Source organism: Sinohyriopsis cumingii, chromosome 13 (genome assembly GCF_028554795.1).
Source record: "Sinohyriopsis cumingii isolate HCF-2022 chromosome 13, ASM2855479v2, whole genome shotgun sequence".
Lineage (NCBI taxonomy): Eukaryota > Metazoa > Mollusca > Bivalvia > Unionida > Unionidae > Sinohyriopsis > Sinohyriopsis cumingii.
Genome location: NC_142973.1, coordinates 53988543 through 54060631, shown reverse-complemented (window position 1 = coordinate 54060631; position 72089 = coordinate 53988543). Strand labels below are relative to the sequence as shown.

Genomic DNA, 72089 nt, shown 5'->3' with positions numbered 1-72089 from the left:
AATTAAAAGATATATCCAATTAAATTTTTTGCATGTATTGATGGAAATAGCAATAAAAATTTCTGTCCCTAATGATGACAACGACCCTTAAAATGATACACATTTTACACACAAAAACTAACTGAAAAGGTAACAAAGTAGATACAAATGAATATTATTGGTTTCAACACATTCATTTGGGACACACACACACACACACAGTTTCGCTGAACGTAGATTTGAAAACAATACAAAAGGATGACAAAGAAATAACATGTACAAAATTATTATTGTACACACTCATATATTATAGTTGAATATATCAAAAGATTACATAGTGAGGGAAATGCACATAAAAACAACTTTATTTTTGACTATATGTCGTGAATTTCTACGTGTTACTATGCGTCTCGGTGCTTTGTCCGAAAACAATATGGCGGAAGCCGGGCACAGTGCTGTTATGGTCTATTTTAAACAAATTAGATTTAAGTACAAGCGCCAGATTCTAATTTTCCTTACATATGCCCCCATCTTCGCATAATCAATGTTCCCATATGTTAACCTTATCTACACTTTGGCGGATAGATTAGAAATTTCAGTGCTTCGGGCCAGTGAATTTTATTGGATGCGACGGCAGACCACCGCATCCAATCAAAATCAGGATGTTCAAATTTGAACACTATTCATACATGATCGAGAAATGGGTAACACACAAATAGAATGGACTCACAATTAATTTTCCACTGCCGGTCCGTGTTTGTACATAAACATCCTTTACCTCTAATACACACGTAATGGCTTCTCTCTGGTACGTTGTCATACTTTCGATGCTAAATTTAGAAAGTATCCTTTTGAAGTCGATTGGCTCCACCATTTTTGGCTCATGTACAATGTACTGCTGTTACACGGTACAGATTGGTTGGCATTACATACTAAGGTAGACAACTCATGACATCCGATAGGTGTCGACAGGATAAAGCACTGAAATATCTGATCGATCTGCAACGATGTAAAATTGGGTTAACACATCGGAGCCTTGGCTTGCGAAGAAGATATGTGTTTTCCCCTTGTTTACAATGTTGTATGTGCTTAGTAATTAGAGCAAATTTGTCACGTGAGCAGCCTTTGCATGTCAATATCATGTTGTGAATGTATACAGCTGCTGAATAACACGCTATAGTAAACTGTAATGATATTATGCCAAAATGCCCATACATGTATGTATTAGCTACCAAATGGAAATCTAATGTTATTTTCTTGTTTAACACAGCCTTTTCTACGTGTTATTTATGTATTCACAACGTGAAACAGTGCCGATACAACTCGACATATATTCCCGAAGAATGTTGTATAGTCTTATACAGAGCCTATGGGTTTACCGACCGTGTTCCGTACAGATAATTACACGACCGTATCATGGTTTATTCATAACCATTCCTTGGGGAAATATGTTCATATGTACTTCCATGGACTGCTCCGGTGGCCTAGTGGTTAGAGCGTCCACCTCGGATGCGGGAGGTCATGGGTTCGACCCCCGGTCGAGTCATACCAAAGACTTACAAAAATGGTACTAATATCTGCCTCGCTTGGCGCTCAGCATTAAGAGGTTAGTGTTAGGACTGGTCGGCCTGGTGTCAGGATAACGTGATTGGGTGGGACATCATGCTACATGTCTGCGGCATGATGGGGGCCCAGAGTGACCGAGTGGTCTAAAGCGCTCTCTGTTACGGATCACTGCCATCTCACCTGTCTGTGCCGGTTCGAGTCTCGGATTCAGCCAATGTGGGTATGTGAGAAACCTTGCCAGTAGCTTCTCGTGGGTCGGTGGTTCTTTCCGGGGTTTTCCCGGGTTCTTTCTCCACCATTAATACTGGCCGCCATGTATAGCCTATCGTGTGCTGAAAAATGGCGTTAAACTCCACAACAACAACAACAACAACAAATCTGCGGCATGATGCCCCAGTGCTAGACATCACTACAAACTGTCACTGAAAAATTGTTAAAGCTACGTTAAAAATCAAAATCACACACACACACACACACACACACACTGTACTTCCATGACTTCAGCTGGTATACATTTTGGGATCTCAGTACGTAACTAATCTATTACAGGGAGGTCATATATGACGTAATAATAAACACTACCTCCTTGACATACAGTTTTAATACACATAAACAAATGAAAAAATAAACTCCTGCCCCGTTCACCATCTCACATGTGCGTCAAAAAAATATGTCCTCACAAAAACCCGATATCGATTAATGCGCATTCAGTATAGACGACCCACAAAAAAGTTATCGCCCTACGAGTGCACTACACGTGATAAATACATGATTTCCGTATGCATATAAAGGCTTGACTCAGTGGTAAATAGTTTATTGCTACATACAAACCGACACAATCGGATCGGAACGATACACTCTTGAGAAGCCAAACAAGGTAAGGATATTTAATTTTATTTTTATTTATTATTATTCTAAAAGAAAGGTAAGGATGTGTGTGTGTGTGCGGTTCCAAAACCAAGTTTATACACGTATTTTATTCCCTTATGTGTCATATTTGGCTAACAGATGTATATTGTGTTTTACACGTTGAGAAAAGTAAAATATGTAGTTAACTCACCAAGAAGGAAAAGTAATTCATTAGAATCGCCAAGATAATTATACTAGTAGTAAACGGGGGCCCCGAGTGGCCGAGTGGTCTAAAGCGCTCTTCGTTTCGGATCACTGCCAACTCACCTCTGTCTGCGGCGGTTCGAGTCTAAGATTCAGCCAATGTGGGTATGTGAGAAAACTTGCCAGTAGCTTCTCGAGGGTCGGTGGTTCTTTCCGGGGTTTTCCAGGGTTCTTCCTCCACCATTAATACTGGCCGCAATGTATAGCCTATCGTGTGCTGAAAAATGGCGTTAAACCCCACAACAACAACAACAACTAGTAGTAAGACACACTAGTAATCACTAACATACGGCAGAATGGTAATCACTAAGATAAGGCAAACTAGTAATCACTAAGATAAGGCACACTAGTAATCACTAAAATAAGGCACACTAGTAATTGCTAAAATAAGGCACACAATTAATCACTAAGATAAGACATACAAATAATCAAAATAAAAATAATTTTAGTACCACGCTAAGGCTGAATAAACTGACTCTAGAATGCATCCGAAATAATGCAAAAACGTAAAGCAGACCCTAGTCACTCGTAAATTCGTTTTATTATAGACTGCACGATATTAACGGTAGCTATCTTAATTGTTTTATATTTCAGGAAACCATGACCGTCACAGAATTCGAGAATACAGTTGATAATTCACTTTGTGGTGGAAATAACATGGAGGAAAACAGCAATAAACTTTTGAACCCACGCGCGAAGACAGTGGTTACCATGGAAACGTGTGCAGACGGAGAGAAACCAGTATCTTTGGCTTACAATGCCCTCGTGGCTGCCAAACGGCACATCGAGGAACACGAAGAGAGGAAAGGTAAGATATGAACGTTTTCAATATGTATTCGAGTTAAATATATAAATTTCAAAAAGGCGATAGTTCAGTTCTCTGCAGAAGCAAAATAAATATTTCAGATGCCTGAAATTAATATTAGAAACCATAGCTGCTCTACAACTTCAGTTGCGGTTTTCAAATCCCATTTTGTAGTCATTTTTCCTCTTAGACTTTTACTATTTTGTTATCGGTTTGTTATATTATGTTTGTATATATTATATTCTATTCCAGCAAGTACAACCGTGTTGATAATCGGAGCAAACCAATTGGGAAGAGTAAGTGCAGAGCATGCACCAAACATGCTAACTTATCCAATGGGTCAAGTTAATGTTTTCATAGCAGATAGCTCAATCGAAAGGCTTATGGCTGCAGAGGAAGTCTGTAGTGACGTCATTTACTGGTCATGTGATGAGCACGAACAGAGCCTGGTGGAGAAGACGAAAAGCGCGTGCAAAGGAGGTGCAGATTTAATTATGGACTTCATTGGAACTCCGAGGACAATTCAGAGAGCAATGAAAATTCTAAATAAGGTATTGGATATTGTAAACTTTGTGTCAATCTTTACCGTAACATTCCTTCTTTGGGCAATCGAACGAGATTGTATTTGCTACATATATTTTCTATTCAGTGCACGCGTACTATGCATCCTACACTGGTTTTCAAATCAGATAAAATGTATGTGAAAATTGGGTGAGGGCAACGCAGGCGCTGTAGAGAGTAGAGACTGACCTGTGCTGTTTTATAATTTTATTTTTTTATGTTTGTTTTTAATACTGTGATAACTTTTATCCAACATATTTCCGCAGGGTGGTGCCTTACTGATCGGGCCTGATGCCTTAGCGAAAGCTACCATCAACCTGGGTACTCTTATTGAACAACAACAGAGCATAATTGGCGTCCCTGACAACAAGAAAACAAATCAAGTTACAACTTCTGATCACTTTGTAAGTAAAGCATACAGTCACACAAATATCTCTCTCTCTCTCTCTCTCTCTCTCTCTCTCTCTCTCTATATATATATATATATATATATATATATATATATATATATATATATATATATATATATATATATATACTGGCTTTCATAGAAAATATGTGTCGTTAGATTCATTAGTACGTGCAAATTTGAAATTAAAGTATGCTACGAACTTAAGTCTGAGCCGATGAAACGAATTTTAATTAAAATGCTACTTTACTCGAAAACGTTTGCCAGATAAACTCCATTTCTAGTCAGGAGTCTGAATCAGTTGTAAGCTCGGTTCTATTCTTGTCATGGTTTGTGTTAAATACTTGACCATTCGGGTTTAATTGCTATAATTATACCCGCTAACTCATAAAGCGATATAAAACCTGGACCGAGGCATTTAAGCACAGCCAATGAATGTTCCACTGGGTGGGGGACGAGGTGGCCAAAAAAGGGTGGATGGGGGATATTATCCACCCTATTACCGAGTTTGATGAGTATTCTAATTTTAAATTGTACTTTACTGATAGCTCCTGAAAGAAAGTGTTGTTACTGAGGAACGCATTGTTACCGTAGTTAAAGCCTTTTCTTTGGTCCTAACAGAATCTTTTCTCAAATGACAATATTCTGTTTTACCTGCAGAAATCCGCACCATCATACGTTACAGTAGTACAACAATAAGGTAATACAAATGCACTTTTGTTTTGGCAGCGGCTGCATCGTCTTGTGTCCTACGATCCATTCGAAGTTTGACCTTCAAGGACAGAACGACTTAAAGTGGACGCAACAATGAGGTAGCCGGGTCAAGTTTCAAACCGTTGAGTTAGATTTCCGGAGCACATTGACTGAACGGGATACACGATACCATCGGAAAGGAACAGGTTTTCGATGTGAACGAACTGTTGCATCTGTTAGAAGGGTTATCAGAGCGAGCAGTGGAATGCGGTACAATAATCGTCACACCAAAGAATGACGTTTGCCAGAAGTTGATAGATGTTTTGAGTTTGAACCGGACTACAACGACTATCACTGCCGTTATAATTTAGCCCTTGTGGTTTAATATTTTAAACAAAATATTAATGACTTGATAATAAAAACAATTGTTCTGACTTTAAGCTATATTGTTAAATGTTTCATTATGAATTAATGAGGCAAACAACACGCGTGTGTGTGTGTGTGTGTGTGTGTGTGTGTGTGTGTGTGTGTGTGTTTAAATATTTCCCATTTCGCGTACTTGTGTGGGTTATCTGTAGTGGTTAAACGAGTGAACTATGTTGGTCAGGGGATGAAAATGCAATCATCGTATGTATGGTTCATACAAAAACTGATGTAGAGTCGGATCTTTCATTGATTATTTTGTTCCTTTTAGGAGATACGAACCATCTTGTCATGGCGTGATGAAACATGTCTGCTCCACAATTGAAATGAGCAACCAGAAAAATTACACAACTTATGATGTATATAAAATCCAACTCACAGCAGCCATTTTCCACGTTAATGCATTTTCTCGTTATTTACTTTTCTATATCGTACAGATAAAATATGTTTCAACTGTTCTAGAAATCAACATGCATACCTTTTAATAAGAGTTTTTGGGGTTAAAACTCAACTTCCTACCATAAACTCCTGAAATTGTTTCATACCCATTTGATGTAAGCAATACTCCCCCTGCAATAGACACAGTTTTGTGCTTTTGTTTTATACATATCATTCCGAGTACATAATTACATAGGTAGAGAACGAAATCTTTGAAATTAATTGGATATTATTTTTAACAAATCGTGCTCATTCATATCTCGATGAATGTGCTGTGACTCGTTATTTAAAATGCTTTTGCTCGCAAAATTAGACTGAGAGAAAGAGTTCTTGCCGCTCATTAGCCGTGTTGGAGTAGAGCAGACAACTTCACATAACGGATGTGGTAGGTCGTGGGTTCGAATCACGTTCGAGGTATAGTAAAGACTTACAAAAAGAGTGCTAGCAGCTGCCTTGCTTGGTGCTCAGGATTAGGAGGTTAGTGTTATGACTGGTCGGCCTGGTATCAGGATAATGTAACTGGGTGGGACATGGTGTCGTATGTCATATCTGCAGCATGATGCCTGAGTGATGGACATCACTATAAACTGCCACATTGCAGAGATCGTAACGATGTGACTGAAATATTGCTTAAGCTAAGTTAAAGATCCAAATCGCACACACACACACAATTACTACCTTCATGAGCAAGAGAGAGAGGACTAAATACGTACCACTTTTCGGTTTCTCCTGTTCTCATTTCCATTTCAGCTCATGTTGAGAAAATGAAGCTGACAAAAGAGATTGTCAATTCCATCGAAGGATTCTGAAGAGCTACGTGTAGCTGTGGTTGGTTTTCTGGGCTTGCCTTAGGCCGATTGGCCTGATTTGGCCCAATCTGACCCCGCTCTCAAAAAGGCACAGCGCGTTAGTAATTTTTTAAAATATACCTATAGAGAGAAAGTAATTTTAAAGCGATGGAAAAAACTTTTAATTTCATTATCATATCAAACTTTTTACAAGTTTATTTCCAAATGCGGCGTTCACAGGTGGCCCCGCGCATAAATCCAGGAGGACCGGCCAAAATGATCCAAATCGGGCACGCATTTACAAAGTTCAAATAACTGATGAAGGGCAACAGACTTGCATGCGTAAAGTTAAAATGATCGATGAGGTGTAGCCGACTTCATGTGTAAAGTTAAATTAATTGATGAGGGACAACTGACTTGCATTCGTAAAGTTAAAAATAAACTGATGAGGGACAACCGACTTGCATGAATAAAGTTACAATGACTGATGAGGGTCAACCGACTTCATGTGTAAAGTTAAAATGACTGATGAGGGGCAACCGACTTCATGCGTAAAGTTAAAATAACCGATGAGGGACGCCGACTTGCATTAGTAAAGTTAAGATAACTGATGAGGGACAACCGACTTGCATAAAGTTAAAATGACTGGTAAGGTTCAACCGACTTCATGCGAAAAGTTTCCTTCTTACGAGTTTAATTTTCAATTTCATCTCTAACCAGGCCATTTACACACACACACACACACACACACACACACACACACACACAAAACAGTTATTAGTATTCTCCGAGTTTAAATTTCTCTAAGGTAATTTGCAAATTTATTTTGGCCGTGCCTACTGTAAAACAAAAAACCTGATTGGTTTAATAGTGGGCAGAAACGGGCGATTCTACTATTCGCAACAGATACATTTATGTATGTGTGTGCGTGTTGATATGCATGCATTTAGGTGTGTGTGTGTGTGTGTGTGTGCTGGCAGGCATTCATTTACGTTGCGTTTGCGTGCTGGAATGCATGCATTTAGGTATGTATGTGTGTGTGCTGGCATGCATGCATTTACGTTGTGTGTGTGTCTGTGCATGCATGCATGCATGCATTTACGTTGTGTGTGCATGCTGGAAAGCATGCATTTAGGTGTGTCTGCTTGTCTATCTTTCTGATATACAGCATGTAAGTTTCTTTATAACTCATTACCTACTATTTGTCAACCTGTTAAACACCAAGAAGATAAAAGCATGATTTATTTTTACATTTCGCCAAAAAACCTGGAATGTTTTCTGCAAGAGAATGATTGCGCAGGCATTGCACTAGAAACAGAAGGTTCTGACACCCATGTGTACTCGAAACTGTTGATCTTGCTATATGTAGATGACACTATTATAATAGTAGGAATTGAATTTGATGCAGACTCTTTCCAAGAAAATATTAAAGTTTTCTTTCAGTGCACTAAAATATGGAAACTAAACGTCAATTTAATAAGAACGATAATATTAATTTTTGGGATCGCGTATTTGCACTCAGTTTAAATATTTACACTGGGTGAAAATACCATTTCTGTTTGTAATGAATGTAAATACATAGGTGTGTATGGGATTTGGATTTTTAACGTAGCTTTAACCATTTTGTAGTCATATCGCTACGATAGTAGTGAAGGGGGGCACTTTACCGTCAATGGGAATTAGCATTAAAAACACCCCTGGGCAAGATTACCGTCAAGGGAAATTTAACATGGAGAAAAATCGTGGGTAAGATTACCGTCAAGGGAAATTAACATGGAGAAAAAAAAAATCGTGGGGCAGTTTAGCGTCAAAGGAAATTAAACAGGGTGGGCCTTTATAGCGTCAAGGAAAATTGAACATGGGATTTTTTTTTTTTTTTTTAAATTTTTTTTAAAAAAGGGGTAGGCAATTGAAAGGCTATCTCTTTTCGAGAAATATGGCTGGCCCTGAAAAGGGCCTTTGGGTTTTCTTCTTCTTCTTCTTCTGCTTCTAATTTCTTCTTTTCCTCCACCAACTTCTTATTTTCTCACCTACACTCTTTTTCTTCTTTTTTTTCTCCTCCTCTTCTTTCTTCTCTTCCTCCTCTTCTTCTTTCTTCCTCTTCTCATTTTCTTCTTCTTTTTCAATTTTTTCATTCCATGCTCTCATCCTTGTCCTTTCCTCTTCATCCTCCTTTATTTCCTTCATCACACCACTTATCATATCCTTTGCTTTTCTTAAATTATTAATTTCCATTTTTACTCTATGCGGACTATAAGAATAGTGATCTTCAACTAGTCGTACGAGCATTTGTTCTATCATTCCCAAATTGTCAAGGACGTCTTGCAATGATTGAAATTTATCTAGGTGGTTCGAAGCCATCTTCTCTGTAGAATGGTTTGAACGACGAATACTGTGGGTTCTTATAGTGAAAGCGCGGACGTGAAGGAAAACATCCCCCTAAAAAACATAAAATTGATCTTACCTAGATCATGACCAAACATCGCGCGTACGTGAAGGAAAACATCCCCCTACTTTCTCATTTCATATAATATAACCCTAACTATACTCTCTACATACGCTAAGAATCAATAAATAAACCCATAATCTACTATTCACACAAACTTACTTCAGCATTTACAAACACAAACACACAAACTTACTTCAACATTTACAAACACAAACACACAAACACATACACTTCCACTATTAATAAAGAGTTAGTGTTTATATTCACACTACTCTACCTACACACATTGGCAAATCGATCGTTATTTCTTTTCTAGAGTATTGGGCAGCCCTGAAAAGGGCTGTTTTGTTTGGAACTTCATGGACACCTGGTTAATGGTGGCACCTTCCAGGCCTGGCGCCACATACACATCTTATCCCCCAGTTACTTTTTACCTTTTGGGGGGAGAGAGCAGAGGCAGGATATGTCGCTTCAGAATCCCAATTTTCGCTCTCTGGGATTCTGAAATTTTTTCTTCTCTCCTTTTCCTCCTCCTCCTCTTTGTTTCTTCTCTCCTCTTTGTATCTTCTTTCCTCTTCTTCTTCTTTATATCTTCTCTCCTCCTCTTCTTTGTTTCTTCTTTCCTCCTCCTCTCTTATCCTTCCCTCCTCGACAATGGCTTCCGCGGCCAGTTCATTTAATATGCGCCTGGCATATTCCAGATGCACATAAAGTTCCAACAGTTTCTCCAGTCTCGTGTTCATTTTTGGTGTTGATCAATCAACAAGGGTAGCTGGACTGCCGAACGAGTTTCAATTTATGCTAAAAGCGCGGACGTGATGGAAAACATCCCCTAATAACATAAAATTGATCTTACCTAGATCATGACCAAACAACAACGCGCGGACCTAAAAGAAACACTCACTCACTTTTTATGCTACCCATCACTATTTTAAAATTTTTTATAAATCACTTCAATAGACTATCCACATACGCAAAGCAATCCAATCTAACCCCAAATATACACCTCTAACAGCCAAAAAAAACAAAAAACAAACATCATTTTAATCTACTATCCATACCAACTTACGTGAGCACTTACAAACACAAACACACAAACACATACCCTCACATTTTTTATAAAAGAGTTAGTGTTTATTTTCACACTACTCTACCTACACACATTGGCAAATTAATAGTTATTTCTTTTCTAGAGTATTGGGTAGCCCTGAAACGGGCTGTTTTTTGTTTGCTATGGCATTCTTTTTTAGTTTCTAAGAATGCGATGTCCTCTGAGGATAGACTTTCTGGCGATAGGTCTACTTCTTCGGAAAGAGAAGAAGAACTCTTTAGTGTCGATACGGCAATCGACAAAGCCTCTGTCAACTTCAGGTTGTTGCTGCTGCTGCTGTTGCTGTTGTTGCTGCTGTCTCTGAAGTCTGTACTTCTCTGTCCATTCTTCTTTTTCCCTGTTCATTTCTTCTCTGAAGAGCTCTTTTATCAGGTCTTCAGTGATTTTTAACATTCTCACATTCTCTATTTCTTCTGGCTTCGGTATCAGACTGTGTCTGACCCTATGCAAATTCACGTAAGCTTCGTTGAGCTTAGCTAGTTTGGAGCACATCTTCGTAGGAGGATGAGTCGACAATGGATGGTTAGACTGGAAACAACCCCGGTTCTTAAAGTCAAAGCGCGGACGTGAAGGAAAACATCCCCCACACGGTTTTCTAGTCGCAACGTTCAGTGAGTGTCATGAGAGGGATAGTAAGAAATGAAAGAGCATCAATTCAACATTCTTATAGCTAAACAAACCACAAAGGCATTTTTTTTCAAAAGACAACATTTTTTATTCAAAAATCACTTAACACTAAACAACAACAACTCTAACATTTTTTAACAATAATCCAACACTATAACATCAAACAATTTTTTCAAATCACAAACATTTTTTTCTCAATGGACAATCTACTTTAAACAGGGCTGACAACGTTGTGAATGAAATTGTGATTTCCACTGTTGGAAATCATTAGGCCATTGATGGACACTACGTTTCCTAGCTTGAGACAAAAGATAAGCATAATGGTCACAAAACCATCGATCTACTTTCACATCGTTTCTAGTAGAAGAACGAGGATCAAAATGAGTCACTAAATGTTCTAAGGAATAGCCCAGGCTGCGATGATGCAGAAAATACACACAGTACTGTCCACACACCAAGGAATATGTGCCTTGTAATTTCACGTTATTGAATCGGGTGGTCTGAGCATTTCTTCTCATAAAGTCAATGATATCGTCTTCCAAAAGGGGTAATCCGTACGAATCGAAATATTCCACACATCCTTCTTGAGGAAAGTAGACGGCTACCCAGTGGGTTCCTGGAAGATGACTGTCGTCCGTGTTGATCACGTAAGCTTGATGGTCTTTAGGTTTGCGATGAGGGAGTTCATCTTTAGCACAGACGACAGGATTCCAAGAAGCCGTATACGAACTGTGGTTCAAAAGGTAATAAAGTTCCCAGGTATCCATTGATTTGTGTGTGTGTTTTCTTCTTCTTCACAGGTAATAATAAGTCGTCAATTCGATCCTGACTTTTTGCTTGAAAATGTCTGACGAATAAACGGTTATTCGTTCTGTTTCCTCACTCTGATTCAGGTGAGCTTCGATACGATGGATCTCTTGAGTGGTTAATGGTGGACAAGAATGTTCACGCAAGTCTTTATAGCACTGGTGCAACACGTCTTTGTTCGAGATGAGACTCCAAGCTTCGTCCAGATACTCGTCCAATTTTTCTTCTTGACTTAACATTAGGCATTTATCGTGTTGAATTTGACTGGGATGATCGTTTTGACATCCATAGCAATTTTTCTTGATCAATTCCGTCATTTTGTCGACCAAGTGTTTGGCAAAACAGGAGACTAAATGGGCTTCTTGTTCTGGCCATCTTGACTTCATCATGATCACTTCTTCTTTTTCCACGGTCTCCTCACATTCCATCTTTAAAGTTTCTCCACTAGGTAAAGAGGGATAACAGTCTTCCATGGCTTCTAATAATCTAGAATGACTTCTCTCAAACTGTTGATTTCTATCGTATTATCGAATTCTGCATACAGGATGACGTTCACTGTGTTCCCTACATCCAGTGGACTCGCAAACTGAATTTCCACACGAATCTGGCCTGATTTTATAGGGTGGAAATGTCCCTCGTCGCTGCCGTGGTCTGGAGTGAAATCGAAAGCCCACAAAGCATAGCCTCCTGCATAATCGTCGTACGTAATGCCGTGACTGGTGTTGGTTCCTAACTGTCCGGTAGCTTCGTATAGGGACAAGTACGATCTCAAATAATTCTTCGCGGCACCAAAGTTAGGCTCAATAGGTCGGGTACACAAGGTCTTGCCATCGCGACTGACTTCGATCTTGGACACATTGTAATGATGAAAGTAGAAAGGATTTTCATTGTAGGCTCCATTGAAAGCTGAATTCTTGACGATACCAACAATCAAACGCTTGGGTAACTGTCCTTGGAACAGATGATCTTCGATCATGGATTGCTGTCTAGCAGGAATGGTGAAGGTTTTCACTTCCACGCGACGTATCGGATACTTGGCGGTCGTTCTGCTCAACGTCTGACTGATTTCGTTACCTACTTTAGGCAACACTTCCACACGTCGCACGTAGAGTCTGGCTTCTTCGATTTTGGTTTTGTAAGTGGCATCATTAGCAGCCATCAAATGGAAAGCGGCACTGCTGCGATTCAGTCTCAGGCGGATATCCACCCCGTTCAGCAAATACTTTTCTTGCAACCACATGTCCAAATGCAAGCGATCCGTTAGTTCTAAACTACGACTTCCAGCAATTTTCTTTTGTCGTTCTACAAATCCCGTTGGATTTGAAGCATCCCCAGCAAGTGTAATGCCGTTGAACTTATTCGCTTGGTCAGGTTTCCATACCACGCAAGCATCTAGATGAGTATTCTTGGCTTCTTTTCCGTACGTCAAGAGATTTTCCAGGTACGCTCGATAAGGGTAAGTATCCATGCTGCTGCTGACCAGCTTGTTATTCAAGTACAAGTCCACTTCGCTGAACAAGGAATGCATGAAATTATTGACGGGAGCTACTGCTTCATCAGCGTCTATGTTAGCGATGGGTGGCTCGATTACTTTCACTTTCAAGTATAGGTAACTGCTATTCAGATCGATGTAATCTTCGGGCTGTCCTTTGATTTCAAACTCGATGGGAGCGGAATCGGTCAATGAGGAGACGGGATGAAATTCCACCCACTGGGATTCTTGCATCGTCATCATGGTGGGGGGCATGGCAAACATATCCAGTTCCGACTTGGAACAAGCACATGACTCTCGGTGCATCATTTTTTTCTGTGTCTCAATAATCGAAAACGTCTCAGTCTCGAACGGTTCTTCTTTTCTTGGCCTTTCTAGCTTGACGTCTGGTGAAAGGGTGTTTTCTTCGTCGTCTCTTTCTGCCTTGTCCTTGCTGAATGCCTGACTCGGTAGCGTGCAGGGCATTTATATGTGTGTCTCGTCGGCCTAAAATGTCTTTGCCCGTTTGCAGCAAGACATTTTTGCCTGCCCTCATGAAGGCTTCTTTAGGGTTTTGTTTGTCGATGATGACATTTTGGAGAAATTCTTTGCCTTGTGTCAGTGCCGCATCTTTCAAGGCGTGCAATCCGCGTGTCACCATCGGTTTCAACACCGAGGCCACCGAGCGAAAGGCCGATTTTAACATATCTCCTAAACCGTGTCCTCGCTGTCGAGCAACCCCTCGGTACACTGGATACATGACTTACGAATCGTGAGAGAACCGTTTTCGAAAATGGAGTTTCACCGTGACTTTTCCTTTGGTGAATGGAATATTTTGTCCCAAATCTCCTTTTATAGCAATGTTGACCGTGTCCAAATACGACTTGCTGACAGGCAAATAGTGAGGATGGACAAATTCGCGGTGAACGTGGTAAGTGTTTCCACCTTCCTCATCAGCGTTCGTGGCAGAATCCACTTTGAAAGGAATGACACGCAGTAACGGTACGGAGGTGTGTCCCACCACGTTGTACTCCACCACATCGGAGTACACAAACATCAAATTCAGTCCTTGGTTCAGTTCTACCGGAGCACGAAATAACTTGGCAAAAGACTCGTTGTCGTAAACGATGGGTAATTCGTTTTTCTTGATCATGGCCATTCTCATGTCCATGTCTCCGCCCAACATGTCAAACAATTCAGGACAAAATAAAATGGACATGATTTTACTCCGTTCAAATTTCATCGAGAAGCGACGAGCTGCTTTGTGGTACTCCATGGTGACACTTTTGTTGACATGCTCCAAAGCTCTAAGAAACACCACATTAAACCTGGAGGCTATGGTGCTGACCAAATGTTGACCACTAAAATAATAGCCTGGTGGAATGAACAAGTGATAGGTGGTGTACTTCTGATTTTGTAAACGGGTTTTCTTGTCATATTTGACATTGCCATCCAACCACTGTTGCATTTGCTCGTCATGAACTTCCACATCAAAAAAAATTTTGATTGGGAAGGACATTGAGGACATGGGTCGGGTGAATGATTTCTACTAAAGCCACTTCCCAGTGGGCTTCGTGATCTAAGGGGATGGCTTGAGGTAATTTGGCCGTGTAACAGCACAACGTGTTCTTGGGAAACACCTCCATGGAACTGTCATTGGGTAAGGTTAAGTAAAATTGGTTTTGGTGACTCATAATTCCAGAGTTCTGTGGCTGTCCGAGGGGATATTACTGGACGTCAGAGGCGTGTCTCCGTCTAGAATGGGGTTCTGGTTGTGGTTGGAGTGGTGACTGACACTGGCACTGGACACAAGGTTCCCGTTTGAGGAGAATTTCAGGGAGGGATTGGGAAGCAGGTAACCGATGCAACTGCTCAATAAAATGGTCCACAATTGTTTGTCTCCTTGTTGCAAACTCAAATTGGCAATGGCTGCCCCGATGACACAATACACCACGAAGATTTGGCAGAAAAAGACGATTTGCGTTTTAGGCACACGTTCTCCACACCACACCCACAAGGGTTGTTTTTGTAAATCTTGCACAGAAGAACTAGGTGAAGAAGGAGTGGTCGACGTAGCTGCGTCTGCTGTGTGAAAGGGCATGATGGTCACTTCTTCTTTTTATAGTCGATGACTTGCGAAGCGTCGATCCAAGAATCGAAACTGGGTGGATATCCTTTCCAATGTACTTTGACTTCTTTGATACGTCGTTTGCCCACTTTACGGGTTCTGCGTTCGAGAATGCTTTCGATGTCGTACACGTCGTCTTCTTTTTTGGTGACACGTTGTAACTCGGGTAAATAAAACGTTCCTTTGAGCACTTCTCCGTTCATGTCTTCCAATTTATAGACGGCAGGATGACGGCCATGCACTCGTCCATTGACGCGAAACAATTCGGTCGTCCAGTTAGGTAAGTAACCTTTGTCGAAAGTGCGTTTGGTTTTGCCAATGCGCACCCAATCTCCTACGGCCAACTCTCCACTTTTCTTGGCGACAGCCCTCGTCGGGGACGTACCAAACAGGCGCTCAAACACCAGCACTTCGTTGTCGGGAGTCACTTCTTGCGGGGCACGTCCGATGCTTCGATGGTAAGATTGGTTGTACGCTTGCACCAGGTGCGGTAAGATGTCGATGTACTTCAGAGTGTGGTGATGCGTAAAATATTTCCACATGCGTTCTTTCAATGTGCGTTGAAAACGTTCCACGATGCTGGCTTTGGTTTCGGGATTCTCGGTGGTAAAAAAATGAATGTCACGTTTCTTTAATTCTTTTTGGAAAGCTTGGTTCAGAAATTCGGTGCCTTTGTCCGTTTGCCATCGAAGAGGGTGACGACCGCTTTGTTTCAACACCCGTTGCAGGGCTCGCACTAACTCGCTGCTCGATTTGGAAGTCAAGGGCACGACCCAGGCAAATTTGGAAAAGACGTCGATGACACAAAACAAATATTTGTAGCCACGATTGTAGCTGGCCAAATGAGAGACATCGGCTAAATCGGCTTGCCATTGATGATCGATGCCTTCCACTCGGGTGCGCCTTCTGGCAAACTTGCGTCGAATGGGTTTGTGTAAAGTGTAGGTAGCTTGTTCTTCTAACCATCGTTGCACTTGAGGTAAACGGAGACTTTTCAGTCGAGTTTTGGCAGCACGATACAATTTTTGAACTCCTGCGTAACCTGCAGGATGCGAGGGATCGTAGTAAATGCTGGCTAAGACTTTTTCCATTTTTTGTGTTTGTGTGTTAATAAGTCACCCACTCTTCGGTGATGCTACTTTGGATGGGTCGAAAGGGTGGTTTGGAAACGGATTTACGTGTCCGATGGGCTACGGGAGTAGAAGTCGAAGGTAGTGGTGGTGGTGGTGGAGGTGGCAATGGAATGGCTTTGGTTTTCTTTTCTTTTTTCGCTTCTGGTTTCCCTTCTTTCTTTTTCACTTCTGTCGAAGGAGACGTTGACATCATCTTTTTAACCCAAGCTTTCATTTCTTCTCGTTGGGGTGTGGGGGACGGGGTCAACAAGGATGCTGCAATCTTACTCGAAATGGGAGCTGCTGACGGTGTTTGAAACACTTCGCGCATCTCTTCTTCCTCAGGTCTTTGTGGGGTAGCATCTCTTGTGACCCTTGGGGATGGTAGTGGTGGTGGTGGTGGTAATGATGATGATGGTGCTGGACTTTTCATCAAGGTCTTAAAATCTTTTAGAGTGGGTAAAGCTGTTTCGTCTAAAGCTTTCTGGTGAAAGAGTTGCAGTCTTTGCAAGAGTTGACCCTACTTTTGCGATTTTTCTGTTTCGGACAAATCTTGGCGATCCATCAAGGATTGCAATTCGTGTTGTAACTGGGACATCTCGCTCAAATTGGGATTGGGAGGTAAATGCGGGGTGTGTTGTTCTTGCCACCGATGGTATTCCATCCATCGTTTGTAAGGCACTAAAGCTAGTTTTCGTCCTTCCATGGGGTTGTCAGGGGTGAATTCTGAGATCTTGGGACTTCCGAGGGCCTTTTTATCTTGCTCCCATCAGTCCTCCCAACATGGTTCCCAAGACTCCTTTCAGTATGGGGCCTAACAAGAGAGGTAAAATACCTCCACGTTGGACCAACATCTTCTTTTTTTGACGAATGGGAATTTTCTTTTGAACCATTTTCCGAAGAACGTGACGATGTTTGCCTAAGCATTGTTTCTGGTGTTTGGACAAAGGGATCGTGCCTTTCAAAACGTTCAAACAACATTCGCACACGGTATCGATGACCTCTTTGGAGGCCGTTTGAATGAGTTTTTTTCGTAGGGGTGGAGAAGCTTTGGACAGGACAGATAACATGTCCCCATGTTTGGCTAAACGTAGTGGTAGTCCTTTCCTTTTCTTTCCTTGGGGTTTTCTGGAGGGTGACATCTTTGCTTGTGGGTTCCGGGACATTCACCAAACAGACACTAACGTCGATGACTTAACACACACCCTTTTATCTTTTTTTGGGACTATCGCTTTGTCATAAAGGTGACAATGTTTTCCCCAAAATCGCCAAGGAATCCTCCCCTTTGTTGACGCCTCTTTTTCTTGGAACGACTGTGTCTTTTCTTAGGGTAACGTCGATGCTTGGCTAAGCGCTTTGTCGGATGACGCGTCTGCCTTTGTCTCTTTCTTTTGTGGCTTCTTGGAGGTGACATCTTTTACAAGTTCACTGATACCCCGACTTGGTCACAGGTCTTTTTATACTGGAACGCGTCGCCACTGATTGTCTTTACGTCGTATCAGTTTGAGGACAGGCATGACACGTCGTGCAGGGGTACTCAACGAACTAAATCGAGCCAGTTCTTGCTTGGACAAATCCAGTAAACTTTGTAACATACCCGATCTTTCATGGACTTTGATTTTGGGAGAAGGTACTTTGTGAGCAGCAGCCACTGCCGCTAAATTGGAGGGTCCTGCCACTGGGGAAGTTCTTTTGGGGGTCATCAACGGAGAAGTTCTTGGTGTGATCAACGTCTCCAAGTACTCTTCAGTTCCTGGTGACATCAACGGAGAAGTGGACAAACGTGAGGCTACCGGAGACGCAGTCACCGATGTGGCAGGTCGGGGTTTGCGAGTGTAAGGTTGCGTCCTGGCCGAAGTGCCTCTCTTGCGACTAGTTTTCTTCTGTGGACTTTTCTTTTTCTGAGGACTTTTTCTCTGTTTCTTTTTCTGGGGGCTTCTTTTCTTTTTCCGGGGTGGTGTCTGGTAAGAGGAGGGTCCTGCCACTGGAGAAGTTATTCTTCTTGAGGACCTGGTCTTTTTCTTTTTCTTCTTGGGGCTTCGTTGGACTTTTGTCTTGGGGATAACTTTGGGGGCATTAGGATCCCATCTTAAGAGTGAGCGAATGATGACCCCTCCTAGAGTACCGCTCCCTCCAGGTTTCAAAATGATTTGTTTTTTGGCTTGAGTGTCGATGCGGGGATCGGCCAGTTGGACCAAAGCAACTTTGTTTCGATCGAAAAGCGTTGGGTTTGATGAGGAATCTGAATGATTCCTTGGAGTATTTGACGTGCTGTCACCGTGAACCATCGTAAGACTTCTTTGAGACTAGTTTCTAAGACACGAGCTCGTGTTTGTGGATTTTTTTCTCGACTGATGCCATACAAGGCACGAATCAATTTGACGGGAAGATGCGACTGAAGGGACGTCATGTTCACACTGTGTGAGACAGACGAAAAAGGGTCTGAGGTTTTTATAGATTTTTTTATGGGGAGTGAAATGAAGTCGAGGACGGAGACGTGTACAGGACAGGTCCTCCGTCTTGGCACCAGTGGTGAAACAAGTGGGTACGAAATCGCAAATCCTCGGGGGTCGTAGGTTTCAAATCGACGAGTAAATAGGCGTGTGGCGTTTGAGTGGCATCGTCGTACGCCTGAGTCAGCCAAGGCGTTCCTAACTGTTTGGCTAAGACTTGCACTTGCGATTTATCTCGAGGGCTTTTAAACAAGACCACGTAATGCGCATTGAGACTGATGGTGCGATGGGCTTTACTTTGTTGAAACAAATTTTGGGTGATGTAAACGACACTGGCATTACGGTGATGCCCTCTGCGCGTAAACCACAATTTAATTTCTTCTTCGTCTTCTCCTAAGATGTCGTCGAAAATGACCAAATGGGTTTGACGGGAGTCAGAGACGATGCCGTCGTCTTCTTTAGGAATGCCTTCCACAAACACGATGAAATCGCCTTGACTTTCTCGCAAGAGGCTGTACGCCGATTGCCACTCTTTGTAACACCACACGATCCGTTGAGGGGGCCGATCGATCAAATGATGTTTATGTTCGATCAAACGTTTGACGAATTCGGTTTTGCCAGAACCGCTAGGTCCAGCAATGAGCATGTTAAATGGATGGCGAAGATACAAAGCCTCCCAACTGGCACGATCTAAGTGTTCGTCGATGACTTTGACAGTAGAGGAAGAGGGAGCAGAGACAGTAGAGGTAGCCATGGTGTGAGAAATGTCACTTGTGACACGAAAACAAACAAGACAAGAGTTTATATACTTTTTCAGAACACGTTTATTGAATGTTTTTTATCAAACATGAATACGAAAGACAAAAATACATAAAAGCCAAAGGCTTAAGTACAAGGATAAAAGGCACATGATAACCATGAACGTGGAATAAACACAAGTGTCTGTACAACATGTTTTGGGTAATGTTCTAACCAGTTCTATAGTAGGGGGTAAGGTCACACAAGTGTCCTCCCGAAAGGGTCTTTCAGGTCTGTCCACGACAGTCCTGTCCTGGGTGACGGGTTCTTCTGGCACCGTCACTAACACGGGTTGAAAAGTAACTTTTTTCCTTGAACAACTCTCGTGCATACTGGGCCACTTCTTGGGTCCAAGCCTCAAAACCCCATTCTTTCCAGGCACGGACATCTGTCCAATGGGGATGTAAGTCATAAGCTACACACACATCGTCATACACGTCTTGGGTAGCTAAAAGTTGACGAATCTTTTTTTCCTGTTGAGGTCGAGAAGTATCCAGATGAAAACGCAAGGCTTTGAGCAAAAGGAGTTTTTCGTGACCATTTAAGGCCATTGAGGTGGTAAGTACTGATCGTAAAGAGTCCACAAAGAATCGGCTGGTAAACGAAATCCCAAAAAACAAGTCACTAAGACACACACCACTTGTCGTCCCAAATTGAATGGATAAAATTCTTGTAATAATTGATGGTAATGATCCACGGTTTGAATATGGTCATTGAGTTCCTTCCACGGAATCTGTTGGATGACATGTGACATAAACCGTGGCATGGCAGCCTGTTTTTATATTCTCTTTTTTTTGGATGCAATACACGTACTTTCTAGCCAGAGATCTTCGTTCTCCAGTAGGGAATCTAAATCTTGCATACTGTAACCGAAACGTCAGAGTTCGTTTAGAAGTTTCCTCTTCCGCTAAGTAGATTCCACGTAACAAATGTTGGTAATCCTTTACCTTGTCTTCCTCAATGTATTGCTGTAGGTGAATCTCGAAGTAACCATAATTATGAACATGTCGATCATTAGCGACCTCAAAGTGTTGAACAATGTCTGACCATTAAAACAATTTCTGACGAATCAGTTCTCTTATACCATTCAGGTACCAGTGGTTAAAGATCTGGTGACGTAACGGATGCAATTGTTCTTTACGTTTCACTTGTATTTTCACCAGCTCTCGGTAAATCCTTTCTCTCAACTCCACAGGCAAGCCCAAAATGTTCTCTTGTAAAGTATCCATAAGTATATACACTGTTTTTGGAATCGTTGGGTGGTGGCCAATAGCCTCGTTTAACTTTGTGCCTAATGTAATATCCACTCATAATCAGTCTTCTTGTACTTTGGAACAGAGCATAATTTAAAACCGGACGAATCACTTTGAGTTTGCGTTTCACTTGTATTTTGATCAGTTCTCGGTAAATGCGTTCTCTCAACTCCACAGGCAAAGCACGAATGTTCTCTAGCAAAGTATCCATGAATAGGTCATACTAAATCCTCTTTGGTCTGACACAAGAAATGTACTGTTTGCACAAACATGGTTTTACTTCAGTGTCGAATTTAAATCGTTGAGTCACTAATCTACACATTACAATTCGTTCAGAAGTTTCCTCTTTCACCAAGTTGACATTGTGTTCAAGATGTTGGTAATTCGTTAACTCTTCCTCTGGAATTCGATGCAGTACGTTTACAATGATGTAGGTAGAATCGTCCATACCAAACCAATCCTTTTTAAAACTAGAGGATCGTTCATCAATGCCTGTCCGATGGAACACTTTCAATTGAATCAATCCTTGTATAGCCTTCAGGTACCAGTGGTTCAAACACCGGTGACGTAACGGATGCAATTGTTCTTTACGTTTCACTTGTATTTTGACCAGCTCTTGATAAATGCGTTCTCTCAACTCCACAGGCAAAGCACGAATGTTCTCTTGTAAAGTATCCATGAACAGATTATTATGGTAAGAAGTTACTTCAATGTCTCGGTCCCACTAAAGGTAAGTAATGACAATTCGGTGACCATCGAGCATGTTCTACGTAGGCCGAATCTTGCGGTTCCCAGTGGTGAAGTGACGCACCGCAACTGAAGCACTTGACTTTATCTCCTTCGCCCAAGTAGAAAAATCCGGCTCTGGCTAATTCTTCAGGGGTCGGTCCTCCCAGATACTTTGGCCATTTTCCTTTGAACGATTGAAGACGATTTTCAAAGTCGCAGTATTCCGACAAACGCACAGGAAACGAATATTCGTCTTTCACAGGTTCGTTTCGATGAGGGTTGAGTGACATGGGCAGGAGTTTGCTCAGGGCTGGATGACATCCGTAGGGAGGTAAACGTGAAGGTCGACATTCCCCTTTAAACCCGGTAAAATGTCTAAGAGGCCGAGCGGCATCGCTTTCGCATCCCTCAGGTTTGACACGCACAGCATCACTTTCCATGATAGAGGCAGTGAGAACAAAGTTCCCATGATGCTTTACGGCATCGCTCAGGTCACAAGGTACAGCATCGTATCCATCGCAAGGCTCACAATCGCACTCGTCTGCAAACTCCGTTACGCAATTACAATGGTAACCACATGGACAATCGCAGTTTCCTTCCGGACATTTTCCGTCGCAATGCCTGGGTCTTATCCATCCAGTATTAGTCACACTAGAGGAAGATACAACTTTTTTACAATCCCCAAACTGGAACGATGTCTCTTTCAAAGTATTCATCTTCTTCGCTCGGTCTTGGTAGTCACAATGAACTATCGATCTTGACCATAGTCCCCTTTTTATACTAGTCTCAATGCAGTCTCCAGCTTGTACATCTTTCCTTTTTTACGTTTTTTATGTCTTGTTCTGGAAGGTACCGTCTCTAAGGTACCGTCAACATTGTACCGTAGTGTGATGGGTGGAAAGGCCATAGAAAGGTAAGGGCAGTGCGGAGACCATCGAGTATGTTCCAGAATAGCTGAATCTTTATAGATACATAGATCCATTCGTAACTTCAGTCCGCAAGCAAAACACTGTACCTCGTATCCCAATCCTGACTCAGGTCCCAAGTAGACAAATCCTGTTCTAGCTAAAACATGCGAAGAAGGTAATCCTTCCCTATCCGTAGGCCATTTCTGAAACGTGTCCAATCGACGGGCACAATCACAATAGTCAGGTAAGAAGACTGGAAAATGGTAGGGTTTGAACTTGGAGTTCTCATCGGGTTTCTCACTCGATTCTTGCTGTGGCGAAGTCATCTTTCTGGTGGGGTAACTATCCTCTTACAACCAATGTTTTATACCAACATGTCCATACGGCAAAGTAAAGTGGTTGGGCAGTCGCACTCACTTCTGGTACACGATTTGATAGACTTTTTCCAAGGGTCGACTGACGATGTGGTGAGTGGGTAAACGTACAATCTTGTTCGGTTGATAGGTGGTCACTTTAAAGTTTCCATCCTCTCCCGATTGCAAGGCTTCTTTCAATACCCCAAAGTTGACCACTCGACTGGTACGATAATTCAGAGTCAATCCTTTCACTTTGCACGTCGTGTGCACTTCTCCTTGTTTGTCCCGGTATTCGTAGCCGTAATTTTTGGGACCACCACTGACGAAACTTAGAATCTTGTCGTCGGGATGCTCGTCTGTCCAGGCTCCTAAACGGTCTCCTTCGATGTTAGGGTGATGTTGAATCGGGTGATGGATGTAAATGCAACTGTCCGTGTCAAAGTACAGGACGCGTTCCCCTAACAGTTCTAAAGCTTCGTACAATTTTAAGCGAGCATGGGCTGTCACGTAAGCCGCAATGATGACATTTCCAAAAGGGTCGTCTTGTACAAAGTCCAGATCTTCTTCGTAATTGACCAAGATCAAATTCTCTCGAACGACGTCCACGTGTTTCATGTATTTGGTTTTGTCGTGAATCATCTGGAAGTAGCGGGAAGGTTCTGTCAAATATTCCGTCTTGGGTAAACACGGTCGTTGTGCCATTTTACCCCACAAGCAATTTAACATCACTTTGGCAAACGATCACCTGCCTTCGTTTTTCTCGATGTGGTCTAAAGTGATGCCTTCTTGTTCGTAGTATTTCTCTTTGAATTGTATTTGGTCTTCGGGAGTGTGACACCAGGAAGGATAGCCGCTGGCTTCTTGCTTCAGTTTCAAAAAGGCATCCACGTAGTCTGCGAAAATGCCTTTCTGAGTAGGGTCACCCTTGTGGTATTGTTGTGTCTTGGGAAAGTGGCAAATTTCGTACACTTCTAACAGTTGGTATCCCATGTCCAGAGCTTTGAACAATTCTACGCTGACCCAGGTTCCCGTCAAGGCCCGTTCTTCCTGGCTGTGCTGACAAGGTTGGTCTTGGTTGCACGTTTCGGCACAAGTACGGCACAAGGGAAATATCAGTTTGCCTTGACAATGGTGAGGTAAGACGGGATGGTATAGGTTCGTGGGAGGCAAAACTTTACACTTGATCAAGCCTTCGTATTGTCGAATGTTTTTCAGGTCGATGTGTTCCGTCAGCAATTGCGGGTGCCCTACAGGAAAGCGACAATATTTGCACACGTAGGGATACAGCGAACACACGTCCAAGTATTTGATTTCTTCTCCTTTCTCTTCGTCGGCTTGGTACAGCAAACAGGTGGCATTGGTCCTTCCTCCGTACAAACTATCCCTCGGGTTCAGCGGGTCCATGAACTGGTAACTTTCCACGAGGCGTTTAAACTCTGGATCGGTTTTCATACGGTGATCGTACTCGTGTTCCCACATTTCCACCACTTGGTATCCTTGCTGTTCTAACTTTAGGCGCCGCTGACAAGTGTCCTGGTACAAGTCTTCCATGGTTCGTTGTAAAAACTGATTTTTAGTGCCACGGTCAGGGTAACAGACGGGACATCCGTGAAATAAGCAACCGTTAAACTCGTACACGATCTTGGAGTTTTCTAAGTCCCAGCCATCGACCGAATACGTTCCGATGGTCTTTTCGCCTCCTCCGTTGCGGGCATGCTGAATCCACTTGTCTTCCTTGTCGCACAAATAATGTAACCAACGTAGGGCTTTGACCGAGTATTGACGTTTGACATAGTGGGTTGTTTGAGGACTGATGACAGCCACGGTGTTTTCAGGCATGAATCGTTGTCGATACACTAAGGAACACGCTTTGGCAATGGTGCAAGCTTCTTTCAAAGGATCGACCCCTCCGTGTTCCATGAACAGTTCTCGAAATTTTCCACAGCAACGCCGTAAAATGTCCACGTCGGAACGACAATACTTTAGCATTTCTTCCTGAAAGTCGAAAGGGTCCGAGGCGTGAGCCTGGTACCAAGTGTAGAAAGCTTCTCGTTGTTCGGTACGCATGTTGTCGGGGTCGTAATAGTGAGCCTCAGGTAAATGGGGTAGAACGGCGTGTTGATTGGCTTCCGTATTGAAAAAGTGTGGAAAGTACCCTTTAGCCATTTCTGTCATTCCAAACGTTTTAGGCATTCGACTCAAAGGCATGGCCAAATAGCTCATCGAATCTTTAAACTGTACTTGTCCCACTTGCATGAAAATGATTTTGGCTCCGTTCAAAGTCACTTTAGGACGCTCGGTGCCTTGTTCCGTATAGTACCTCAAAAGAAACTGTCCATCGTATCCGGAGAAATTGTGAGCCATCACCGTGGCATGACGATGACAATCTCCGTAACGTTCGATGTCCTCTTGGCTCCACGTCTTGTCGACGGGGTCTAAGACCCATTGGGCAAAATCGGCTAACGTGTTCGGCCCCCGAAAGATTTTTTCACGCCCTCCAGGAATCTTGCTGCAGTGAGGGCAATGACTGAAGATAGGTTCTTGAATGCACTTCTCGCACGCTCGATGAGCCACGCAGAAATTAGGAATGTGAATGCCAGTCTCTTGCATGCATTCGAAATCGAAAAAGATGAAATTGCCTTTCTTCTTGTGACCGTCCTCTTTCTCTGGTGGGGGTTGGTATTTTTGCACGTAACATTGGTGTTCCAAGTCCACGATGTGGTGACAAATGTGACATTTTTTCTTTCCTGAACATACGTGTGCCTTGGTATTATTGGTACGTATGACTTGTTCACACGTAGAGCACAATCTCAGCAGTTGACAAGCGCATTTTTTCTGTGAACCTTGCGTCTTCAAATGTTGTTGGTAACAGGTAGGGCTGACAAACGTGCGCAGACAAGTTGAACAAGGCACTGGTTCTTGTCTGAGACAGGGTGAAGAGGCCAAACATCCTGTGCATTTCGATCCACAATGCTTGTGTTGCTCTCGATTGTTATAACCATGGTCACATTTCTCACAGTAATAACTGTATCCCAGGAATCCAGTGATAGTGGTAATCGTATCGAAATGGTCATCGTGATAATAGACATGAATGTATTTTCCGTCCTTAAAGTCTTGCCCTCGAAACAATAGAGGTCCGCGCACTTCTTGAGGGTGCACTTTCAAGGTGTATCGTGGAGCTAGGACATCTTGCAATTTTTGCATCTCAGGAATGCCACAGGGTGTGTCTTTGGACAGGCCAGCTTGTTGCAACAGGAGTTCTGCTTCGTTTCGTTGTTTGGCTCGGTCCGATTGTTGAATAGTGTTCCAGGTTCTTTTCCATTCTGCCGTGTCGTTCTTGTTGGCATAGGTTCGTCCCACCACGATGGCACGGGCTAAACACATCTGGTCATGAGGGTTGCGAATTCGGACGAGACTCTTTTTGGTGTTGCGAAGGTCGTCCACCAATAACATCTTTTTGCGTCCAGTCCCTTGAGGAGGAGAGACGTGGGTCATGTCCAGTGTGGCTTTACCATCGGTGATGTCAAACTGGTCATTAGATTGTTGTACGTGTTGAATCTTGTCCATGACTTTGGAAGCAGTCAATTCTGCAGGGGTGCTAAACTCGATCCAAACAGGGGATTTCAAACCGTCGTGTTGTATGGAAAGTCTCAAGCGATCGTCTTCTTTGGGTTGACATTGTCGCTTGAGTGCAGTGAGCAAAGAATCCCACACCCCAGTGATGAACACTTCTGCTTTCTCTAACGGCACTTCAGCCTTGAAATCTTTAAACTTCACCGTGTATTTGTAAGCCGTGGTTCTAAATTTTCTAGAGGAGCGCTTTTCCGTCTCTCGAATGGAATAGTACTTTTCAGGGTTAACTAAGGGTGGTGAACTTGGTTTAGAGGGTTCGGATTCTGGTTCACTCATGTCCTCTTCAAAATCACTGGCATGAATTTGTGCCAAGATTTCGGCCCTGGTACGAGGCGATAGATCACGTTTCTGCCTCTTACTTTCTTCTTCTTCTTTCTTCTCGAATGAATTAGATCGTTTCATCTTGAAAGCAAAAAGTCAAATGACTCAAGTTCAAACACCATGAGCTACTTTATAGTCATAGCAGACCAGCGTATATAAAAGGGTGTGTGTCTTGTCCTTTCACTATTCATTTCACTCTCAAGCCGAGCACAACGATGGAAGAGACTAACCAGATGGAACGTTTCGTCAGAGCTTTGCGAGGGGTCATTAGAAAATTCTCTTCAGACCAGCCTACGGACTACTCTCCTTCCTTTAGAGATAAAAGTCAAGATACTTGCTATATCTGTCAGAAGAAAGGGCATTGGTCTTCAGAGTGTCCAGACCGTCAAAAAAGAACAAAAACAGGGGCTAAAAAAGACAAAAGTCAAGATACCTGTTATTATTGTAAAGAAAAAGGACATTGGTCTCCAGATTGCCCAAAAAAGAAACAAGAGGAGTCAGAAGAAAAGAGGGATTCTTCAGAAGAAGAGAGGGATTCTTCGGAAGAAGAGAGGGATTCTTCAGAGGAAGAAGAGGAAGAAAGAAGACAATTCTATTTACAAGAGGCAAAGAAACAGGAGAAGAAGAAAAGAAGAAGGGAAGAAAATGAGGAAAAGACGGTGAAGAAATTTAAAAAACAGAGAGACTAAACAAGGAGAAAGAAGAAGTCAATGAACTTTTTATTAAAGTGTTGTGTTGTGAATTGGATTGTAAAAAATGGATAAAAGAATAAATTAATGATATAAGGTAAGTGTCTTTGAGTTTTGATTTTAAAATAAGAACGTACACTCACGCACTCATACACAGACACGTACTATAAGGGTAAAATGGGTGGGGTTTTTTTGAGTTATTGGCAAATTGAAATTGTATTTCTTTTCGAGAAATGTGGGTGGCCCTGAAAAGGGCCTTTTTCTTCATGGTGAAGGGGTGAGTTTAAGCAATCAACTTTAACTGCCTTAAGCCTTTGCCACGGCCAAGGCCTACTTCTGGACTGCGTAATGTTGATGATGATGATAATGATTGGGTTGAAATCACTAAGGGTGGTACGGTAGGCTTAGTCACAGGGTTGACGTGTTTAGCTCGGGAAGGTCGTATTCTCTTCGGTCGTAATAAAGAAGTCTGATACATTTGTTTCAGACTTCTTAACTCCGCTAAAATGTCCAACAGTACCGTGACCCTTTGATTTTCACCCTCTTGTTTCTTTGCTGCAACTTCTTCTTGCTGTTGCTGCTGTTGTTTTTTTCTTACCTCTTCTTCTTGCTGTAGGAGAAAAGCTTGTTCCGCTTCCTTTTGTCGTTGTATAAATTTCTCCAATTCTTCTTTCTGTCTCTGTCTAAAATTCTCCACTTGCGGTAATGAAGAAGGTAACGCAGGTTCCGGAACAAATTCCTGCGAGGAGAGAAAATCCACAAAATCCCAATTCACCTCTTCTGAAAGTAAATCCGGGTTCCCTTGGGCAGTCTCCCCAGTTGGTGCAGCCCAATGGATCGTTTTCTGAGTTTCCGTCATGTTGAATCACTGTCGCATAGATTGACTGCACACAAGCGCTAGCGAATCTATATAGACCAACAGACGTCACAGACTGCTCTCTTCGGATTGGATGCGGGCTGACTGAATTTTGTAACGCGTGTTCGGATTGGTGAATGAACTCAATCCGTTTCAATCCTACCTGTACCTATAAATAAGCGCAGTTCACTGCATTGATTCACCTGTTCTCGTCGCTTCAAGATGTGGACCACAGTTGAGTCATCCACCCTTGTATCTTTCATGATGTTTCGGACAGACTTGCTCATGTATGTCCGATCCAAGTGGACCGTTGTCCACAGGACAAACACCAGCCTGTGGATACGTAGGATCTACGTTGAAAGACAAGGATGCCTGAAAAGAGTGCTGGTTTACGGACCAACAGTGAGACGCAGCCTAAGGACAAGAAGAAGACCAATACGGTGCCCTTTATGTTAATGAATACATTAACATAAACCCAAAGGCCCTTTTCAGGGCCAGCCATATTTCTCGAAAAGAGATAGCCTTTCAATTGCCTACCCCTTTTTTAAAAAAAAAAAATTTAAAAAAAAAACAAAAAATCCCATGTTCAATTTCCCTTGACGCTATAAAGGCCCACCCTGTTTAATTTCCTTTGACGCTAAACTGCCCCACGATTTTTTTTTTTCTCCATGTTAATTTCCCTTGACGGTAATCTTACCCACGATTTTTCTCCATGTTAAATTTCCCTTGACGGTAATCTTGGCCAGGGGTGTTTTTAATGCTAATTCCCATTGACGGTAAAGTGCCCCCCTTCACTACTTACGATGTTTGCAGTGTGGCAGTTTATAGTGATGTCTAGCACAAGGGCATCATGCCACAGACCTGTAGCGTCATGTCCCACCCAGTCACATTATCCTGACACCCGGCCAACCAGTCCTAACACTAACCTCTTAATGCTGAGCGCCAAGCGATGCAGATGTTAGTACCATTTTTAGAAGTCTTTGGTATGGCTCGGCCGGGAATCGAACCCACGACCTCCCGCATCCAAGGCGGACGCTCTAACCACTAGGCCAAAAATGGAAACTTTTAAGAAGCTATAAAAAATATTAACTAGCAAAATTAGATGCATATCTTCTTTATAGAAGAATAATCAATCTGCACATCCCAACAGATTTACAGTTATAACTGTCTGGTCACGCAATTTGACCGATTTTGCCGTACGGATGTAAAGTTTGTTTCTACCCCAAAACGATGATTAGCTATATATTTCCATTCCCTAGCTTGGAATTATCAACTTCCTTAAGATGCTTTCATACAGTCTCAACTTTTGCTAACCATCTATCTATATAGCTTTATAGATATATGTGTCTGTCGATTCCCAACTATCGATCTATCTAGTCGAACGTCGATTTGCAGACCCATCGGGAGACATATATTATGTCCCTATAATCGGATGTCTATATGATAAAATATTGGTAAAAGGTAGAAATGTGGACAAGTGGCAAAGGGAATTGATTAATGCAAAGTCATACATACATACATACATACATATATGAATGAATATATATATATATATATATATATATATATATATATATATATATATATATATATATATATATATATATATATATATATATATATATATATATCGCTCCCCCTCCCCTCCCCTTGGTTTGTACGTTACTAAATATATAGCTGATCAAGCATTAGTTCACCAAATGAACAGAAGAATGGGCTGTTTCATCATACAGTGTTTACCTGTAGTATATATATATATATATATATATATATATATATATATATATATATATATATATATATATATATATATATATATATAGAGAGAGAGAGAGAGAGAGAGAGAGAGAGAGAGAGAGAGAGAGCGAGAGAGAGAGAGAGAGAGAGCATATGGATTTCCGGACCGTGTGGCTTACAGCTCATTGTATGTTTGTCCTTCTGAACACGAAATGATCACGAGTTCCCCATGACTACTTTCATGTGCAAATATTTTCCTGTGCACCTCCACGCCCTTAGCTTGTAAACATTATAGAAGATAACAAATAACTTATCTATTACAGGGTAGTCTCACATGACTGAACCCCTCTCCTCGACATGTAGATGTTAATAGCCAAACAAAATGTACAAATATTGACCAGTTAACAATCTTTATGTGTATTTCAAGGCATACACATTTCCATCATATCCATCCTGGAAAATCGCAATGTGTTATTGTGATATAGAACGTAATTTTCTGTATCGGGTAGGTATTGTCCGATAAAAGTTATTTTGCATGCAGTTAAAATTACAAGTTTGTATTGGCCAAGTTTAAACATTAAAATATAATACATTAATGCACTGCCTGGGAGATAACAATAAACGTCTCTCCAATATAAAAGGGAAGGGGTTACTACTGTGAAGTGCGTAGTTTTCAACACACCTCACATTTAACGATGCATAACCAAAAACACTCAGTTGTTACTCCTGAAATACATGTGCTTCAACAATATAGACCATCGTGTTCCCACCTGGAATCATTGTTTGGAATGATACATAAAGTAAGTAAGAAGTAAGAGTCTGAAAACAAAAATCGTTTTAGGAAACATTTAAATGAAACGGTGAAAGCATTCAAAAGCTTTTGTAATCCACTTCTTTTTAATTTGTAAATGGTTAAAACTCCACCTTTAAACTCGTAAAACATGCGACAATTGCATAATCTATACTGAGTTCACTAAATGAACGGAAAATTGTTTATTTCATCATGGAGTGTTATATATATATATATATATATATATATATATATATATATATATATATATATATATACTATGGATTAAACGACAGTGTTGGTTATAGATCAGTGTATGTTGATCCTCTCGTACACGAAATGATCATGATTTCTTCATGACTAATATCATATGTAAATATTGTATATAATACGTCCTTGACTTCACCTTGTATACATTACAGATAATTAATATATAACTCATCTATTTCAGGGAAGTCTTACATAAATACACACTGCTGCATCGCCATGTAGTTGCCAATAATATGAGTGAAAACGTTTTAAAGCAACGTTAAAAATCCAAAATCACAAACATACACACCCATGACTTCTGTACACATTACAGAAGATCAATACATAACTCGTGTTTTAACAAGGAAGTCACACATGACCCAACACTTCTTTCTCGATATGTAACTGTAATAAACAAACAAAATGTAAATGTAGAATACTGACTAGTTAACAATCTTTGTATGTTATTTCAAGGCATACACAATTCCCTTGCGGTTGAATCTGTCGTCATAATCGACACACTTTCGATTTACTGTGCATTCAATTGATTCAGAAAACGCACAAAGAAGTTCGCGTTGTGCCATATGCACCACACGTGATCTGTGCATGCTTTTGTATGAATAAAATGTCTTGGGTCAACGGAAGAGCACCTGTTGCGAAATAAGTTAAGCATACTAATAATCGTAAATATGAGCTGTAGCAGCAGAGAGGGTGAACAGACCTTTTGCTGAAACGTCATTTTGAAAACTAAAACATCATACGAAAAAAATGAAACATATAAGCGTAATAATGCTAAACCGAAGCCTCTAACTTTACCTAGTTTCTCTAATTGGGTTATTATCTTTTGTTACTTTATTTTTATCGTTAGTAGTTTTTCTAAATTGTATGTGTGTTTTTGTTTACCGTGGGACGTTTCATTGAGGTCGCACCCTCTTTGGTGCAATAATTAAATCATTATTTCAACCAAATATTTTATCAAGACCTACACAATATCTTGTTCTAGGACTGTGTAAATTTATTGTTATCAATCCGTATGGAGTAGATTGTTCTTTTGAAGAAAATTTTTTGAATCTAATCATGTCCATTTCCCCACTACACCAAGTCTGATGAATATTCCGCAAAGAATGTGTATCGACTCCATTAAACACAACTAAAATAGTACAGGTAAATGTGTAAGATGTGGTACAAGTAAATATAGATTTATCTCCCTTGACAAGTCAAGGAAAATCGGTGGTGATATCGCTACTTCATTAGGAAAATTACCAGGAACTCCATGGGCTAAATACCCAGGAGAAAAACATCTTCAAGGATATAATTATTGTGGTCCTGGAACCAGACTTGATATCCGACTTGACAAGCGAGATCAACTTAGACCTGGAGAGTATCCAATAAACGCGATTGATCAAGCATGTCACGCTCATGATGTAGCTTATGAAAGTAAAGATCTGCAACAATGACATATGTGACAGCTGCATTAAATAATGAATTTACTCGAACAACCATCATGAAAACTATTAATGCGATTACAAAAATACATACCAATACAACGACATAAATTTTCAAACAACCAGTATTAGGTAATGTTGCTGTCAGGTATTTATATGAACCCGGTGAACTTAAGGCGGTAAAAAAAATGAGTGACTGATCCTATTTGGAGTATTACGACACATAACATTTCTAGCTTGGTAAGACCCACGGGTAGACCTGCAATCTACAGATTAGATTCAACAGCTCCTCAACGTGGATTTGTACGCGAGCAATTACAAGTAATTCCTGAAGACACGCAATTACTACCATACATGTATTCACTTTTGTAAACTAGCACCTCGACGTCGATTACATTCAAGCCAGGCCAGGCTGGCCATTATTATATTTTCGCGTGTATGACCAAAATTACTATTAATTCTGTCTACAATAAATTGCCTTGGATTATTATTTGAATACTGCCACAATATTAATGTGTTACATCTTGCACAATGATTATTTTGCTGTTGTTTCAATGTCATTATACATTCAGCATCAAGATCAAAGTCGCGCTTTTTTTGTCACACTGTTTACAACTAATTTTTTCTTACTATATCATTGTCAGTTACATCGTGGTTTCTGTGAAGTCTATGACAATTCTCCGCAGCTGAAATATTCTTCTGACTCGAGACACTGCAAGATAAACTAAATTTGACCATTCGATACGATCATTGACGATCCAAACATTTGTACTAGAGATGGTTAATCCTTGTGATGAATGAATCGTCATTGCGTATCCTAGCGTCCATGGAGTTTTGTTCATAGTTAACGCGCTTTCAACAACACTGACAGGAACTAAGTCAATCTCATGTAATACAAGATTTTGTTTTTCTGACGATCCTGGTATATCAATGTCGATATTCTGACGTCGCGTATCAACCGGTCGATAACACAATGGTACAGGTAGATTTGAAAACTTTTCTTATGTAACTGAAATAATTGCTGTTAAAGTTATCACAAACTATCTTTCTACTTGTAACTATCAAATCACCTGGTCTCCATTAATTCCAAAAATTGTTAACAGGAGTTTCTGAAATTATTTCACGCATTATTTCACATTGAATTTTATTCGGTTGTAGTCTGATTAATTTCTTAAACTCTCTTAATTCTGGATCAAGTGCTCTATGATCATAAGTTATTTCTTCATAATAATCTACAAAATTCCTCAGCCATCCATGTGGAGACAATCCAAAAAAAAGGTGGTGGTTGACCATGATCGCCACACATTATTACAGCAGTATTTTTGTCAATAACCAATCAAGAAATATTTTTTAACGTTTCTAATGAAACAGTACATATTTCATCCCAAACAATAATCCTTGGAATATATTTCTCACCCTTTCGCTCAGGAGTCAATTTATCTCCCTTCCATCGAAAGAATTTATGATAAGTACATAATTTAATATTTCTTTCTCTCATTTCTCTTGCGAGTCTATGTGTAGGTGTTAATACAACTATTTCTGAACAACTGCAGGTCCATTGAGATAAACTGTTTTATCTCTAGCTACAGGATCATACACAGATGGTGCAGATGACAATTTTGATATTTGATTTTTTGGGGCAATAAACACCCTTAATTTCAACGTCGGCGGATTCAGAATAATTAAGTATTTTTCTTGTTTCATTCTCCATTCACCCTATGATGCATAAGTGCCGATATTTAGTTGTTCTAGCAATCCTGTATTTTTTATTTATTGATATCAAATGAATCCGTAGCGACTCTGACAGCAAACTCAGAAACTCTATTTATAATTGATGACCGCTCCGGTGGCCTAGTGGGTAGAGCGTCCGCCTCGGATGCGGGATGTCGTGGGTTCCAACCCCGGCCGAGTCATACCAAAGACTTATAAAGATGGTACTAACAGCTGCCTCGCTAGGCGCTCACCATTAAGAGGTTAGTGTTAGGAGTGGTCGGCCTGGTGTCAGAATAATATGACTGGGTGGGACATCATGCTACATGTCTGCGGCATGATGCCCCGGTGCTAGACATCACTTTAAACTGCCACACTGCATACATCGCAGCGATATGACTGGAAAATTGTTAAAGCTACTTTAAAAATCTAAATCACACACACACTATTTATCATTGATAATATATTTATCGAAACGTACGCAAGCATTGAAGATCTTAAATGAGTAAACTGCGGTGACTCACCATAAATATAGCTCACAATTGTACCTAGTTTAGTTCCGTCGGATAAATTAACATTAATTCGACTTATAAACGTATTTCTATTCGTTGTATCAGCAATTATAAAATCTGGTTCAGCATCGTCTATACTCAGTCTTGTACAATGTCGTTTTTTGATCATATGATCCTCCTTGGATGAATTTACCGATTATTTTTCTGCCAAGATCTTTTGCGATTTTATTCTCAAACTCAGTGATATCAGGATTTTCATCATCGAAATATTTATTTTGTTGTGGTAACCAAACTTCTTTCTGCGGACGATATGATATAATTGCTTCACTTACTGTTAACAATAATATTATTTTACATCCAGCATATACCGTAATAATACTGTTGGTGTCCAAAATATTTCTGAAATGATATTAGAAAAAGATTAGAAGATATTAAAAGTGGAATTCCTGATATCGTTAAAAAATTAATCTGATTAAGTAATATCGCGATTAGCTCTGAAAATGATTTAGGATCTCTGATAAAACCTAATCGTTTATTAATTCCAATGTCTGACATAGCTGTTTTAATATCGCCAAGTTTTGTGTTAATATCAACGAGTTTTACGTCAACAGTCAACGGACTTGCAAAGAATTCCTCTGCGATTTCATTAATTTTTCTTAAATTTCTACCAAGATTTGTAAACATATTTATATGAACGTCATACTCAGCTCGCAGCGTGGATAACTTAATATCTACTGTGTCTACATATTTTTTTGTTGTTGCGGCATCTTCATCAGATGTTGGATCTTTTAAAACAACTATTTTATTTACATTAATGCTGAGTTCACCTGTCATTATATCACCGGTAGATCGTAAACGATTAGCAACACTTTTTTCAATTTCATTTCTAACAGTTGCCATTGATATATTTGAATCTCTGATTCTACCGCCGTCAGTAAATACTGGAATATTATCCGTAGTAGCACATAGAACTCTACGAATTATGTCATTCAATTTCATATTACTCGTCTTTAAAACACCGTATTTATCTTGAAAAATAACAACTTCATCTAAGTCAACTCCAGTCATCTAAGTCATCTTTAGTCGCGTAATTTGACAAATCAATATCATTTATTTTCTTGTCTTTGATAGAAGAAGATCCTCCGTAAATATCTACCATTATACTTTAAGATCTGTTTAAAACGAGTAACGGCTACATGTATAATCAAGCACGACTTTATGAGGTGGTTATATTGATTTTGATGTAGCATTTAATACATTAATTACTTCACAGCCGCATATTAACGGATCAGTTAGTATTTGAGCTGGCAATGATGAATACCAAAATGGAATGTTTTTGGCGTATTTTAAAAATTATATTGGCGGAGGACTCCCATATGAATCAAAATAAATAGAACAGCGCGGAACAAATGTGTGTGCAACCCAATGAATACCAGGCCCTGAATTATTATCAAGATTAATAATTCCTGTTTCAATATTGTTTGGTTGTTTTGGCAATTGGTCACGCATAAAAACTCCTAAAAAATTTATATTTGATTTTTTAGCAGCATCAAGTAAATCAAAATTTGACATTGGAAGAATTAACGAAAAGTTCCTGGAAGTCTTAGACCTTTTACATATCGATAAGGGGTTCCTGGTAATATTACACCTTTCCCCCCTTTTTAAAATCCTTTTCCTGTTATTTTATCAACAGCCATTTTACCAAAATATCTAGCAACACCGCTAAAAACACCAAGTACAGCTGTTTTTGCAATAGCTGGAGCTGCAGCGGTAATTAACGCTGGTAAAGCTGTAAAAAGTGGAAATATACCACCTGTTTTAACTGAATCTTTAATGGAACTCGGAGAAAGATGAAGTTGAACTCCGGTTTTTGGTTATAAAGCCTTATTAAAATGTTTAAGTTGAGTCTTAGTTAATGATAATTTGTTTGGACTAACACTAGAAATTTGATCTTATTTTAACGTTATTTTTGTTCCGCATTTACTTGCAAGTTTTGATTGTAATTTTTTCACTTGACCGGAAGTCAGTGACATTAACGTGACTATATGTCATAAATATCGTGAGCGATTTAATTACATGTTTTCTACTGGTGCGTCAATAACTCGCATTCGTCCACCAACACCTTCAAGTAACATTGCTTTATCTGAAAGAATATTTGCAATTGCTCTGTAATTAAGACCACCAGCTGGGTTTATACGAGCTCGAAACTGAATATCAACAACAGATTGTCTAGATAAATCAAGATGTTCCAACGAAAAGTAATAAATCGGATACAGATTTCTAAAATCTAACTGTGATATTTGTAAAACAGTATCTGTATTTTAATCAATTCCCATAAATGTCATCAAACGATGACACGTTCTATGTAATAATTTTCAAAATTTAAAGTTATATCTTCAGATGCTTCTTGATGTCCATTTATCCGTAAAGAAATTACAATAAATGCAAGGCTGTCAAATATCATATGACTCCGTTTTTGGATTATCGAATCGTTTAGCATTTTGTAAAGCGATAAATATATGCCTTGGTGCAGAAACTGATTGTGATTCAATATGCCGTGTAAATCACCCAGCAATATTACTCTGAATGCTTTCTTTAGGTAATTGTTAACCATGATAACAATGATTTACCGCCCTGATCCATGAAATAAAGTAACTTTTGTTCTTCGGCAGTCTTTGGAGTCATTACTGGCATCCACAATGAAAGTTTAAATAATATTACTTTACCAGCAGCAACAGCGGCTGGTCGCCAAATAGCATCATTATCGTTACCCTTTCTTACAAGTACAACTGTATGTTTCGCTCCAAAGATAACTTCTCTGACATTTCTACAAAATCCAAAGATGTGTGACAGTGGAATCGCGCATGAAAATCTTCTACGACCATTTTTCAACATTGATTTACGTATAGCAAATCCTAAATTGTAATTGTCGTTGCAACTCTGTAACATAAAAAAAAATCAGCACCTGGTCTGTCTATCGCTCCAGCTGGTTGTGGATCAGTCGCAGTATTTCAGTAGTGAATGGGGCAACCCTAGCGACAATGTGAATTAGCATTACAGACCCCACCCCCCGGGCCACTCTAGCGACAAGGGAAATTTAACATGGAGAAAAACCCTGGGCCACTCTAGCGACAAGGGAAATTTAACATGGAGAAAAACCCTGGGCCACTCTACCGACAAGGGAAATTTAACATGGAGAAAAAACCCTGGGCCACTCTAGGGACAATGGGAATTGAACATGGGGAATAGAGTTTGGGCTTGTCTAGGGACAAGGGGAATTGAACATGGGGAATAGAGTTTGGGCTTGTTTAGGGACAAGGGGAATTTTTTTTTTTTAAATTTTTTAAAAAAAGGGTAGGCAATCGAAAGTCATTCTCTTTTCGAGACCTATGAGTGGCCCTGAAAAGGGCCTTTGGGTTTATGTTAATGTATCCATTAACCTAAACGGCACCGCATTGGTCTTCATCTTGTCCTTAGGCTGCGTCTCACTGTTGCACCGTAAATCAGCACTCTTTTGAGGCATCCTTGTCTTTCTACGTAGATCCTACGTATCCACAGACTGGTGTCTGTCCTGTGGACAACGGTCCACTTGGATCGGACATACATTAGCATGTCCGTCCTAAACATCATTGAAGACACAAGGGTGGATGATTCAACTGTGGTCCACATCTTGAGGCGACGAGAACAGGTGAATCAATGCAGTGAATTGCGCTTATTTATAGGTAGAGGAAGGATTGAAACGGATTGAGTTCATTCACCAATCCAAACACGCGTTACAAAATTCAGTCAGCCCGCATTCAATCCGAAGAGAGCAGTCTGTGACGTCACGTGGTCTATATAGATTCGCTAGCGCCTGTGTGTAGTCAATCTATGCGACAGTGATTCAACATGACGGAACCTCAGAAAACGATCCATTGGCGTGCACCAGCAATGGAGACCGCCCAAGGGAACCCGGACTTACTTTCAGAAGAGGTAAATTGGGATTTTGTGGATTTTCTTACCTCGCAAGAATTTCTTCCGGAACCTACGTTACCTTCTTCATTACCGCAAGTGGAGAATTTTAGACAGAGACAGAAAGAACAATTGGAGAAATTTATGCAACGACAAAAGGAAGCGGAACAAGCTTTTCTCCTACAGCAACAGCAGCAAGAAGAAGAGGTAAGAACAAAACAACAACAACAACAACAAGTAGCAGCAAAGAAACAAGAGGGTGAAAATCAAACGGTCACGGTACTGTTGGACATTTTAGCGCAGTTAAGAAGTCTGAAACAAATGTATCAGACTTCTTTATTACGACCAAAGAGAATACGACCTTCCCGAGCTAAACACGTCAACCTGTGACTAAGCCTACCGTACCACCCTTAGTGATTTCAACCAAATCATCATCATCAACAGTACGCAGTCCAGAAGTAGGCCTCGGCCGTGGCAAAGGCTTAAGACAGTTAAAGTTGCTTGCTTAAACTCACCCCCTACACCATAAAAACCAAAGGTCCTTTTCAGGGCCACCCACGTCTCTCGAAAAGAAATACAATTTCAATTGCCGATAACTAAAAAAAAACATTTTCCCCCTATAGTACGTGTATATGAGTGCGTGAGTGTACGTTCTTATTTTAAAATCAAAACTCAAAGACACTTACCTTATATAATTAATTTATTCTTTTATCCATAGTTACAATCCAATTCACAATTCAAAACATAGCACTTTAAAAAGTTCATAAACTTCTTCTGTCTCATTTTTTTAGTCTCTCTGTTTTTTCAATTTCTTCACCCTCACAGACTTTTCCTCTTCTTCCTCCTCACTTTCTTCCCTTCTTCTTTTCTTATCCTGTTTCTTTTTCTTTACCTGGCTGCTTTCTTCCTCTGAAGAATCCCTCTCTTCCTCTGAAGAATCCCTCTTTTCTTCTGACTCCTCTTGTTTCTTTTTTGGGCAATCTGGAGACCAATGTCCTTTTTCTTGACAATAATAACATGTATCCTGACTTTTGTCTTTTGTAGCCCCTTTTTTCTTTTTTGATGGTCTGGACACTCTGAAGACCAATGCCCTTTCTTCTGACAGATATAGCAAGTATCTTGACTTTTATCTCGAAAGGAAGGAGAGTAGTCCGTCGGCTGGTCTGAAGAGAATTTTCTAATGACCCCTCGCAAAGCTCTGACGAAACGTTCCATCTGGGTAGTCTCTTCCATCGTTGTGCTCGGTTTGAGAGTGAAATGAATAGTGAAAGGACAAGACACACACCCTTTTATATACGCTGGTCTGCCATGACTATAAATTAGTTTATGGTGTTTAAACTTGAGTCATTTGACGTTTTGCACTCAAGATGAAACGATCCAATTCATTTGAGAAGAAAGAAGAAGAAAGTAAGAGGCAGAAACGTGATCTATCGCCTCGTACCAGAGCTGAAGTCTTGGCACAAATTCATGCCAGTGATTTTGAAGAGGACATGAGTGAACCAGAATTCGAACCCTCTAAACAAAGTTCGCCACCCTTAGTCAACCCTGAAAAATACTATTCCATTCGAGAGATGGAAAAGCGCTCCTCTAGAAAATTTAGAACCACGGCTTACAAATACACGGTGAAGTTTAAAGATTTCAAGTCCGACGTACCGTTGGAGAAAGCAGAAGGGTTCATCACCGGAGTGTGGGATTCTTTGCTCACCACACTCAAGCGTCAATGTCAACCCAAAGAAGACGATCGCTTGAGACTTTCCATACAACACGACGGTTTGAAATCCCCTGTTTTGGATCGAGTTTAGCACCCCTGCAGAATTGACCACTTCCAAAGTCATGGACAAAGTTCAACACGTGCAACAATCTAATGACCAGTTTGACATCACCGATGGAAAAGCCACACTGGACATGACCCACGTCTCTCCTCCTCAAGGGACTGGACGCAAAAAGGTCTTATTGGTGGATGACCTTCGCAACACCAAAACAAGTCTCGTCCGAATTAACAACCCTCAAGACCAGATGTGTTTAGCCCGTGCCATCGTGGTGGGAGGAACCTATGCCAACAAGAACGACACGGTAGAATGGAAAAGAACCTGGAAAACTATTCAACGATCGGACCGAGCCAAACAACGAAACGAAGCAGAACTCCTGTTACAACAAGCTGGCCTGTCCAAAGACACACCCTGTGGCATTCCTGAAATGCAAAAATTGCAAGATGTCCTAGCTCCACGCTACACCTTGAAAGTGTACCCTCAAGAAATGCGCGGGCCTCTGTTGTTTCGAGGGAAAGACTTTAAGGACGGAAAATACATTCATGTCTATTATCACGATGACCATTTCGATACCATTACCAGTATCACCGGATTTCTAGGATACAGATATTACTGTGAGAAATGTGACCATGGTTATAATAATCGAGAGCAACACAAGCATTGTGGATCGAAATGCTCAGGATGTTTGGCCTCTCCACCCTGTCTGAGCGAAGGACCAGTGCCTTGTTCAACTTGTCTGCGCACGTTTGTCAGCCCTACCTGTTACCAACAACATTTGAAGACGCAAGGTTCACAGCAGAAATGTGCTTGTCAACTGCTGAGATTGTGCCCTACGTGTGGACAAGGCATATGTACCAATAGTGCTAAGGCACACGTATGTTCAGGAAAGAAAAAATGTCACATTTGTCACCACATCGTGGACTTGGAACATCAATGTTACGTGCAAAAATACCAACCCCAACAAGAGGAAGATGACGGTCACAAGAAGAAGAATAAAGGCAATTTCATCTTTTTCGATTTCGAATGCATGCAAGAGACTGGCATTCACATTCCTAATTTCTGCGTGGCTCATCGAGCGTGCGAGAAGTGCATTCAAGAACCTATCTTCAGTCATTGCCCTCACTGCAGCAAGATTCCTGGAGGGCGTGAAAAAATCTTTCGAGGACCGAACACGTTAGCCGATTTTGCCCAATGGGTCTTAGACCCCATCGACAAGACGTGGAGCCAAGAGGACATCGAACGTTACGGAGATTGTCATCGTCATGCCACGGTGATGGCTCACAATTTCTCCGGATACAATGGACAGTTTCTTCTCAGATACTATACGGAACAAGGCACCGAACGTCCTAAAGTCACTTTGAACGGAGCCAAAATCATTTTCATGCAAGTGGGACAAGTACAGTTTAAAGATTCGATGAGTTACTCGGCCATGCTTTTGAGTCGAATGCCTAAAATGTTTGGAATGACAGAAATGGCTAAAGGGTACTTTCCACACTTTTTCAATACGGAAGCCAATCAACATGCCGTTCTACCCCATTTGCCTGAGGCTCACTATTACGACACCGACAACATGCGTACCGAACAACGAGAAGCTTTCTACGCTTGGTACCAGGCTCATGTCTCTGACCCCTTCGACTTTCAGGAAGAAATGTTAAAGTATTGTCGTTCCGACGTGGACATTTTACGGCGTTGCTGTGGAAAATTTCGAGAACTGTTCATGGAACACGGAGGGGTCGATCCTTTGAAAGAAGCTTGCACCATTGCCAAAGCGTGTTCCTTAGTGTACAGACAACGATTCATGCCTGAAAACACCGTGGCTGTCATCAGCCCTCAATCGACCAACTATGTCAAACGTCAATACTCGGTCAAAGCCCTACGTTGGTTACATTACTTGTGCGACAAGGAAGACAAATGGATTCAGCATGTCCGCAATGGAGGAGGCGAAAAGACCATCGGAACGCATTCGGTCGATGGCTGGGACTTAGAAAACCCCAAGATCGTGTACGAGTTTAACGGTTGCTTATTTCACGGATGTCCCGTCTGTTACCCTGATCGTAGCACTAAAAATCAGTTTTTACAACGAACCATGGAAGACTTGTACCAGGACACTTGTCAGCGATGCCTAAAGTTAGAACAGGAAGGATACCAAGTGGTGGAAATGTGGGAACACGAGTACGATCACCGTTTGAAAACCGATCCCGAGTTTAAACGCCTCGTGGAAAGTTACAAGCTGATGGACCCCCTGAACCCGAGGGATAGTTTGTACGGAGGAAGGACCAATGCCACCTGTTTGCTGTACCAAGCCGACGAAGAGAAAGGAGAAGAAATCAAATACTTGGACGTGTGTTCGCTGTATCCCTACGTGTGCAAATATTGTCGCTTTCCTGTAGGGCACCCGCAATTGTTGACGGAACACATTGACCTGAAAAACATTCGACAATACGAAGGTCTAATCAAGTGTAAAGTTTTGCCGCCCACGGACTTGTACCATCCCGTGTTACCTCACCATTGCCAAGGCAAACTGATGTTTCCTTTGTGCTGTACTTGTGCCGAAACGTGCAACCAAGACCAGCCTTGCCATCACACCCAGGAAGAACGGGCCTTGACGGGGACGTGGGTCAGCGTGGAATTGTTCAAAGCTCTGGACATGGGATACCAACTGTTAGAAGTGTACGAAATTTGTCACTTTCCCAAAACACAACAATACCACAAGGGTGACCCCACGCAGAAAGGCATTTTCGCTGACTACGTGGATGATTTTTTGAAACTGAAACAAGAAGCCAGCGGCTATCCTTCCTGGTGTCACACTCCCGAAGACCAAATACAATTCAAAGAGAAATACTATGAACAAGAAGCCATCACTTTAGATCACATCGAGAAAAACGAAGGCAGGCGATCGTTTGCCAAAGTGATGTTAAATTGCTTGTGGGGTAAAATGGCACAACGACCGTATTTACCCAAAACGGAATATTTGACAGAACCTTCCCGCTACTTCCAGATGATTCACGACAAAACCAAATACATGAAACACGTGGACGTCGTTCGCGAGGATTTGATCTTGGTCAATTACGAAGAAGATCTGGACTTTGTACAAGACGACCCCTTTGGAAATGTCATCATTGCGGCTTACGTGACAGCTCATGCTCGCTTAAAATTGTACGAAGCTTTAGAACTGTTAGGGGAACGCGTCCTGTACTTTGACACGGACAGTTGCATTTACATCCATCACCCGAGTCAACAGCACCCTGACATCGAAGGAGACCGTTTAGGAGCCTGGACAGACGAGCATCCCGACGACAAGATTCTAAATTTCGTCAGTGACGGTCCCAAAAATTACGGCTACGAATACCGGGACAAACAAGGAGAAGTACACACGACGTGCAAAGTGAAAGGACTGACTCTGAATTATCGTACCAGTCGAGTGGTCAACTTTGGGGTATTGAAAGAAGCCTTGCAATCGGGAGAGGATGGAAACTTTAAAGTGACCACCTATCAACCGAACAAGATTGTACGTTTACCCACTCACCACATCGTCAGTCGACCCTTGGAAAAAGTCTATCAAATCGTGTACCAGAAACGAGTGCGACTTCCCAATCATTTCACCTTACCGTATGGACACGTCGGTATTGGTCTGTATATAAAGAGGAACTCTAGGCAAGATCGATAGTTCATTGTGACTACCAAGACCAAGCGAACAAGATGAATACTTTCAGAGAAACACAAAACAAGTTTAGAAAAGCACAATTCAAGTGTGGGGCTTCTGAAGTGGAATGCGATTGTGAGCCTTGCGATGGGTACGATGCTATACGTTGTGACCTTAGCGATGCCGTAAAGCATCATGGGAACTTTAGTGTCACTACCCCTATCATGGAAAGTGATGCTGTGCGTGTCAAACCTGAGGGATGCGAAAGTGATGCCGCTCGTCCTCTTGGACATTTTACTGGGTTTCGTTTTAAAGGTGGATGTTCACCTTCACGTCTACCCCCCTACGGATGTCATCCAGCCCTGAGCAAACTCCTGTTCATGTCACCCAACCCTCATCGAAACGAACCTGTGAAAGACGAATATTCGTTTCCTGTGCGTTTGTCGGAATACTGCGACTTTGAAAATCGTCTTCAATCGTTCAAAGGAAAATGGCCTAAGTATCTGGGAGGACCGACCCCCGAAGAATTAGCCAGAGCCGGATTTTTCTACTTGGGCGAAGGAGATAAGTCAAGTGCTTCAGTTGCGGTGTGTCACTTCACCACTGGGAACCGCAAGATTCGGCCTACGTAGAACATGCTCGATGGTCACCGAATTGTCATTACTTACCCTTAGTGGGACCGAGACATTAAAGTAACTTACCATGTCGTTGACGAAGAAGAAACCAGTTTGGCTAGGAGTAAAATGTTGGACATCACCGAGACCAGTATTTAAACTTCATTTCAAAAACGATATTGAATCATTACCTAAAGAACTGCAAGAGAAGATTTACAAGGAAGTTTGGCAGGGACTTGCCAGAGTGAAATCTCAATGGGTGACTGTAGAACTTTTGTGCCGAGAAATTCACAAGAGGAAAGTGAAAAAAGTCAACCAGTGTGTTAGATTTCTTTGGGTCAAGTGTGCATTCGTCCGATTGTATTACTCTAGACCGTTTACATCAAAAGAGTTCAGTGACATTCTTGGACGTTACCCTGCATGGCAGTGGTCAGAAATTATTCACTATGTGGATTACTTTTGCTCTAGGAGAAGATTGTGAATTGTACGGACTGACTTATTCATGGATACTTTATAAGAGAACATTCGTTCTTTGCCTGTGGAATTGAGAGAAAGGATTTACCGCGAGCTGGTCAAAATATAAGTGAAACGTAAGGAACAATTGCATCCGTTACGTCACCAGATCTTTAACCACTGGTATCTGAATGGTATAAGAGAACTGATTCGTCAGAAATTGTTTCAGTGGTCAGACCTTGTTCAATACTTCCAGGTCCCCGATCATCCACGTGTTGATCATTTTGGTTACTTCGAGATTCACCTAGTGCAACGCATTGAGGAAGACAAGGTAAAGGATTACCGACATATTTTACGTGGAATCTACTTAGCGGAAGAGGAAACTTCTAAACAAAGTTTGACGTTTCGGTTACAGTATGCAACATTTAGATTCCCCACTGGAGAACGAAGATCTCTGGCTAGAAAGTACGTGTATTGCTTCCGAAACAAAGAGACTATAAAAACAGGCTGCCATGCCGAGACTTATGTCGTATGTAATCCAACAGATTCCGTGGAAGGAACTCAATGACCATATTCAAACCGTGGATCATTACCATCGATTATTACAAGAACTGTATCCATTCAATTTGGGTCGACAAGTGGTGTGTGTCTTAGTGACTTGTTTTCTGGGATTTCGTTTACCAGCCGATTCCTTGTGGAATCTTTACGAACAGTACTTACCACCTCAATGTCCTTAAATGGTCACGAGAGACTCCTTTTGCTCAAAGCCTTACGTTTTCATCTGGATACTTCTCGACCTCTACGGGAAAAAAAGATTCGTCAACTTTTAGCTACCCAAGAGGTGTATGACGATGTGTGTGTAACTTGTGACTTACATCCCCATTGGACAGATGTCCGTGCCTGGAAAGAATGGGATTTTGAGGCTTGGACCCAAGAAGTGGCCCAGTATGCACGAGAGTTGTTCAAGGAAAAAAGTTACTTTTCAACCTGTGTTAGTGACAGTGCCAGAAGAACCCGTCACCCAGGACAGGCCTGAAAGACCCTTTCGGGAGGACACTTGTGTGACCTTACCCCCTACTATAGAACTGGTCAGAACTTTACCCAAAACATGTTGTACAGACACTTGTTTTTATTCCACATTAATGGTTATCATGTGCCTTTTATCCTTGTACTTAAGCCTTTGGCTTTTATATATTTTTGTCTTTCGTATTCATGTTTAAAACATTCAATAAACGTGTCCTGAAAAAAGTATATAAACTCTCGTCTTGTTTGTTTTCGTGTCACAAGTGACATTCCTGACACTATGGCTACCTCTGCTGTCTCTGCTCCCTCTTCCTCCACTGTCAAAGTCATCGACGAACACTTAGATCGTGCCAGTTGGGAGGCTTTGTATCTTCGCCATCCCTTTAACATGCTCATTGCTGGACCTAGCGGTTCTGGCAAAACCGAATTTGTCAAACGTTTGATCGAACATAAACATCATTTGATCGATCGGCCACCTCAGCGGATCGTGTGGTGTTACAAAGAGTGGCAATCGGCGTACAGCCTCTTGCGAGAAAGTCAAGGCGATTCAATCGTGTTTGTGGAAGGCATTCCTAAAGAAGACGACGGCATCGTCTCTGACTCCCGTCAAACCCATTTGGTCATTTTTGACGACATGTTAGGAGAAGACGAAGAAGAAATTAAACTGCGGTTCACGCGCAAAGGGCATCACCGTAATGCCAGTGTCGTTTACATCATCCAAAACTTGTTTCAACAAAGTAAAGCCCATCGCACCATCAATCTCAATGCGCATTACGTGGTCTTGTTTAAAAGCCCTCGAGATAAATCGCAAGTACAAGTCTTAGCCAAACAGTTAGGAACGCCTTGGCTGACTCAGGCGTACGACGATGCCACTCAAACTCCACACGCCTATTTACTCCTCGATTTGAAACCTACGACCCCCTATGATTTGCGATTTCGTACCCACTTGATTCACCACTGGTGCCAAGACGGAGGGCTTATCCTGTACACGTCTCCGTCCTCGACTTAATTTCACTCCACAAAAAAATCTATGAAAACCTCAGACCCTTTTCGTCTGTCTCACACACATTTTGAACATGACGTCCCTTTAGTCGCATCTTCCCGTCAAATTGATTCGTGCCTTGTATGGCATCAGTCGAGAAAACAATCCACAAATTCGAGCTCGTGTCTTAGAAGCTAGTCTCAAAGAAGTCTTACGATGATTCACGGTGACGGCACGTCAATTACTCCAAGGAATCATTCAGATTCCTCATCAAACCAAACGCTTTTTTGATCGAAACAAAGTCGCTTTGACCCAACTGGCCGATCCCCGCATCGACACTCAAACCAAAAAACAAATCATTTTGAAACCTGGAGGTAGCTGTACTCTAGGAGGGGTCATCATTCGCTCTCTCTTAAGATGGGATCCTAATGCCCCCAAACTTCTCCCCAAGAAAAAAGTCAAACGAAGCCCCAAGAAGAAAAAGACCAGACACCCAAGGAGAACTTCTCCAGTGGCGGGACCCTCCTCTTACCAGACACCACCCCGGAAAAAGAAAAGAAGCCCCCAGAAAAAGAAACAGAGAAAAAGTCCCCAGAAAAAGAAAAGCCCACAGAAGAAAACTAGTCGCAAGAGAGGCTCTTCTTCGGCCAGGACGCAACCTTACACTCGCAAACCACGACCTGCCACGGCGGTGACTGCGTCTCCGGCAGCCTCACGTTCATCCACTTCCCCGTTGATGACACCAAGAACTGAAGAGTACTTGGAGACGTTGATCACACCAAGAACTTCTCCGTTGATGACCCCAAAAAGAACTTCCCCAGTGGCAGGACCCTCCAATTTAGTGACAGTGGCTGCTGCTCATAAAGTACCTTCTCCCAAAATCAAAGTTCAAGAACGATCGGGCATGTTACAAAGTTACTGGATTTGTCCAAGCAAGAACTGGCTCGATTTAGTCCGTTGCGTACCCCTGCACGACGTGTCATGCCTGTCCTCAAATTGATACGACGTAAAGACAATCAGTGGCGACGCGTTCCAGTATAAAAAAGGCATGTGACCAAGTCCGGGTATCAGTGTTTTGGTGCTCCTGAAGATGTCACCTCCAGAAAGCATCCCTCTTCTAAACAACCCCAAGGAAAGAAAAGAAAAGGACTGCCTCTTCGTTTAGTCAAACATGGGGACATGTTATCTGTCCTGTCCAAAGCTTCTCCACCTCTACGAAAAAAACTCATTCAATCGGCCTCCAAAGAGGTCATCGATACCGTGTGCGAATGTTGTTTGAACGTCTTGAAAGGCACGATCCCTTTGTCCAAACACCAGAAACAATGCTTAGGAAAACATCGTCACGTTCTTCGCCAAATGGTTCAAAAGAAAATTCCCATTCGTCAAAAGAAGAAGATGTTGGTCCAACGTGGAGGCATTTTACCCCTCTTGTTAGGCCCCATACTGAAATTAACCTTGGGAACCATGTTGGGAGGACTGGTGGGAGCAAGATAAAAAGGCCCTCGGAAGTCCCAAGATCTCAGAATCGACCCTTGACAACCCCATGGAAGGACGAAAACTAGCTTTAGTGCCTTACAAACGATGAATGGAATACCATCGGTGGCAAGAACAACGCACCCCGCATTTACCTCCCAATCCCAATTTGAGCGAGATGTCCCAGTTACAACACGAATTGCAGTCCTTGACGGATCGCCAAGATTTGTCCGAAACAGAAAAATCGCAAAAGTACGGTCAACTCTTGCAACGACTGCAACTCTTTCACCAGAAAGCTTTAGACGAAACAGCTCTCCCCACTGTGAAAGATTTTAAGACCTTGATGAAAAGTCCAGCACCATCATCACTACCACCACCACCACCACTACTACCATCCCCTGGGGTCACCAGAGATGCTACCCCACGAAGACCTGAGGAAGAAGAGATGCGAGAAGTGTTTCAAACACCGCCACCAGCTCCCATTTCGAGTAAGATTGCAGCATCCTTGTTGACCCCGTCCCCCACACCCCAACGAGAAGAAATGAAAGCTTGGGTTAAAAAGATGATGTCCACTCCTCCTTCGACAGAAGTGAAAAAGAAAGAAGGGAAACCAGAAGTGAAAAAAGAAATGAAAACCAAAGCCATTCCATTGCCACCTCCACCACCACTACCTTCGACTTCTACTCCCGTAGCTTATCGGACACGTAAATCCGTTTCTAAACCACCCTTTCGACCCACCCAAAGTAGCATCACCGAAGAGTGGGTGACTTATTAACACACCAAAAAAAATGGAAAAAGTCTTAGCCAGCATTTACTACGATCCCTCCCATCCTGCAGGTTACGCAGGAGTTCAAAAATTGTATCGTGCTGCCAAAACTCGACTGAAAAGTCTCCGTTTACCTGAAGTGCAACGATGGTTACAAGAACAAGCTACCTACACTTTACACAAACCCATTCGACGCAAGTTTGCCAGAAGTCGCACCCGAGTGGAAGGCATCGATCATCAATGACAAGCCGATTTAGCCGATGTCTCTCATTTGGCCAGCTACAATCGTGGCTACAAATATTTGTTTTGTGTCATCGACGTCTTTTCCAAATTTGCCTGGGTCGTGCCCTTGACTTCCAAATCGAGCAGCGAGTTAGTGCGAGCCCTGCAACGGGTGTTGAAACAAAGCGGTCGTCACCCTCTTCGATGGCAAACGGACAAAGGCACCGAATTTCTGAACCAAGCTTTCCAAAAAGAATTAAAGAAACATGACATTCATTTTTTTACCACCGAGAATCCAGAAACCAAAGCCAGCATCGTGGAACGTTTTCAACGCACTTTGAAAGAACGCATGTGGAAATATTTTACGCATCACCACACTCTGAAGTACATCGACATCTTACCGCACCTGGTGCAAGCGTACAACCAATCTTACCATCGAAGAATCGGACGCGCCCCGCAAGAAGTGACTCCTGAGAACGAAGTGTTGGTGTTTGAGCGCCTGTTTGGTACGTCCCCGACGAGGGCTGTCCCCAAGAAAAGTGGAATGTTGGCCGTAGGAGATTGGGTGCGCATTGGCAAAACCAAACGCACTTTCGACAAAGGTTACTTACCTAACTGGACGACCGAATTGTTTCGTGTCACTGGACGAGTGCATGGTCGTCATCCTGCCGTCTATAAATTGGAAGACATGAACGGAGAAGTGCTCAAAGGAACGTTTTATTTGCCCGAGTTACAACGTGTCACCAAAAAAGAAGACGACGTGTACGACATCGAAAGCATTCTCGAACGCAGAACCCATAAAGTGGGCAAACGACGTGTCAAAGAAGTGAAAGTACGTTGGAAAGGATATCCACCCAGTTTTGATTCTTGGATCGACGCTTTGCAAGTCATCGACTATAAAAAGAAGTGACCATCATGCCCTTTCACACAGACGCAGCTACGTCGACCACTCCTTCACCCAGTTCTTCTGTGCAAGATTTACAAAAACAACCCTTGTGGGTGTGGTGTGGAGACCGTGCGCCTAAAACGCAAATCGTCTTTTTCTGCCAAATCTTCGTGGTGTATTGTGTCATCGGGGCAGCCATTGCCAATTTGAGTTTGCAACAAGGAGACAAACAACTGTGGACCATTTTATTGAGCAGTTGCATCGGTTACCTGCTTCCCAATCCCTCCCTGAAATTCTCCTCGAACGGGAACCACGGAAACCTTGTGTCCAGTGCCAGTGTCAGTCACCACTCCAACCACAACAATAACAACCCCATTTTGAGCGGAGACACGCCTCTGACGTCCAGTAACCCCTCGGCCAGCCACAGAACTCTGGAATTATGAGTCACCAAAACCAATTTTACTTAACCTTACCCAGTGACAGTTCCATGGAGGTGTTTCCCCACAACACGTTGTGCTGTTACACGGCCAAATTACCTCAGGCCATCCCATTAGATCACGAAGCCCATTGGGAAGTGGCTTTAGTGGAAATGATTTACCCAACACAAATCAAAAACCTCACTGAAACTCAAAACAATTTTGACGTCGAAATTCTGGACCCAACGGTGCAGCAAACCATGACGAACACTTCTCAACATAAATTACTTCCCAAGACCCCAATACCCCGCAGCAACAGCAGTGACACTTTTCCTCCTTTTTACGTTTATCACTTTAAAATTAACTCAGGCCATTATTTTAGTGGTCAACATCTGGTGGAGGCCATCGCTGACAAATTCCATGCAGCATTTGACAAAGTTCTGAGCGAACTAAAAAATCGTGTCACCACTGAGTACCACAAACTGTCTCACCGTCTACTCATCAAATTTGAAAGTGAGGAAAAAAGTATACGTATTAAATTTTGCCCTGAATTGTATGACATTTTGGGTGGAGACCTCAGTTTGGTCACGGATAAAAAGACCAAAACGATTCACATAGCAGAGATTGACAACAACATGCATTTTGCAAGGTATTTTCGTTTCCCGGTAGAACTGAACCAGGGACTGAATTTGATCTTTGTGTACTCCGATGTGGTGGAGTACAACGTGGTGGGACACACCTCTGTTCCGTTACTACGTGTCATTCCTTTCAAAGTAAATTCTGCCACGGCCACTGACGAGGAAGGTGGAAACACTTACCACGTTCACCGCGAATTTGTACATCCTCATTATTTACCTGTCAGCAAGTCGTATTTGGACACGGTCAACATTGCTATAAAAGGAGATTTGGGACAAAATATTCCATTCACCAAAGGAAAAGTCACGGTGAAACTCCATTTTCGAAAACGGTTCTCTCGCGATTCGTAAGTCATGTATCCAGTGTACCGAGGGGTTGCTCGACAGCGAGGACACGGTTTAGGAGATATGTTGAAATCGACCTTTCGTTCGGTGGCTCCGGTGTTGAAACCGATGGTGACACGCGGATTGCACGCCTTGAAAGATGCGGCACTGACGCAAGGCAAAGAATTTCTCCAAAATGTCATCATCGACAAACAAAACCCTAAAGAAGCCTTCATGAGGGCAGGCAAAAATGTCTTGCTGCAAACGGGCAAAGACCTTTTGGGCCGACGAGAAACACCTATAAATGCCCTGCACACTACCGAGTCAGGCATTCAGCAAGGACAAGGCAGAAAGAGACGACGAAGAAAACACCCTTTCACCAGACTTCACACGTCTAAAGCTAGAATGGCAAAGAAAAGAAGAACCGTTCGAGACTTAGACGTTTTTGATTATTGAGACACAGCAACAACAAAAAAATGATGCACCGAGAGTCTTGCGCCTGTTCCAAGTCGGAACTGGATCTGTTTGCCATGCCACCTACCATGATGACGATGCAAGAATCCCAATGGGTGAAATTTAACCCCGTCTCCTCATTGACAGATTCCGCTCCCATCGAGTTTGAAATCAAGGGACAGCCCGAAGATTACATCTATCTGAATAGTAGTTACTTGTACTTGAAAGTCAAAGTTCTAGATAAGGGAGGAGATACTATAGTAGACGAGAAAGTAGCTCCCGTCAACAATTTCATGCATTCCTTGTTCAGCTCAGTGGATTTGTACTTGAACAACAAACTGGTCAGCAGCAGCATGGATACTTACCCTTACCGTGCCTACCTGGAAAATCTCTTGACGTACGGAATAGACGGCAAGAATACTCATCTCAAACCTGCGTACTATGGGAACCTGACGAAGCGGGCGATTTTGATAAAACAGGTATTAGTGAAGACCCAAAAAAAAAAACGGACACCATTGAGGGATTTGTAGAACGAAGAAACAAAATATTAAATGGAAAGTATTTAGACCTGATGGATCGTTTGCATTTGGACATGCGGTTGCAAGAGAAGTGTTTGCTGAACGGGGTCAATGTCCGCTTGAGACTGAATCGCAGCAGTGCCGTTTTCCATTTGTTGGCTGATGCTGATGCTACTAGTAGTGGCAATCCTAAAAGCAAAATCGAGGAGGCCAAACTCTACGTACGACGCGTGGAAGTGTTATCCAAAGTGGGAAACGACATCAGTCAGACGTTGAGCAGAACGACCGCCAAATATCCCATACGACGCGTGGAAGTGAAAACGTTCACCATTCCTGCTAACCAACATTCCATGACCGAAGATCATCTGTTTCAAGGACAGTTACCCAAGCGTTTAATCCTTGGTATGATCAAGAATTCAGCCTTCAACGGAGACTTCGATCAAAATCCTTTCAACTTTCATCACTTCAACGTGAAGAAAATCGAAGTCAGTCGCGATGGCAAAACCTTGTGTACCCGACCTCTCGAAACTGACTTTACCAACAAGAATTACTTGAGATCGTGCTTGTCCCTGTACCAAGCCACCGGCCAGTTAGGAACCAACACCAGTCACGGTATTACGTACGAAGATTACGCAGGAGGCTATGCTTTGTGGGCTTTCGATTTCACTCCAGACCAGGGCAGCGACGAGGGACATTTTCACCCTATAAAATCAGGCCAGATTCGTGTGGAACTTCAGTTTGCAGACCCACCTCCAGATCACATAGTGAACGTCATCCTGTACGCAGAATTCGATAATACCATAGAAATCAACAGTTTGAGAGAAGTCATTCTAGACTATTAGAAGCCATGGAAGACTGTTATCCCTCTTTACCTAGTGGAGAAACTTTGGAGATGAAATGTGAGGAGACAATGGAAAAAGAAGAAGTGATCATGATGAAGTCAAAATGGCCAGAACAAGAAGCCCATTTAGTCTCCTGTTTTGCCAAACACTTGGTCGAAAAAATGACGGAATTGATCAAGAAAGAGTGCTATGGATGTTAAAACGATCATCCCAGTCAAATTCAACACGATAAATGCCTGATGCTGAGTCAAGAAGAAAAATTGGACGAGTATCTGGACGAAGCTTGGAGTCTCATCTCGAACGAAGACGTGTTGCACCAGTGGTATAAAGACTTGCGTGAACATTCTTGTCCACCATTAACCACTCAAGAGATCCATCGTATCGAAGCTCTCCTGAATCAGGGTGAGGAAACGAAACGAAGAAACGGTTATTTGTCAGACATTTTCAAGCAAAAAGTCAGGATCGAATTGATGACTTATTATTACCTGTGAAGAAGAAAAAACAAAACATGGATACCTGGGAACTTTATTACCTTTTGAACCACAGTTCGTATACGGCTTCTTGGAATCCTATCGTCTGTGCTAAAGATGAACTCCCTCATCGCAAACCTCAAGACCATCTAGTTTACGTGATCAACACGGACGACAGTCATCTCCCAGGAACCCACTGGGTAGCCGTCTACTTTCCTCAAGAAGGATGTGTGGAATATTTCGATTCGTACGGATTGCCCCCTTTGGAAGACGATATCATTGACTTTATGAGAAGAAATGCTCAGACCACCCGATTCAATAATGTGAAATTACAAGGCACAGATTCCTTGGTGTGTGGACAATATTGTGTGTATTTTCTGCATCATCGCAGCCTGGGCTATTCCTTAGAACATTTAGTGACTCATTTTGATCCTCGTTCTTCTTCTAGAAATGATGTGAAGGTAGATCGATGGTTTTGTGACCATTATGCTTATCTTTTGTCTCAAGCTAGGAAACGTAGTGTCCATCAATGGCCTAATGACTTCCAACAATGGAAATCACATTTTCATTCACAACGTTGCCAACCCTGTCCAAAATAATGTGTAAATTGAAAAAAATGTTTGTCATTTGAAAAAAAAATGTTTGATGTTATATTGTTGGATTATTGTTAAAAAATGTTATTGTTGTTGGTTAGTGTTAAGTGATTTTGAATAAAAAATGTTGTGTTTTGAAAAAAATGCCTTTGTCTTTTGTTTGGCTATAAGAATGTTGATTCATGCTCTTTGACTTCTTACTATCCCTCTCATGACACTCATTGAACGTTCCGGCTCGAAAACCGTGGAGGGATGTTTTCCTTCACGTCCGCGCTTTGACTTTAAGAACCGGGGGGAGTTTCCAGTCTAACCATCCATTGTCGACTCATCCTCCTACGAAGATGTGCTCCAAACTAGCTAAGCTAAACGAAGCCTACGTGAATTTCCATAGGGTCAGACACAGTCTGATACCGAAGCCAGAAGAGATAGAGAATGTGAGAATGTTAAAAGTTACTGAAGACCTAATAGAAGAGCTCTTCAGAGAAGAAGTGAACAGGGAGAAAGAAGAATGGACAGAGAAGTACAGACTTCAGAGACAGCAGCAACAGCAGCAACAACAACAACAACAGCAGCAGCAGCAGGAACCTGAACCTGACAGAGGCTTTGTCGATTGTCGTATCGACACCAAAGAGTTCTTCTTCTCTTTCCGAAGAAACAGACCTATCGTCAGAAAGTCTGTCCTCAGAGGACGACGCATTCTTAGAAACTAAAAGATTGCCATAGCAAACAAAAAAAAACCCAGCCCTTTTCAGGGCTACCCAATACTCTAGAAAAGAAATAACAATCGATTTGCCAATGTGTGTAGGTAGAGTAGTGTGAATATAAACACTGACTCTTTTGTGATGTGAGTGTATGTGTTTGTGTATAGGATTGTGTGTTTGTAAGTGCTCACGTACGTTGGTGCGGATAGTAGATTAAAATCATGAGTTTTTTTTGCTGTTTGACGTGTGGGAAGAGTAGATTTGGGGTTTGATTGCTTTGCGTATGTGGATAGTATATTGAAGGGATCAATGAAAATTTTTAGAATAGTAATGGGTAGTATAAAAAAGTGAGTGAGTGTTTCTTTTAGGTCCGCGCGTTGTTTGGTCATGATCTAGGTAGGATCAATTTTGTCTTAGGGGATGTTTTCCATCACGTCCGCGCTTTCAGTATAAATTGAAACTCGCTTGGCAGTCTAGCTACCCTGTTCATTCGTTGACAAGACAATGAATACCAGAATTGTGAAACTGCTAGAACTCCAGATGCACATGGAATATGCCAGGCGCATACTAAATGAACTGGCCGCGGAGGCCATTGTCGAAGAGGCAAGGATGAAAGAGGAGGAGGAAAGAAGAAAAAAAGAAGAGGAGGAAAAGGAGAGAGAAAATTTCAGAATCCCAGAGACAGAAAATTGGGATTCTGAAGCCACTTATCCCGCCTCTGCACTCCCAAGAAGAAAAGTAAAAGGAGGCTGGGGAAGAAGATGTGTGTGCGGTGCCAGGCCTGGAAGGTGCCATCATTAGATAGTTGCATCTGGAGTTAAAAAACAAACAGCCCTTTTCAGGGCTACCCAATACTCTAGAAAAGAAATAACAATCGATTTGCCAATGTGTGTAGGTAGAGTAGTGTGAATAAAAACACTGACTCTTTTTCATAGTGTGAGTGTATGTGTTTGTGTGTTTGTGTTTGTAAGCGCTCAGGTACGTTTGTGTGAATAGTAGATTATGGGTTTGTTTATTGTTTGTTAGCGTATGTGGAGAGTATAGTTAGGGTTTTGTAACCGCTCACGTACGATTGTGTGGATAGTAGATTATGGATTTCGTTTTAATGATTTGCGTGTGTAAATAGTAGATTTGGGGTTTGTTTATTGCTGGTTCACGTATGTGGATAGTAGATCATATGAAATGAGAAAAGTAGAGAATGTTTTCCTTCACGTCCGCGCGTTGTTTGGTCATGATCTAGGTAATATCAATTTTATGTCTTAGGGGGATGTTTTCCATCACGTCCGCGCTTTCACTATAAGAACCCACAGTATTCGTCGTTCAAACCATTCTACAGAGAAGATGGCTTCAAACCACCTCGATAAAATGCAAACATTGCAAGACGTCCTGGACAATTTGGGCATGATGGAACAAATGCTAGTGAGGCTAAATGAAGATCACTATTCTTATAGCCCCCATCGAGTGAAGATGGAGATTAACAACTTAAGAAAAGTAAAGGAAATGATAAGTGCTGTGATGAAAGAAATAAAGGAGAAGGAGGATGAAGAGGAAAGGATAAGAATAAGAACATGGAATGAAAAAATTGAAAAAGAAGAAGAAAATGAGAAGAGGAAGAAAGAAGAGGAGGAGAAGAAAAAAGAAGAGAAAAAAAAGGAAGAAAAGAAGAGAAAGAGTGTAGGAGAGAAAATAAGAAGTTGGTGGAGAAATAGAAGAAATTAGAAGAAGAAACCCAAAGGTCCTTTTCAGGGCCACTCATAGGTCTCGAAAAGAGAATGACTTTCGATTGCCTACCCTTTTTTTAATTTTTTTTTAAAAAAAAAATCCCATGTTAAATTCCCCTTGTCCCTAAACAAGCCCAAACTCTATTCCCCATGTTCAATTCCCCTTGTCCCTAGACAAGCCCAAACTCTATTCCCCATGTTCAATTCCCATTGTCCCTAGAGTGGCCCAGGGTTTTTTCTCCATCTTAAATTTCCCTTGTCGCTAGAGTGGCCCAGGGTTTTTCTCCATGTTAAATTTCCCTTGTCGCTAGAGTGGCCCAGGGTTTTTCTCCATGTTAAATTTCCCTTGTCGCTAGAGTGGCCCAGGGGGGATCTGTAATGCTAATTCCCATTGTCGCTAGGGTGGCCCCATTCACTACTTATTTCGTGGTGCTTGTACTTTTAAATGTTGTCTGTGATCAGGATGATCAGTGTTATCTTTGGCGAACATCATTGACGGACCAGCTGATCTTGAATAATGATCTGAATATCTTGCTAAATTTATTATCGTTGTAGCAGCATCAACGTCTTTTTGAATTGTTCAAATGTTTCTTCCATCAATCATGTACGTAGCGCTATCAAATGACGCCATAATACCGTTATTAACAAAACCAACTATGGTGTCAACTCCATATGCTGTATTAAGAGGAACATCTGTTACAAGCTCTCCTTCTACTTCAATAAATGCTTCAGCAGGTAAGTAATATCTACTTGTATCTTGAACTTGTATTTCGATTCTTCCTCGTGCATTAGGTACACGTGCGTCATAAGAATAATACTGATAATCGCGTATGGATTCATCTTTAAGAATTGGTGCATCCATATCGAACGCTAGATCGGATATACGCTTAAACATCTTATTATAACTATCTTCGTCTAACACAGTGACCACTTCCTGAAATAAAACTTGCATTTGTAGGCATAATTTCATTAGTAAACTTTCTAGGAACAACTTCATTAACAGCCAATTCTGCTAGTTTTTCATTTGCAGCTTCATATATTATTTTACTAATTTTTGCAGGCATAACTTCAGTACTGGATAATTTTACTGGTTGTGGTTTTCTTCGTACTAATCGAGCTAATAATCTTTCTTTGATCGATGAAAATGCTTTACCGGCAACATTACCAATATCACTAATACCTTTATCACGAACAGCCTCAATAGCCTTCATCCCTAATTGTTTTGCAATCCAGTCGGTATTGCTTTTGGCGCTATTCTCTTAAATAAACCCATAACGACACCACCGAGTCCATCTCAGTAAATTGCTTTTTAAGTTGGTAATCGTGAATTTACTACCCTGACTATGATCGGCCCAAGTTGAGCAGTGTGTATAATCATTTTTAAATTACATGCTGATTAATTGTTTTCAGTCACTGTAATAATCATCGGCAATTTCATTAATAAAAGAATGATATATGTTGCGATCAATAACACCGCCTGTAAATAATCTTCGACAAATATCAGATATTTCATTAATAATTTCTGGTAATAATTTCTGGCGAATTATTTCCTGCACGTTTCCTCCGATCAGAATTTCTAGTCGGTAAACATCGGCAAGAATAATGTCAGGACAAGTAATAAGACCACTTCCTTGAGTAGAAAAACCGCTTCCAGTAGCGCCTGGGCTAAATAAGTCACGAAATTCTTCTTCTTGTCTCTTTTTTAGTTCGACATCACGTTTAATATATCGAAAATATGGGTCATCATCTTCTGCAGGTCTATTGCTATGTATGAAATAGACATCCTTAATCCAATCATCATTATTATTCCAATGAAGAAGATATTCAGATTTTACATATTTTTCTATTTGACGGTGTCCACGTGGCAAATTTGTGATAAGGCTAATACCTTTAGACGTAAATTTATTCCTAACATTAATTAAGCATGGTAATTGTTGTTGAGGAGGTTGTAGTTTTTGTTTTTGTGGTCGAGGAATTCGTGAAGGAGATTGTGGTTGTTTTTGTCGCTCTTTTTGTTGCTGCGGTGGAGGAAGTTGATAGGAAGGTTCTTGCTGGAGAGACTGTCGTTGTTGTTGAAGTTGTGACTCCAAATAAAATTTATTTATTTCGTCAATGTATTTATTATATACTTGATCATTACTTCTAGCCTGGGGTTTGGTATAATACACATGATATATACATTTTAAACTAACCATCAGTATTTATGTTAGGATACTCAGGTTTTAAAATTTCAGACCTTCGAGAATAACTATCAAATTCAACACGAGAAAAATATTTCTCTTTAATTTTTTCTTTAAGTTCGTTACAAAGAAAATTAGGAGCATGCGTTAATGAATCAAGCGATGGGGTTCTAACCTGTAACAATATAACACAAGGGAAGACACCAGTCCGCACCCCTCGGTAGTTCCAACACTGCTAGTTTATCCTAATTGCGTCTGCTAATTTCCAACTTAAGCCAGTCGTAATCAAGAATAGTACAATTTTCAAAACAGCTCGACACACTTCGTTCAGTCTGTGGCATATTGGAGAAAATGCAATAACTGTTCGTCGATTTTGACGTCTGAACAAGTGCCGTCTAGCAGTGCCGTTTGGCATTCGGATAGTCTTGGATTTCACCATTGACCGAAAGGTAAGATCCGAAAAACCTCGAGTCCGCAGTAAATATCGTTAATTTACATTGTGATACGTTTTTATTTTGGTGGCAAAAACAAATACTGATTTTGGTAAATTTGGTGCTGGTTGCTGGTTACATTGCTGCACAGTGCATTGCTAACTCCTGAAACATACTTATGGTTGAAATAGACTCGAAGTTGTCCGGATCTTATTATTCATCGGTAACACCGGTGACAAGTTTAGCTTCAAAACGTTGATAGTTTGATGCAAAGACGTTTATTTGTTCATGCAGTCTCTTATATAGATAAAACGGTTGCTTCATAATATTTAGCCCAATATTAACGGTAGATTATGATATCTTACTACTTTTATTCTTATTTCAGTAAACCATGACTGTCAAAGACTGCGAGAATAAACTTGATAATTCCTATCTGGTAGGAAAAACGAAAGAAAATAAGGTCGAACTTTAAACCCCAAGCAGGAACCCCGTCGTCACAATGGATACGTGTGAAGACTCAGAAAAACATGTTACTTGGTGTACAGTGCCCTCTTGGCCAAACGCACGTTGAGAAACACGAACGGAAATGTAAGACATGAACGTTTATATTATTGTAATGTGTCCATTTGTCAGACTGTCTTTGATGAATATACAAATCGTAATAAGGTGAAAGCGCATTTTAAAAGTGAAATATATACTTCTGATGTCCGAAAGTAATAGTATGCGCCATAGATGCTCTCGGAGATGAATTAAATTTTTTAATCGAATTTTCCTGTCATTTTTCCTCGTAGACTTCGTTCTGCTACTTTGTTATTTGTCTGAAAAATGCTCTTACCTATACTATTTTGTTCCACCAAATGTGTCCGTGTTTGATCGTCGGAGCTCACCAATCGGGAAGGATAGCCGCAGAGTATGCACAAAAAATCATATCTTATCTAACGGGACAAGTCAATATTTTCATAGCAGATAGCTCAGTCTAAAGGCTTATGGCTGCAGAGGCAGTTGGCAGTGATGTCATCTGCGGGTCACCTGATGAGCACGAACAGAGCCTGGTGGAGAAGACGAAAAGAGCGTGCAAAGCAGGTGCATATTTAATTCAAGACTTCATCAGAACTCCGAGGACAATTCAGCGAGCAATGAAAATTCTGAACAAGTTATTGGATTTTGTAAACATTGTGTCAAGGTTTAGTTCAAGAATCTTATGGTGAACAGATGATTTTACATAGTGCATGTGTCACATACCCATTTAATCTAACATAGCTTTTATCCATTTAATCTGGCATGGCTGATACCCATTTAATCTTACATGGCTGATACCCATTTAATCTGATATGGCTGATACCATTTAATCTTGCATGGCTTATACACATTTAATCTTACATGGACGATGCAAATTTCATCTGACAAGGTTGGTCCCATTTAATCGGGGCCCCCGAGATGCCGAGTGGTCTAAAGCGTTCACCGTCACGGATCACTGCCATCTTACCTCTGTCTGCGATGGTTCGAGTCTCGGCCAATGTGGGTATGTGAGAAAGCTTGCCAGTAGCTTCTCGTGGGTCGGTGGTTCTTTCTTGGGTCTTCCCGGGTTCTTCCTCCACCATTTATACTGGCCGCCATGTATCTTGTGCTGAAAATGGAATTAAACCATACAACAACAAGAACAACAACAATCTTTCATTTGTACCGCTCCGGTGGCCTTGTGATTAGAGCGACCGCCTCGGAAATGGGAGGCCGTGGGTTCGATCCCCAGCTGAGTCATACCAAAGACTTACAAAACTGGCACTAACCAATGCCTGGTCAGGATGGTGTCAGGATAATGTAACTGGGTGGGACATCATGCAACACGTCTTCGGCATAATGCCCCAGTACCAGACATCACTATAAACTGCCACACTGCAGACATCGTAGCGATATGACTGAAAAATTGTTAATGCTACATTAAAAATCCAAATTCAGACAAACAACAACCATTTAACCTTGCATGGCTGATACCCATTTAATCTTATATGGCTGATAACCATTTAATCTTACATAGTTGAAAACCATTTAATCCTGCATGGCTTATAGCCATTTAATCTTGTATGGCTTATACCCATTTAATCTTACATGGCTGAAACCCATTTAATCTTACATGGCTGATACCCATTTAATCTTACATGGCTGATACCATTAATATTGCATGGCTTACACCCATTTAATCTGACATGATGATACCATTTAATCTTGCATGGCTTATACCCATTTAATCTTACATGGCTGATACCCATTTAATCTGATATGGTTGATACCATTTAATCTTTCATGGCTGATACCCATTTAATCTGATATGGTTGATACTATTTAATCTTACATGGCTGATACCCATTTAATCTTACATGGCTGATACCATTAATATTGCATGGCTTACACCCATTTAATCTGACATGATGATACCATTTAATCTTGCATGGCTTATATCCATTTAATCTTACATGGCTGATACCCATTTAATCTGATATGGTTGATACCATTTAATCTTATATGGCTGATACCCATTTAATCTTACATCTCTGATATTATTTAATCTTACATGGCTGATACCCATTTAATCTGATATGGTTGATACCATTTAATCTTACATGGCCGATACTCATTTAATCTGATATGGCTGAAACCATTTAATCTTATATGGCTGATACCCATTTAATCTTACATGGCTGATACCCATTTAATCTTATATGGCTGATACCCATTTAATCTTACATGGCTGATACCCATTTAATCTTATATGGCTGATACCCATTTAATCTTACATGGCAGCTACCATTTAATCTTGCATGGCTGATACCCATTTAATTGTACATGGCTGATACCCATTTAATCTTACATCGCTGCTACCGTTTAATCTTATATGGTTGATACCATTTAATCTTTTATGGCGGATACCATTTGATCGTACATGTCTGATACCCATTTAATATTACATAGCTGATACCCATTTAATCTGATATGGTTGATACAATGTAATCTTGCATGGTTTATATCCGTTTAATCTTACATGACTAATACCCATTTAATCTTACATAGCTGATACCCATTTAATCTTAGATGGCTGCTACCGTTTAATCTTATATGGCTGATACCCATTTAATCTTGTATGGCTGATACCCATTTAATCTTACATCCCTGATATTATTTAATCTTACATGGCTTATCCCCGTTTAATCTGATATGGTTGATGCCATTTAATCTTGCATGGCTGATACCATTTAATCTTGCATGGCCAAAACCATTTAATCTTGCATAGCTTATCCCCATTTAATAATATATGGCTGATACCCATTTAATCTTGCATGGCTGATACATTTAATCTTGCATGGCCAAAACCATTTAATCTTACATGGCTTATCCCCATTTAATCTGATATGGCTGATACCATTTAATCTTGCATGGCTGATACCATTTAATCTTGCATGGTTGATACCATTTAATCTTGCATGGCTTATACCCATTTAATCTTACAATACTTATACCCATTTATTCTTACATGGTTTATACCCGTTTAATCTTACATGGTTGATACCCATTTAATCTTACATGACTGATACCCATTTAATCTTATATCGCCGATACCCATTTAACCTTATATTGTTGATACCCATTTAATCTTACATGGTTGAAAACCATTTAATCTTACATGGCTTATGCCCATTTAATCTTACATGGCTGATACCCATTTAATCTTATATGGCTTATACCCATTTAATCTTACATGACTTATACCCATTTAATCTTACATGGCTGATACCCATGTAATCTTATATGGCTTATACCCATTTCATCTTACATGGCTTATACCCATTTCACCTTACATGGCTTATAGCCATTTAATCTTACATGGCTTATACTCATTTAATATTGCATGGCTTATAGCCGTTTAATATTCCATGGCTTATAGTCATGTAATCTTACATGGCTTATACCCATTTAATCTTACCTGGCTTAAATCCATTTCATCTTACATGGCTTAGATCCATTTAATCTTACATGGCTGAAACTCATTTAATATTGCATGGCTTATAGACATTTATTATTGCATGGCTTATAGTCATGTAATCTTGCATGGCTGATACCTATTTAATCTTACATGGCTGAAACCCATTTAATATTGCATGGATTATAGCTATTTAATATTGCATGGCTTATAGCCATGTAATCTTGCATGGCTGATACCCATTTAATCTTACATGGCTGATACTATTTAATCTTACATGGTTGAAACCCATTTAATATTGCATGGCTTATAGCCATTTAATATTGCATGGCTTATAGCCATGTAATCTTGCATGGCTGATACCCGTTTAATCTTACATGGCTGATACCCATTTAATCTTACATGGCTGATACCATTTAATCTTACATGGCTGATACTATTTAATCTTACATGGCTGATACTATTTAATCTTGCAAAAATACCCATTTAATCTTACATGGCTGATACCCATTTAATCTTACATGGCTTATACCCATTTAATCTTACATGGCTGATACTATTTAATCTTTCAAAAATACCCATTTAATCTTACATGGCTTATACCCATTTAATCTTACATGGCTGATACCCATTTTATCTTATATCGTTGATACCCATTTAATCTTATATGGTTGAAAACCATTTAATCTTACATGGCTTATGCCCATTTAATCTTTCATGGCCGATACCCATTTAATCTTACATGACTGGTACCCATTTAATCTTACATGGCCGATACTCATTTAATCTGATATGGCTGAAACCATTTAATCTTGCATAGCTGATCCCCATGTAATCTTTCATGGCTGATAAGCATTTAATCTAACATGGCTGATATCCATTTAATCGTACATGGCTAATACCCATTTAATCTTACATAGCTGATATCATTTAATCTGATATGGTTGATATCATGTAATCTTGCATGGCTTATATCCGTTTCATCTTATATGGCTGATACCCATTTAATCTTGTATGCCTGATATCATTTAATCTTGCATGGCTGATACCATTTAATCTTGCATGGCTTATACCCATTTAATCTTACAATACTTTTACCCATTTATTCTTACATGGTTTATACCCGTTTAATCTTACATGGTTGATACCCATTTAATCTTACATGACTGATACCCATTTAATCTTATATCGCTGATGCCCATTTGATCTTATATCGTTGATACCCATTTAATCTTACATGGTTGAAAACCAGTTAATCTTACATGGCTTATGCCCATTTAATCTTACATGGCTGATACCCATTTAATCTTATATGGCTTATACCCATTTAATCTTACATGGCTTATACCCATTTAATCTTACATGGCTGATACCCATTTAATCTTATATCGCTGATACCCATTTGATCTTATATCGTTGATACCCATTTAATCTTACATGGTTGAAAACCAGTTAATCTTACATGGCTTATACCCATTTAATCTTACATGGCTTATACCCATTTAATCTTAAATGGCTTAAATCCATTTAATCTTACATGTCTGAAACCCATTTAATATTGCATGGCTTATAGCCATTTAATATTGCATGGCTTATACCCATTTAATCTTGCATGGCTGATACCCATTTAATCTTGCATGGCTGATACTATTTAAGCTTACATGGCTGATACTATTTAATCTTGCAAAAATACCCATTTAATCTTGCATGACTTATACCCATTTAATCTTACATGGCTGGTACCATTTAATCTTGCATGGCTGATATCCATTTAATCTTGCATGGCTTATACCCATGTAATCACACATGGCTGACCTGGCATTCGATACAGATGTTCAGTCTGTGAATCCCAATCGCACACGCAAAATTTCCGTATCGCGCATCGAGCCTGGAAATACTTTTTCAGCTGGAATTATTCACTAAAAGACCACTTATTAATTATCCGAAATGATTAATTAGAATGTTTTTCACATTATTCAAGAATGTCAAGACACGTTTGTAATTTTAAGAAATGCAGACATGTTGGACGGAAATTGCCCCTGAAGTTGTGGGGCAGTACCGTAAGCATCTTCGAACAGTTTACGGGCGCTTCACGGTATCTACCGCCGAGAAATTAGAATCGTATCGTTTATTATCAGCTTGTTTACTGTGCATTATACACAGGTGTTCAAACCTGATAAAATCTGTATGCTGTTTATATTTAATATAATTATGCATCTTGCATAGAGGATAGGGCAATAGGGCTTTTGTCAGTGACTGGCTGTTAGTATTTTCTAACAGAACTTTTTCAGCACTGCAATAAATCGTATATATTTTTTGCATAGGGTGGCGCTTTTCTGATCGGACCTGATGCCTTATCGAAACTCTCCATTAACCTGTGTAGTCTCAATGCACAACAACAAAGCATAATTGGCGTCGCTGAAACAAATGAAACTATAACTTTTGATGACCTTGTCAGTATACGCACGCACCCCATATATACATCATCTGGTGAACTCGTCCATGCAAACTTTGACCTTAAAGGAAAGAACAACTTAAACCGAGTGCAGCTCACAGGCAGCCGTGTCAGTCAAGTTGTTCATCGTATTAATGGAGCAGATTTTGTGCACTAGATGCACCATATCATAGGAAAGGAGCAGGTCTTCGATGTGAATGAGAACTATTGCAACAAGTAGAAGGATTATCCGAGTGAACTGTAAAAATTGTACGATGGTCGGCATTCTGAAGAAAGATGGTTACTGAAGTTGATGAGGATCCAAATATTCCGAGTTTGAACTTGACTGCCACGACCGTTATTGCCAAAAGAAATTCACCCTTGTGATTTAATAATTTAAACACAATATTAACGTCTTGATAAAGGAAACAAGACCTCTGACTGCAAGCGAAATAGTAGAATGTTTAATCACCAGTTATTGAGGCAAAATATAGACATGTTGGTCTTGAAAATGTCATTTTACGTACCTTCCTGTTCGATATGTAGATGGTGCAATGAGGGAATTATGCTAATCAACGGAAGAAAGTGCAACTGTCGTGTGAGTACGTTACTAACAGAAACTGATGACGTGTCAGCCTTTTTATCGATTGATTGATTGATCGATTTGCTCCTGGGTTTATTTCACTTTTTGGGTGATACTGTGAAAATATCTTTTCATGGCATGTTAAAACGTTTGTGGCATCAAGAGAAATACAAAATTTGAAATGTTATGCAATTGTTTCATTATTTGAAATTTCCAACGCACAAATAAAACATGCTTAATGTTCTAAAAATCAGTAAGATATACATGTATATTTATAAAAGTTTCGTTTTCTTTTTACAAAACTTCCTTGCATAAACTCGGGAAATGTATTCCATGTATATGTGTTGTCCCCCGACCACCCACCCCCCACATTTTTCAAAACGCATTTCATGCCGAGTATCAAATTGTATATACAAGAAGAGAACGAATGTAAATTTAAATAATTAACGGAATATTGCTGTAGAAAAGTACTAATATCTCGATAATAGTGTGGTGTGGACAATTATTATTTTAAATCACTTTCAATGCAAGACTATACTGCAAAAAAAAGACGTTTCCGTACGTACTTTAGAAAGAAATGAGGAGTATCCTAGTTCTAGAGTTCAGAAGAGCTAATAATATCTGCGGTTGGTATTGACTATCGTTATTTTCAGTGGAACTGAAGTGTACTTGATTGTAAATTTACCACATCCATAACAGCTCAGTATGGTAAATTGTACATTTTCTTTATCCATCCGCATACGATTGTTGCTATACTGCATCGCATGTGATATCTGTCACCAGATGTTTTCTTTATCTAGGATTATTTATTGCTATCTGACAATGCACTGATATGTAATAAAAATTAGAAAAATAATATTGTGTATATTCTTGCTTTCTCTATCTGCACAATGTATCCATTTTTGCTGCACTTGTTAGTGGATGCCAAGTTATAGTGGTCACTTTTCTTACGGAGACTGCATCATCGTCGCTAAGGTATTCCGAAACTGTTTTCGGAAGTCAAAAGAGCTGTTATGTCGAATAGCACACCTATGTAGGGAAGAGACCATGTTTTGGTGAACTTGTTTTCAACACACGTATGCAAACAGTTAAACCTGTACTCTTTAGTAAGTAGATATTCTGTCGTTTCGGCTTGTGTTGTCCAGTTATGTGACATAAAAGTTTTAAAAAAAGTTGACTTCCTCGAGTATTTGAACTTAAATGTTAAATGTAGCAGCAAGGAAAACCGTAAAGAATCCGCTCTTAAAGTTTTAGTTATTCTTGACAGAATGGCAAAATATGCGATGTGGTAACGGGATAGGACCACTATGCTGTTTTATACAGAATCAAATGTTAATATATTCGTGAACCTGGCCCTTTGAAATAACAGCAGACTCTTGGTGCGGCATTGAAAATATAAGTTTTCAAACACACGTAGATCCAAAATGTGGCTTGGCTCGAATGGTTTTCTCTACACTGAAACTTGAATAAAGGATATGTCTTATTGAACATCGTGATGTTTCCATAGTTTTACTATGGGAGCTGAATTAGTACCGTGAATAGATTTCGTATGTCTAAGAAAAACCTTTGCATAAGTTACACTTCTGTATGGGAGGTGGATTTGGTTTGGTGCTTTACGGCACGGCAACACAATCATTGAAGTAAGTGTCTTGCAAAAGAACACATCACATTAACTGACCCAAGCTGGTATGATGGTAGGATTCAAACCCTCACCCTTTCGGTCGTGAGTACGGCAAGCTAACCAATGATATATTGCAGCTCCCACAGAGATGTAGGTAATTGCTCGGTAAAATATAGAAGTTTACCTGAAGTATACTGAAATACGATGACGACGAAGATGACAAGTACAACAATGACACAATGACCAAAGAAATACCTTGCCATAAGTTCTCGGTATGCAATATATATATATATATATATATATATATATATATATATATATATATATATATATATATATATATATATATATATATATATATATATATATACTTGTGGAGGAAACTGCTAATTGATACTTTAATTACCTGTATGAAAATGGATATGTAGTCTACCACGTTTGCTCAGCCCCAGTTCGTAATTCGTGTATAAACTAAGGTATTAATACAAACCATGGTTGATGTCTAAACATTGCCGCAGGCAAGATTTAATCTCTTACGCAAGGTTACCGTGAACAGAGAGAAGACCCGACATCTTGAATCGGCACATGCTTTGGATCACGCGACTTCCAAGCTATGTCTTACAGCTTAGTCCTAAGATCAGAGGAATCACGAGGGGCGTGTTCTAAATCCGTCTCCACGTGGACAGACAGCGAGAAGGACATTATCTGCTAAGTTTGATTTGATCGGGTCAAACAGACACCCAATCGGAATTGAGATAGAGGGTGTGATTACAATTACGATCCGAATTATAACTTCTAGCTAGAAAGCGAAAATTTAGTCTCGCCTAGGAAGATTGCTGAGCAGTATATGGTTACTGTGAGGAAGCCACTCGTAATTTGGCGGTAAAACTTAGTGAGGAGATTCTAAGGAAAGACAAAGCTTCTTAAAGCTCGATTTTTGCAGAATATTACGGCATTGTAATTGTAATTATGTGTAGTATATATACTTGATTACTAAGATCGTTTAGTACGTAATATTACCTTTGTAGTGTTTAATTGACATGAGTATGTGAGAAATGAGCTTGAGTATTATGTAGAGAATTATGTAGATTGTTAGTTTATGGCCAGAATGTTTTGTAATTCGCTATTAGGTTACTTCGTTGTAAACTAGTGCATTTATTCGTGTGATATGTTAGAATTTATACATGCTTGAATAGTGAATTTGGAAAATGGTTGAAGTGTGTAAGATTAGTTAATATGGATGTATGGATATATCAGAAAATGCCTATTTGAATATTTGTGTACTTTATATGAGTTGTAATGTAAAGAAATGCGTCTAATTGTTGTGATATTGTTTAAGATTATGAATATGTACTGATATGACGCAATTTATCGATGTATGTATGAGAAGTAATTGATACCGTCCTTTTATTACGATGTTGTTTTACCATACAAGGACGTACGAGTATTTCGATGTGAATGAATGCGTGACCGAAGAAATTTAATAGCCGTTATCTGATGATAGGATGGGTGTAGTGTGAAATGAAAGGGCTAAGGAAAATATTGCACCGTCCTTGTGTTTTCAAAGGAAGTTTTTTAGGGGACAGAACTTCCGGTTCATTTGAATCCCGAGTCTCTAAGAGGGGAGACGGAAGTGAGACTTGCAGAGCAATCGGAGTCGACAAGTCAAGTCGGTGGAGAGAGTCGAGGAGGAGGGGGAAAAGGAGTAGAGGAGGAGAACGTAGAGAAGGAGGATGCATACAGAGAAGTCGAAGAGGAGAAGTAATTCGGAGAAAGTCGGTATGAAGAGACGAAGGAATTGGAGAAACAGGAGAGAAGAATACACAGATGAGCAGAATACAAGGACAGGTGGAATGCTATCTCACATTACTAACCAAATGTTGCTATAGGCTATCACAGGGTCGAGCGGAAGGAGAGTAAATCATTTGACTATTAAATTGTCATTAAATTGCTCTTCATTGAATTTCACTTTTTTTGTATATTCAATCATTTAACCGTCAGCTTTGCTGACTGGGGGCTCAGAGCTTTATATCTGTCTTTCACTAATTTAATTTCCAACCAAAATTGACCCTGGTGGCACTTCTTTAATAATTTAAATAAAATAGTGGGAGCACCCAACCCCAACCTAAACAGACCTACCACAGTGGCGGCATAACAATCCGTCACGCCACATAGTCACTTCACTATTTTTATCGATTTTTATTTCATTCTAAAATATGAAGGTACTTGAGTGCTCAGGCAGTTGTTCCGAACGACGTGCCAGCAGAGTCCACTGTAACAAATGGGAAGTTAAATATGACGTTTATGCAATAGTTTGCGTAATCTACAACCGTCCAAATTTATTTGATATCTATTGCAATACTTAGAATAAAGCCTATATTGAGTTTGAATTTCACTTTTGCTTCAACTGTTTACATTTTAAGACTAGAATTTGAAGACACCCATCCAACAAAATAAGTCATTCGTGCTCCAACTCCCCTCCTTGTTTATCGACTCGTCAAACCTTGGAATAAAATTATACTGTATACAGTGGGGCATTATGTAGGTCCATTTCATTTGGATCTGGGAATGTCTCAAAATGATTAATGCAGTCTCTTAAAACAAGTATTAACGCCCAAAAATCAAATGGGAGAAACTATTAGACTGCAAATAGATATTATAAGTATGTATATAAAAATATCACTTTTGTTTTTACTGTTGGAAATGAGCTATATTTTTATTCGTTGCAACGAGGATTTTGCGTTAAAACAAAATTTTTTATGATGATTTGTCAAAAACAAGAACAACTGCCATCAACTTGTAACACTTATTTAGAAGTGTAAAAATGTATACAGACTGGTTTATCGATATATAGCACTTATTTAGAAGTGTAAAAAATGTATACAAACTGGTTTATCAATATCTAAATCACTTGTTTAGAAGTGTAAAAATGTATGCAGACTGGTTTATCGATATATAGAACTTTTTTAAACGTATAAAAATGTATACAGACTGGTTTATCGATATATAGCACTTATATAGCACTTATTTAGAAGTGTACCAATGTATACAGACTGGTTTACCGATATATAGCCGTGCAATAAATAATGACAGTATATGATGTTGGAGCAACAGAGGAAGAGAATTTGAATAATGGTCGATACATACGTGTTTGGTGTGATAACTAAAACTAAATATGGAAACCATCGCAAATATCCGCTGTTTTGACTGCCCAACACCTATCCCCAGAGCTGCATTCAATTGCGGGGGTGGGGGTGGGGGTGGTGGTTGCCTGAGTGGTCTAAAGCGCCTGCCTTTACCGAACACTACTATTTTACCTCTGTCCGCGTGGGTTCGAGTCTCTTGTTCGGCCAGTGTCGGTATATATGAAAGTTTGACAGTAACTTCCCGACGGCCGGTGATTCTTACTGGTGTTCTCCAGGATTCTTTCATCGCCTGTTTTTTGGCCGCCATGTATAGCCTATCATGCGCTGAAAAATGGCTTTGAACGCCA

The 72089-nt window shown here is 40.6% G+C and overlaps 1 protein-coding gene and 1 long non-coding RNA gene across 2 annotated transcripts; both read left to right on the top strand.

Moving 5' to 3' along the window:
- Positions 1–2281: 2281 nt before the first annotated feature.
- On the top strand, positions 2282–5566 carry LOC149785580 (uncharacterized). Its single transcript, XM_089979374.1, has 5 exons — positions 2282–2422; positions 3253–3466; positions 3716–4014; positions 4291–4428; positions 5163–5566. Exons 2-5 carry the CDS (start codon positions 3259–3261, stop codon positions 5202–5204), a joined length of 687 nt encoding a protein of 228 aa, XP_089835500.1. The 5' UTR covers positions 2282–2422; positions 3253–3258; the 3' UTR covers positions 5205–5566.
- A 24838-nt stretch (positions 5567–30404) lies between these two features.
- LOC149785579 (uncharacterized) lies at positions 30405–67831 on the top strand. Its single transcript, XR_016425423.1, has 3 exons — positions 30405–31013; positions 60371–61189; positions 66283–67831. It is a non-coding gene; the product is annotated as an uncharacterized LOC149785579 (long non-coding RNA).
- The last annotated feature ends 4258 nt before the right edge of the window (positions 67832–72089 follow it).

Bases quoted from the DNA above. Each gene is read 5' to 3' on its own strand.
- LOC149785580 (XM_089979374.1), top strand. From the start codon at position 3,259: ATGACCGTCACAGAATTCGAGAATACAGTTGATAATTCACTTTGTGGT. The intron at 4,015-4,290 runs GTATTGGATATT...ATATTTCCGCAG, and splicing joins CAATGAAAATTCTAAATAAG to GGTGGTGCCTTACTGATCGG. The intron at 4,429-5,162 runs GTAAGTAAAGCA...TTGTTTTGGCAG, and splicing joins TTACAACTTCTGATCACTTT to CGGCTGCATCGTCTTGTGTC.